Source organism: Mixophyes fleayi, chromosome 1, assembly GCF_038048845.1.
Source record: "Mixophyes fleayi isolate aMixFle1 chromosome 1, aMixFle1.hap1, whole genome shotgun sequence".
Lineage (NCBI taxonomy): Eukaryota > Metazoa > Chordata > Amphibia > Anura > Limnodynastidae > Mixophyes > Mixophyes fleayi.
The window spans coordinates 421,328,340-421,386,223 of record NC_134402.1 but is presented as its reverse complement, the minus strand read 5'-3'; the positions used below and the strand labels follow the sequence as shown (position 1 = coordinate 421,386,223).

General features: G+C 41.0%; 1 protein-coding gene across 1 annotated transcript; it reads left to right on the top strand.

Annotated features, from left to right (window-relative positions):
• Positions 1–31,862: 31,862 nt before the first annotated feature.
• LOC142109468 (granzyme A-like) lies at positions 31,863–57,605 on the top strand. The gene is made up of 5 exons (XM_075193652.1): positions 31,863–31,935; positions 40,198–40,351; positions 49,280–49,436; positions 55,377–55,637; positions 57,024–57,605. The coding sequence occupies exons 1-5, from the start codon at positions 31,881–31,883 to the stop codon at positions 57,174–57,176; spliced, it is 780 nt and encodes a 259-aa protein (XP_075049753.1). The 5' UTR covers positions 31,863–31,880; the 3' UTR covers positions 57,177–57,605.
• The last annotated feature ends 279 nt before the right edge of the window (positions 57,606–57,884 follow it).

Sequence of the window (57,884 nt, the reverse complement as noted above, 5' to 3'; positions counted from 1 at the left end):
CAAAACATATTTTGCCATCAAATTGTTCCTATTTGGAAAAAAAACGCTCTGCAATCATGAGTCAGACAATTGTCAAAACTCTAAGTGGTTGGCCTCTTGTCATCCCTGTCTACATTTTCCATAACTCGTTCACCTCCACTTTCTTGATTAAGGAAAGAACTATTTTGAATTGTGCAGTGGATCCAAGTGTCCTGTGTGGATCTGTAGGTCATAGGAATTGCCGCAGGTAAGTAGGCTCAAAACAGGATCTTGAAGCAGTGATGTTTTATTAGCTCAAGTATGGACTGCTAAAGGTCTACATCTGGCAAAGCGGTTCTAGCAGTTGAGGATGTCGCGCTACTCTGCTCTTAACACAAATTACAGAAAATGCACGACAATATTAAGTAGGCTAACATGGTCCAGGTTATTTAAATAACAATAATATATATGCAATAAGGAACATAAATTCATTAGAATTAAATAATAATAGTAAGCAACATATACTTTGAAGACTAACTAGCAAGAAGAGTGGGAAGGAAGGAGTGAAGGGGAAGGGTTTCTACAAGACAGCAAATATTGTGTGTGGAGTGATGGTTAAAATTGGTCAGATGGTTTGTTGTTAGAGTGAGCTACTTGAGGGAAAAACATAAAAATGTTTTAAATAGTGGAAGGGCTGTTTTGTTATTCTTGGAAGAGCCATTGAGTCCAGACCTGAGTGAAGATGTCATATCTGTCATGGAGATAGTATATGATTTTTGCCATGCATGCCAGATACAGTTTTCAAGAGTTGACATAGGAGAAGCGTCTGGGTTTTTTTCAGTGAGCTCTGATAACCGATGTTGACACTGCAAATATGTACAAGATCAGTTTTATAGAGTGATTATATAAGTTCTAAGGTGGATAAGAAGAAAAATCAATTGGTATTGTGGTCTCAAACAAGGGGTTTAAAATAGTGTGGACCTTGTCCCACAATAGAGATATTCTGGGGCAGGACTACCATATACTGTATGGTAAAGAGTTGCTCTGTGGCCACATTTCCTTCAACAGGCAGAGTCAGATGTTGGATACATTTTATAAAGATTATCGGCAGTGGTTGAGTGGGTTGGTATACCATACCTTCACTTCTCCTACTGCATTGATTATAAAACTATCAAATTCCTTTCACTTACATTCCATACCTCCACTTCTAAATTTCCACTTTCCACTGGTTATTGGGGGTATAGTACCACCTGTAATATAATATATATATCCCGTATCCTTCTGTCCCTGATCTCCTCCCAATAAGTCTCTGTTGTGATTCTGTATAAGAGTTCAAAACCATATCATAAATTAAGAAGATGATGTTTCTTCTAAAGGGAATTTTCACGCATATTGTCTTGAAGGGATAAAGTATACGAAAAAACCTTAAAGAATCTTGGATTGAACAGGGGAGGTTTTTTCTGGATAAGGTGGTGGTGAGTTATGGCATGTTTTGCGTCATTATGTCACAGGGGCGAGGCCAAAATGACGCGATTTTCGGAGCTCCGCTCCCTGCACGCCCAACTTCCCCGGCAGGCTCCCGGATTATACTTGCCATAAGTTGGCAAGTATGGGTGAGACCTAATTTGTTTCTATATCCACCTAAGCAATCGTGTTTAGAGCGGTGAACGTTGCTACAATCTGAGCCAACCTGAACATTCTGTTTTAGTTGATTTTTTGAGGATTTTGTTTAGATTTTTGGAGGTTTCCAATTCCATACAAATTTTTAGTGTCTTTTGTACATCACTAAATATTGATCATGAAACGGCAATTGGAAGAGTGTACAAATAATATAAAACATTTTGGTAGAATATTAATTTTAATAGCAATGATTCAACTCAGCCACAACATTATTAGAAGTGTCCATGATGAGATATTTTTAATTTTATTAAGAAGTAATGGGAAATTTTCCTGATAGAGTGAGTCACATGCAGCTGTGATAAAGACTCCTAGATAATTTATTTTTTTTGGTTACTATGTAAGATTACAACAGGAGGCAAGCTGTATTTTATCTTATGAGGGTATATGTAGCATCAGATTTCAAAAAAAGTTCTTATGTTCTGAAACTCTGCTGTAATCTTTAATTAACTTATAAAGGTTAGAGAGGGTTATTTGAGTTTGCATGATGGTGAGAGAAATATCATCTGTGAAGAGTGATAATTTACAGGTGGAGTCACCAACCTTCACTCCCTGAACATCTCTTGAGGCTTTAACTGATTGTCTGGCTTTAAGCAGCCAGAGGTTAAATTACCTGGCCTACCATTATGAATGTTGACCAAAGTTGAGTGGGGGGGGGGGGGGGCATTTAGCAGCATACTGGCTGCTGGGGAAGTACATGAGGCAAGTGTGCTGGTTAAAAATACACCCATCAAGACTATTTTTTTTAAAGTTTGAATCAGAAAGTGGCAAGAAATTCTATCAAAGGCCCTCTCGGCGTCAAGCAAGAGAACAAACTTTGGGGATTTATTAATAAGTTGGATCAGGTCAATTGTCCCCAACTTGAATCGGTTAAACCGGTTCCGCCAATTCTGAAATTCTGTGATTTGTAACACATGAGTCAATTGGCAGATTAGTCCAACATTCATCAATCAGCAAGTAGCAGACAAATATTGCATGTCTAGAGCCTTAAAAAAGGAGCTACTAGTTCTTCTGGCACCCATTCTTCTGGATTGTTATGTGAATGTTACTATTTGGAATTGTGACTCGTGACTTGAAATGTGACTTATCAGTGGCCAGCCTGTGACTTTTCTCATTCTCAGGTCTCCTCTGTGCTCATTGGGAAAATTCGGCATTTCATTTTATTTTCTGTTGAATATGCATCATTTTGGGAATTGTTGTGCAGAACCATGATGCCAAGAACCTAGTAACTATTATTTTTGAAACAAAGATGAAATGTAATTTTTAAGCACCATTCATAGGTTCCACATGCTGTGTAGTGCTGCCTGCTGATCCCACAGATAATTTAGATAATAATAATAATAATAATAATGATAATAATAATAATAATAATAATAATAATAATGTAGTAATAAAGTGCAACTTACAGGAACTTACAGTAATCATTCCGCAGCCCGGAGACATGAAGTTTCACTTCTGGCTGCAAGTGGTTATCAGAAGAGAATTCCCTTTTTTCAAGGGAAATTTTTATCTTACTTTGTTGACAATCTAAATTGAAACATATTAAAACATAGAAAGATAAAGTCAGTGTCCATTACAGCTAGTACACATGGGCATTAAAAAGCTTTCCTGGTAAAACTAAATAAATAGACAAAACATTGTACTTTGTTCTCGCTTTTAATAGAGCATTAGAATTGTGTTCTCGTTCTCTTAGCCCCCATGCTGCATAGTGTACTATGTACTTAATATGCACTTCTATAGAACTCAATTTAAGTGTTCTGTGAAGTGAACTATATATTTATGTACTGCCAAGTTATGTGATAAGTCCTAAACTTTTTCAAATGGACTCTGAAACACACTGTAGCACTTATGAACAAAGTGACCTAATTAAGTTACTTTTCATTTGTGAATTGTAATTCAGAATGTGACATCTAACATTCTTGGGGGCGTATTCAATTGTCGTCGGAAACGGCGAAAATCCCGCGGTCCGCGCACTATTACCGTTATTACGGCAATAGTGCGTGGAAAAACCGTTAATATGGTAATTTTCTCGCTGGATTTCAGCTCACAGCTCCCTGAGTCGCGAGCTGAAATCCAGCTAACTTCTTCCGTAATAACGGTAGTAGTTTTAACGCAGTGGGATTTCCCGACAATTGAATATGCCCCTTGGGATTTAAAAATAAAGTGTCATTAGTGCAAAACAATCTGAACATATCAACAAGGGTACAAGGTGCTTATTGAAATAATAACAGCAACAATAAAAAGCTGAACCACTGCATCCCTTTTAAAGTAAAAAAAGACAATAGTTAAAACTAGTACTCTAGTAATTCTCTTGGAAACAGGATATGGTCCAAATCTGCAGTACTGCATCATATTTACATACTAAAGCCTTTATCTGCAAAAACATACAATCATTTGCAATGAGATTCTAAGCTGGACAGCTGCCCCCATAATGGAAGCAATGACCAAACATTATGCTTGTCAAGAACATGCATTATCATTTTGAAACAGCAATGTGTGTACAGTGTAGGAAAGTGTAGTATAACTGGAATTTATTTGTACAATACATCTCATTTTGGATGACAAATTTCCAAATTAGAGACTGGTATACCTAACAATTTGGCCATTCACGTTTAATCATGTTAGATTGTCAGTCACATATGTGTCACTTTTTTAAATTAGATTGTGATACATTTCAACAAGCAATGTAATCACCATGGAAAACATTATCATAAAATGATATTGATCACGAACCATAAGTTTAGATATTGCACTTAAGAAAAAAAACTTTTATATATCAGAAAAACTTTTATATATCTGTGTTTAAGCCAGTGTGTACTTAGACGCTGATAATGAAAACATGAATCATGACCATGTTGCAAAGACAACTGATCACCTGCTGTAAACGTAAATATATAAAGTACTAAGGGACGGCCCTTCTGACAGTGTGGACTCAGCTATGGAACTCAGTATGGGTCATTTACAAAGAACAAAACATGTGGGGTGCACAGCTTTACTATTTGTGGATATTTGTCCGTCTAGTGAACTCAGTGCATGCCCCCATTATTTTGTGGGTTAGTAGGTGCTGCCACTTTAGGACCACCCCATTCATTAATTTCCTGTTTTCTCCTAAAAGACAGATCAGTTTAGCCTCAGGTGTTTAATTAGTCATGAGAGTATTTATAATCATACTTGCCTACTCTCCCGGAATTTCTGGGAGGCTCCCGAATTTCGGGGAGTCCTCCAGGACTCCCAGGAGGAGTAGGCAACCCTCCCGGATCCTAAAAAATGCAGAAATTCACGGCATTGAATATCGGGGCAGGGCTTAATGGCGTCAGTAAGCCCCACCCCCACTATTAATAGCGGTGAATTTAGGCATTTTATAGTGGGGGCTACACAAAGACGTCACCACGCCCCCTCCTACCTCTGTCACGTGACCTGTCCTCCTGGAGGACAGAGTCACAAAGTCGGCAACTATGTTTATAATAGGAGTCACTTTTGTGCGTTTGAATGTTTTTATTACAATAATGAAAATGCACCAAGAAATGCACTTTCCAGTACAATGTGTGTCCCGCTATTAAGTATAGACTGACACCTTGTTTCCATCTTCTCAAATTCAAGTCCTTTTCAGTGGCGGATCCAGGGGGGGGGGCGATCGGGGCAATCTTGCTGCCGACGGCTGCACAGTATGTGCAGGTCCGTTTGGCAGTGACAGTGTGCTGCCCGGCTGCTATGATTGTGTTTTAAACACAATCATAGCAGCCGGGCAGCACACTGTCACTGCCGAGCGAACCTGCACATAGTGTGCAGCCGCCGGCAGCCTTAGATGTCAAATAGGGGGCGGGACCTAAATCCCCCCCCCCTAAATCGCCCGGGGTATAGCAATTTTCTAGATCCGCCCCTGGTCCTTTTACACATAGAAAAATTTGCTAAATGTTCCTTCTCCATGCTTAGAAATGAACCTTGCACTAATGAAGGCAATTGCATGCAATTCATGTCTGACTGCAAATGCTACTTACAACTGCCTAGGACTTGAGAGGGGAGGGAAGGGCGAATGAATGCAGGTCAAGTACAGTAAGGGCGTGCCAAGGTTGTTTCGACATAGATGCAGCAGATTCAGGACCCGTGTTTCTCGTAAGTACGCCCGGCTTCAGCCATATCTCTTGCACCAGCTACAGGGCAGGTGTTAGTGCCGACTGATAGTGTTGACTGACATGGCATATTCTTTGAATTCAAAACTACACATATACATGCCACTAGATGGCACAGATTATGGGTATGCAAGTAAGATAGACTATTAAAAGGCAATGTATATACCGTACGCATTAAAAGCATTTTGATTTATATATTAATGCCCCAAAAAAATTTAAATCCTTATTATTATTAATGATTAGACTTTTAAAAGTTATTTATTGTTATAATTTAAACAGTTCTTATGTGTTTTAAGGTGACCTTTTAGTGATCAAACGATTGTGCATATACTGCAGTCAGTTGTGTGTATCTACATACAGCAAGTAACATGTAGGCAGTACATACTTATACCCAGATGCAAATGGAAACATATATTGAAATACATTTGGATTTGAATACGGTCGGAACTATGATGAAGTTCTGTGCTTTTTTTAAAATGCAAAAGTGCATATTACAACAGTCTTCAAACTATATATTCAAATGTTATCACCAAATATCTAACAAAGAAAAAAGGCAGTTTTTAATTACACATATACATGTGACAAAAATTTACAGCCACATTATCAGCGCATCTTACGGAGACTTCAATCACGGACTGCTGTGTTATTTCATTATTCACTTATTCTCGCTTTGGTTACAACAAACATGCCAAGAGGACGCCCTCGAGGACGTCAATGTAGTGGAAGCCTTACAGGTCGCCCAGAGCGCGCACATTAAAGATCTTACACTCAAGAATATTATCGTCACAATCAGCGTATAACAAAAACAACCGATACGCCAATTGTATTGGACAAGACGTATTTGCCACAATACTACTCTTTGGATCAATTGGATATGCAATGTGTGAACTGCGATGCCCTACACTTTTTGGTATATTAACGTCCATTTTTCAGACTGCTGTCACAATGGAAAGGTTTTGTTGCCCGATTTGGTTGTTCCATCATATTTAGCAAAACTGCCTATGACAAATACACTCAAATTATGTACTCATTATCTCCATAATATCCTCAGTTACAATTCAGTTTAATTTAAGCTGGTTACTGTTTCACTAGTAAATACGAAACAGGTACCAGTGCACAAGTTGATGAAATAGTTGTGTAGCTTGCTTATGTATAAATAAATGTATAACTTAGTATATTTGCAATATACAATAAATTGTTAGAATAATCAACATCAAATCATTCAACCACTGTGTGAATGATAATACCTCTCAATGTACATGTTGCTTGTTCACATATTCGGATATCACTGTCACGTGCCTTAGAGGGTCCACCCTGCTGTTCTTCCAGAGCTTCAAACAGTATCTGTAATTTAAATAATTAAGTTAACTTACTTTATATATGTATTTCATATTGAATTTCCCAAAAGTTTCAGGGTCAGATCTTAAATGACAAGTCATGTACAACAGCCTAGGTTACACACATTCAAAGATAATAAGCACATGACGGAGCTGGGGCCATTTCTAGGACCTAATTAGTCACTCTTCAACCCTGAAAAGCATACTAATACTCTACAACACACTCTCCAAATCCCAAATGTGAAAATCTCAGACATATTTATATGTTAGCGCTAATTAGAGCACATTCATTATAGCAAAAGTGTCAGGTGACTGCATTCCAGTGAATCTCATCGCCCCCCTGTTGGCACTGCATATCGCACTGCACACACCTACTAGAATGTAGCTCAGGATAGGAGGAAATTACAGTTGTGATAAGTATATCTTCAGTTTGTAAACACAAAACCACTTCCAGGTCTGCTTTAAACCCTTCATGACCAAAGGTAAATTCCACCTTAATGGGCAGAATAGTTTTTGCTAATTAAATGTAAAGATTGATTATTTTGGAAGACTTAGGGCTTTCATTTGGAAGCATGTTGAATTAAATATCCATAAGATATTAGTAAAATACTGGTAAACTTCTCTGAATTATTTTGATAGTGACTTTTACCTAATTAGCATTTTACCCAGTAGCAAAAGATTAGACAAATGTTTTATCACCTATATATATATATATATAATTACTGTTTATATGTAAAGTACCACATATTTCACAGAGCTTTCTGCTGATCCATTAGTACAATCATCATCATCAACTATTTATATAGCGCCATAGTTCTGCAGCGCTGTACAGAGAACTCACTCACATCAGTCCCTGCCCCACTGGAGCTTACAGTCTAAATTCCCTAATATACGGTGATAGGGAGAGAGAGAGAGAGAGAGAGAGAGAGAAAGGCTAGGGTCAATTTGATAGCAGCAAATTAACCTACCAATATGTTTTTGGAGTTTGGGAGGAAACTGGAGTACCCGGAGGAAACCCACGCAAACACGGGGAGAACATACAAACTCCACACAGATAAGGCCATGGTCGGGACTTGAACCTATGACCCCAGTGCTGTGAGGCAGAAGTGCTAACCACTAAGCCATCATGTTGACAATCCCAGATTGTAGAGTCTTGGGCTGATTTTGTTGTTTTGGTTTTTAAAATATTTTGGAGGCAATATAAGAGCTCTTCTGGGATAGGTTTCATGGGTAAATTAAGCGTACAATTAGGCTAATCTTAGTTATAGTTCTTGGAATAAGTGTACAACTTGTGAAAGGATTAGATTTTGGGGAAAGATTTAGGCTAATGTTTAAATCTAAGATTTATTTAAGAAAATTAAGATCCTAAAAGCATATGGTTTTTATAAAAGAGAAGTAATTTGTCTCTTGTACAGACTTTTCTGATTCAAGTTCCATTGGTAGCCCTGAAGAAATGGCCCTTGCTACAATTTGAACACATGTTGTCAGCGGTAGTATAGTGCTGACCTGTGTTTCTTTCCTTACTGGTATCATTGTTTTCAGGGTGTACCTGGGGGTGGAAAAATGTCAACTTCTGATGCAGACGCCTCCTGATGGATTTCTTAGGTAGGTCGTGGGAATCAGCATCATCTGATCTGGATGGTGTAGAATCACAGTCAGGATTACTCGTACTGGATACATCTGTCAGGTCTGAAACATTGGCAGAAACTTTAAATCTATGCTATACTATGGGAGTATACACTGTAGTTCAAATACCAGTTAAAAATAAGCTAGCATGTTATTACAATAATGTAGCTTATAATACATAAGCATCGCTCTAAATAATGGCATATATGACATATATGACAGATATGTAGTAATACAAATTTTTCTGGTGTCCGGCAAAGCTCACCAGAGGAACTCAGGGATAGTTCAGTGGATGAATGATTAGATGGGTGTTCTAGGTTTGGATCTTGACAATAGTGCCATCTTGTGGATATTGGGCTACTAGCTACATGAATCTGGTGTGCATGTCTTCTCAGTATGCTTCTTTTGAATCTGGAATATGAAATCTTTCCAAACTCTGGTGTCTAAAAGCAAGATGAAATAAATTACTAAATAAGTATAATGCTAAACTAGAAATTAAATAGAAGACATAATCTGTGCCAAGACAGATAAAATATCTTTTTGTGATAAACCAGATTATACCGACATTAGATTGTACCCCTGAAGAAAGAATAAATAGGATTGGAAACAATTGCAAACTTGAAACATATAAGTAAACAGAAAATGCATGGTTGGCTTAATCAATTAAAGACACTCATGTTTTCCTCTGAGTTCTAAATGCATTAAAACAAATCTAGAAATCTACTACTAATTAAAATGTTGGAACTGTTCTGGAAAATGGGGATGCACGAGAGCCTTGGGTTAAACAGATGAAGGTCAGCATTTGCAAAGGCCTGTTCTGTAAGCGGTTTGCAAACCGACAAATTTTGGTTGCAATTTAAAGTAGAGATACTCAGGCTCGGATCTCTGAGAACCGAACCCACCCAAACTTAGCAGCTCCGAGTACCGAGCCGGCTCGTTACTTTCGCGAGCCCTCGGAATTGGAAATGATGCAAAACATCATCATTACGTTGTCGGATCTCGCAAATTTTGGATTCTTTAAGTACCGCCCTCCACGGCGCCATTTCACAGAGAGACAAAGAAGGGGTAGCACAGTTCTTGGCAGTCTCTATTGCAGTTGGGCAGTGTGATAGCTAGAAAAGAAAGAGGTGGGGTAGCTGTGTTCTTAAAAGTCTCCAGTGACATTCTACTGAGTTATAGCTCACACAGAAACAGGAGAGCTCCATTGCTAATTGTCATTGCTGAAATAGAAATAATAGGGCGGCAGTCTTGTACTAAATCTGCAGTCACATTGTACTGTGTTATATAGTTAACACACAAACAGGAGAGCTCCTTTGCTCCATTGCTAATTATCATTGCTGAAGTAGAAATAATAGGGCTGGCAGTCTTGGTTTAAATCTGCAGCCACTTTGTACTGTGCTATATAGCTAACACACAAACAGGAGAGCTCCTTTGCTCCATTGCTAATTATCATTGCTGAAATAGAAATAATAGGGCTGGCAGTGTTCTTCAAAATCTGCAGTCACATCGTACTGTGCCAAAGCTCACCCAGAAATAGGAGAGGTGGCAGTGTTCAGTGCTGAAACAGAAATTCAAATAATAAGGCTGGCAGTGTTTTTCAAAGTCTACCATGACATTTAAGACATGACATTTAAGTGTGCCATAACTCATTCAGAAATAGGAGAGATGGCAGCGTTTAGTGCTGAAACAGAAATTGTAATAATATGGCTGTCAGTGTTCTTAAAAGTCTCCAGTGACATTCTACTGTGCCATAGCTCATACAGAAAGAGGAGGGGTAAAAGTGTCCTTGTCACTCTCCAGTCTTCAGTCACATTGTTCTTGTCACTCTCCAGGCTCAGTCATGATTATACTAATCCCTCTACCTTATATGCTAAAGTCTATGTTCAAGTGCATAGTGGTTTTAAGTTAGGGAAACAAAAATGTAAATAAAAATCTTGTACTGCATCTCCTGCATGTTACTGTCATTTTATAAAAACTTCTGTACCACTAAGTTGATTGTGTGAGAAAAACAGGGAATCTAATGTGTTTCCCCCCGCTGTAATGCTCTAACAATATTGGTGGCGTTATCAAAAATCGCATTTCCTCAGGAGAGTCCAAGCAGGCTAAGCCATTGCCGAAGTCAGCATATTGGATAAAGTCATTTCAATTAAAATCGAGCAAACTTGGTTGTCTTTGCCTGAAAAGATGCGTACGGCACGCTACGGCGTAAAAGGGCGTACGCAGCTGCAACACGTGGCAACAACAGTATTTAGTCTTTTACATACATTCGCACACACACGCACACTTGTAAAATAGTACACATTAATGGTAGTTGCATCACATAGTCATTTATGTCGAAATATAGTAGTATTTATGTGTAATATCATAAGTTATATGCATATCAGTAAAACATATGGTACAGGTTGAAGGAATCATTTCATGTGTGGTATCATAATACTCCTCTTAACATTTGCAACTGTCGCAAGTTATGAATCATGGGGAATTATGAACTATTTAAGACTAAGGAATCTTGGCGGAAAGATCGGAGCATACCCCCTGAGGAGATGACCCCCCTCCTTTGGATTCTTTAGGTTGAACTAGCCAATGATTGACAACCCCTTGGACCTTCCTGAAATCTGGACCAATAGAAGCAAGCTATACCATTCTGCATTGTTTTACTGTATTTCTGTGTGCATATAAACAGCAGCTCCTCATCTAGTGTGCAGACATCTCATCCCCAGACTTCAGGATTAAATGACTGTACACTGGATCCAGAGCGCCTGCGATAAGTAACGGCTGTACTTATTATAATTTTCGCTTGAATATCTACTGCTACTTTTTGAGAATAAATCTTTGTGCGTTGGAAACACAAATCGAGATTCGACAATCGTTATTGGTTAGCGACAATACGCACTTAACACCATGTTGCAATGGCATCCCTTAGTTTTTCAAACAGATGAGGAATTGCTTGTCTAGTAAAATGGTGTTGAGATGGAGTTTGGTAATGGGGACACAGGACCTCAATTAACTGTCTTATTCCTGCTGCAATAATGGTGGATATTGGACGCAGATCTAATACCCCGAGCAGGAGCTTGCTGTCTGCGGCTGTACTCTGAGTACAGGTCCGTTCGGCAGAGAAAGGCAGACAAGAGAGTCCTGCCCGGCTGCTCTTATTGTGTTTTAAACACAATTAAAGTGGCTGGGTAGCATACTCTCCCTGCCTGTCTCTGCCGAATGGACCTGCACATAGTGTGCAGCCGCAGACAGCAAGCTCCTGCTCGGGGAGAGAGAGAAATAATGGTGACAATGGGAGATACATGAGGAGAGCAATATGCGACATATGGAGGAGTCAATATATATATATATATATTAGGGATGTGCACCGGCCACTTTTGGTGTCTCGTGTTTTCTGTTTTGGGTTCGGATTTGCTTGATGTTTTAGGTTCGGATTTGTTTCGCAAAATACCTGTCGAAAGGTTTTGGTTCGGATTTAAGGTTTTGGATTCGGATTTATTTTGAAAAAAGCATAAAAAGTTCCAAAATCAAGTTTTTGGGCTTATTTTCACTCCTACGCTATTATTAACCTCAATAACATTCAATAACAATCATTTCCACTAATTTCCAGTCTATTCTGAACACCCTCACACCTCACAATATTGTTTTTAGTCCAAAACGTTTCACCGAGGTAGCTTTCTGGACTGCATAGTGGAGTGGTCTCGGTACCCAATTTGGTACCGGGGCCACAATAAATCACCCTCAACTGGTCTCAATTCCACCAAAAAAGTATCTGGACTGCGTAGTGGAGTGGTCCCCACAATATAAAAAAAACACTCAACTGGTCTGAATTCCACCAAAAAAGTATCTGGACTGCGTAGTGGAGTGGTCCCCACAATATAATAAAAAAAACCTCAACTGGTCTGAATTCCACCAAAAAAGTATCTGGACTGCGTAGTGGAGTGGCCCCAGTACCCAATTTGATACCGGGGCCACAATATAATAAAAAAAAACCTCAATTGTTCTGAATGCCACCAAACAAGTATCTGGACTGCGTAGTGGAGTGGTCCCCACAATATAATAAAAAATCCCTCAACTGGTCTGAATTCCACCAAAAAAGTATCTGGACTGCGTAGTGGAGTGGTCCCACAATATAATAAAAAAAAACCCAACTGGTCTGAATTCCACCAAAAAAGTATCTGGACTGCGTAGTGGAGTGGCCCGGTACCCAATTTGGTACCGGGGCCACAATATAATAATAAAACCCTCAACTGGTCTGAATTCCAGTGCACAGATGTCGGACACCGGATGGACGTCTAAAACCAACATAGCAGTTAAGGGCGCAGTTCCTCTTTTTTGTGACTGCACAAACAATTAACGTAGTAATAGAAATGACAGTTTTGGTTTTTTTTAAATATAGAAAGAAAGAAGGTAGTAATAGAAATGGCAGTTATTTTTATTTTTTTAAATAGAGAAAGAAAGAAGGTAGTAATAGAAATGGCAGTTATTCGAATCCCCAGGAGAGTTTAAGTGGGGTGAGCCACAGAGAGATTATTTCCCTCAGTTTCTCTAACAGATTGTCAGTGTTGTGCCTCTTCTTAAAACCTGTGATACATAACTACACACACTCGGCAAAGCTTTTACAAATTATCTGCGGCACAGGAGAGTACCACTGGACTGTACTTTAATAGCAGTACCTATTATTTTTGGGTACAGCAACAGTGAATGATCGTAGTTAGACTTTTAAATAGCAGTACAAGCTAGATTTTTAACAATTTTGTAATATTTTTTTCCAATTATTTTTGGGAAAAAATTTATTATTTTTTTTAATTTTTTTTTAAATTTTTTTTTTATAATTGTTTTTATAAATTTAAATTAGTTTTTTTAGAACTTTTGGATAACTTGGAAATAACAATGCCCTTAGCAGAACAGACCACAGGACACAGGAAATACAGAAAGAAAGAAGGTAGCAATAGAAATGGCAGTTCCTCTTTTTTGGAACTGCACAAACAGTGATGAAAATGAAGGTGGAGCTGGTGGCATGTCACGGTCCTCTTCAGAGGACAATCTCCTGACCAGCAGGTCTTTGCACCGCTGTAGACTTGTGTCGGCCTGAAACAGAGACACAACATACGCTTTAAACCAAGGATCGAGAACGGTGGCCAGAATGTATTCCTCTGACTTTAAAAGACTGACCACCCTCGGATCCTGGCAAAGCGTACGAAGGGCTTCATCCACAAGAGCTACATGCTTGGTGGAATCGCAATGGTGTACCAGCTCCTCCCTCACTTTCTCCAGCTGCTTCTGCAAAAGCCTGATCAGGGGAATCACCTGACTCAAGCTGGCAGTATCGGAACTGACTTCTCGTGTGGCAAGTTCAAATGGCTGCAGAACCTTGCACAACACGGAAATCATTCTCCAGTGCGCTTGACTCAGGCGCATCCCCACTCCTTTTCCTATGTCGTAGGTGGCTGTATAGGCTTGAATGGCCTTTTGATGCTCCTCCATCCTCTGCAGCATATAGAGGGTGGAGTTCTAGCACGTCACTACCTCTTGTTAATTTAGATTGCAAGGCTTGTAAATACTTTGAAGATAAAAAAAGCAGGCTGCACAGACTGTGGAGCTAGAAAGTGAAACTAAATGGACCACGTTACTTTGGTGGCTATCTATCCCCCACCCCTCCCCCCCCCCCCCCCGCCCTACACTTGTAGTTGAATATAAAAAAAAGCAGACTGTAGAACTAGAAATTCAAATATACAAAGAAATGGACAAAGGCAGTTTGGTATCTGTCTGCATCATAATCATCAACATCCTCCACACCTTCATTAGCCAAATCTGTAACTGGACTGTGGTTGATCCTTCCAGCATATGCAGAGGGCGTGCTGCAAATGGTGGAAGGAGCCACCCCTTCCGGTACAGTGATGGGAAGGTCAGGCTTCGCAAATACCAACAGCCTTGGACTCTCCTTGGGGATTTGTGATAATTTCTCTTTAGAAGGCAGAGTTGTTTGCTGTGTTGTTGCTGACAGCATAACTCTCTTAAATTTTTTGTAGGGGGGGAGGAGGGCTTAGTTCCTTGGTTGAGGCTGAACCACTAGTCATAAACACGGGCCAGGGCCTAATCCGTTCCTTGCCACTGCGTGTCGTAAATAACTTTACGTTTCTCCTCAGATGATTTTAAGTTTCTCTTTTTGCTACTTTTACTGAACTTGGGCTTTTTGGATTTTACATGCCCTGTACTAGGAGATTGGGCATCGGGCTTGCCAGACGACGTTGATGGCATTTCATCGTCTATGTCATGACTAGTGGCAGCAGCTTCAGCATTAGGAGGAAGTGGGTCTTGATCTTTCCCTACTTTATCCTCCAAATTTTTGTTCTGCATTATATGTAGCACAAGAGAGTGTACCCCGAAGCCACATACACTGGGCAAAGCCTTTAAAAATTATATGCGGCACAGGAGAGTACCACTGGACTGGAGTTATACAGCAGTACCACTGGACTTATACTGCAGAATCAGTGAAATTTGTAATATGGCAGTAACAACAATGGACTTATACTGCAGAATGAGTGAACTTTGTAATATTGCAGTACCACTGGACTTATACTGCAGAATGAGTGAACTTTGTAATATTGCAGTACCAATGGACTTATACTGCAGAATGAGTGAACTTTGTAATATTGCAGTACCATTGGACTTATACTGCAGAATGAGTGAACTTTGTAATATTGCAGTACCAATGGACTTATACTGCAGAATGAGTGAACTTTGTAATTTAGCAGTACCAATGGACTTATACTGCAAAATCAGTGAACTTTGTAATATAGCAGTACCACTAGACTTATACTGCTGATCAGTGAACTTTGTAATATAGCAGTACCAATGGACTTATACTGCAGGATTGTTTTGGGATATTTTTTTTTTTTTTTTTATAATTACTTTTTTTGTAATTTTTTTTATAACTTTTTTTTGAAATTTTTTATAATTTGGGAATAATGGGGAAATAACAATGCCCTTAGAAGGACAGAGCACAGGACACAGCACCACTGGACTGAACAGGACACAGCACAGGACCCAGCAGCACCACTGAACTCAGAAGGACAGAGCACAGGACACAGCACCACTGGACTGAACAGGACACAGCACAGGACCCAGCAGCACCACTGAACTCAGAAGGACAGAGCACAGGACACAGCACCACTGGACTGAGCAGAACACAGAGCACAGCACAGCACAGAACTGAACAGCACGAGATATAGCAGGACAGAGGACCACCTAACACACCCTCCCTCTACCCTGATCAATGCCCGAGTGAAGATGGCGGCGACTAGTGGGGAATTTATAGGATCCGAGTATCGCGAGATCCGACAGCGGGATTATGACTCAGAGCCTCGGTTTCAGTTTTGCAATTGGCGGGAATACCCGGATCTGTCTCGGATCCGGCTCGGATCCGCAACGTTCGGGTGGGCTTGGATTTCAGAAATCCGAGTGCGCTCATCTCTAGTTGTAACCTCCGTCGTTTTGCCTGCTCCCTTTGTTGGTTTGTGGTGAGCAGCTGCGGCTTGTACTCTGTGGCTGTGCGTTCCACTTCTCACTTGCGGTTTCTCGGTGGTTTGCATGGGCTTCCGGTTTTCACGATCGGCTGTTTCTCAGTTTGTTGATGCAGGGGTGTGTGTAATTCTCTCTTAGGTGCTGAATCCAACACGTTTCCTCCCTCTCCTTCAAACCTCACATTTTATCCCTCTCAATATCCTGCTACTTCCACCTCCGGAATAAATCCATGATACAGCCCTTTTTCACCACGGAAGCCACCAAAACTCTTATTCACTCTCTTGAATCTCTCACCTTGACTACTATAACCTCCTTCTCTCTGGTCTACCTAACTCTCTTACCTTGCACCTCTTAAGTCTATCATCAATGCTGCTGCTCACCTCATTTTTCTCTCCTGCCACTATATCCTCGCTGTTCTCTTCCACCAGTCCCTACATGGTCCCTATGGCCTAGAGAATTATATTTAAACTCCTTCCCCTCACCTTCAAAGCTCTCAAACAATCCCCCTCATACATCTCCAAACTCATCTCTACCCACACTCCTCACCGCCCCCTCCGCTCTGCCAATGACTGCTGCCTCACCATTTCACTGATCTCCTCTTTCCACTCCCGCCACCAGAACTTTGCTCGGGGTGTTCCCCAGCTGTGAAACGATGTCCCACACTCCATCAGGTTAGCCTCTACTCTCAATGGCTTCAAGAGTGCCCTTAAGACTCATTTCTTTATTCAAGCCTATCAACCTTCCTCCAAACTCCCTTGTCCATGCTTTCTCCCCCAGTCAGCGACCACCCTATTTGTGTCTCCCCCTTTCCTTTAGGATGTAAGCTCTCACGAGCAGGGCCCTCTTTCCTTGTGTTCTCCTAATATTCCATCACCCTCTGTACCTCTTGACCTGCTTCCCTAGCCCTGTTTTCTTAAGCTTAGAGTGATGATTACTATCATCATTCTCACTCACTGTCCCACAAATAATTTGATCTGCATTATCTTGTTACCTGTATTTATTTTGTATTCATTCATTATGTCTGGCATTTGTAATTTGTTCTTCTTGCTGTATTATGCATCACTGCTTTCTGTATATGTCATGTATGGCGCTGCTGTCCCTTTGTGGTAAAAGATAATAATAATGATAATAATAATAATTATAATAATAATAATGATTTGGAGTACATGAGTGATCTGAGAGCTTGTGGAAGTCTAAGCAAATGTTTGTGCATTTTGTGGCAAGTGGGGCTCTAAGGGCATATGGGTTATTGTGGACCATGAAGAAGTCTGTGTGACATATAATGGAATTTTGTAGCAAGTGAGGAGCATGTGAGGGCATTTTGGCATGATTGAGGTCAGTGTGCCAAGGTAGTTTTTGGGATATTTTCTCATTCTCAAAAGTAAGTGTGTGATTCTTTTGAAGTTTGATTGTATGTATTATATATTGCGTGATCTGTGTAATCGACTTTCCATATTTCATGTACCTATATATTTTCCAGGCTATGAAAGTTGCAGTACCAGGTAGGAGTGAACAACAGTCCACCAACAAGGAAGGGGAATAGCATGTCCTTGCACTGGGCGCCATGGCTCCCTGATACACCTTTGTGTCCACCGGGCCTGGGGCAACAGGGATTGTGACTGTACTGGGACCTGCAATTTATGATGGCAGTCGTAACTGCAGCCATGTGACAGCATAGCATCACCAAATGATCTTGCCAAGATTGCTGGGATAGTCATAGTTATAAAAAAGCCAAGCACAGGTATTATTATTATTATTATTATTATTATTATTATCCTTTATTTATAGGGTGCCCCATAACATTTTTGCAGCGTCGTACAGTAAAAGACATTAATCATACAGGGTAAAACAGTACAGAATATTAAACAAAAAAATACCAGGGGATATATTTACTAAACTGCGGGTTTGAAAAAGTGGAGATGTTGTCTATAGCAGTCAATTAGATTCTAGCTGTCATTTTGTAGAATGCACTAAATAAATGAAAGCTGGGATCTGATTGGTTGCTATAGGCAACATGTCCACTTTTTCAAACCTGCAGTTTAGTAAATATACACCCAAGACTTTAAACTTTCTAAACATAGCTTGCACGGTGAAGTTGGGGCAGAAGAATAGGCACAGAGACAAGAGAGAAGAGGGGCTTGCTCAAAAGAGCTTATATTATAAAGGGAGGGTAAACAGACAGGAGGCACAAATGGAGTCAGAGGGGATCAAGCACAAGAGTAGCAAATAGGGGGGTAAGGGAGGGTGAGGTAATCAAGCATGGAGAGAAGGTTAGGTGGATGATTGGTAAGCTTTGAGAAACAGAAGAGTTTTGACTGCCTGTTTGAAGGAGCACAAATTAGGGGACAGTCGGATGTAGCATGGGAGGTCGTTACAATGAGAGGGGCAGCACAGGGGAAATCTTAGATTCTGGAATTTGATGAAGTGATCAGTGTGGAGGAGAAGCAATGGTCATTCGCTGATCACAGGGAACGGGATGGCGTGTGAATTGAGAGGAGCTTCGCAATGTAAGGGGTAGTAGAGCGAGAGAGGACCTTTATGGTGAGGGTGAGGAGTTTGAAAAGGATATTGTGGGGAAAAGTGAGCCAGTGTAGGGCGAGGCAGAGAGGGGAGGCAGAAGAGGAGTGGCGGGAGAAGAAGATGAGTCTCGCAGCCGCATTCAGTATAGAACTAAGGGGGGCAAAGTGGGAGAAGGAGGAGGCCGTTGATTAGAAGGTTACAGTAGTCCATACGGAAATGATGAGTGCATGGATGATGGTTTTGGTGACATCCTGGGATAGGAAGGGCCTGATGCGGGCAATTTTGCGGAGCTGGAAGTGACAGGATTGTGCAAGAGAATGTGGGGGGAAAAAGAGAAGGACGAGTCGAGGGTGATGCCCAGACAGTGGAGATGGGGAACAGATGAGATGGTGGTGTTGTTGACAGTGATATAGAGATCAAGATGGGATTAAGATCTAGAAGGAGGGAAGATGATGGGCTCAGTTTTGGCAAAGTTAATTTTGAGATAATGTGAAGATATCCAAGAGGAGATTGTGGAAATGCAGTCGGATACACAAGAGATAAAGGGGGGAGATCAGGAGTAGAGATGTAGACTTGAATGTCATCGGTGTACAGGTGATTTTGGAGACCAAAGGAAGTGATGAGATCACCCAGGGAGGTAGTATACAGCAAAAAGAGTAGAGGGCCAAGAACCGAACCCTGAGGAACTCCTACAGGGAGGGAGGCAGGAGGGGAGGATGAACCAGAAATGGATACAGAGAAGGAGTGGTTAGCGAGGTGTGAGGAGAACCATGCAAGGAGAGAGCCAGAGAGACCAAGAGAGAGAAGGGTTTGCAGCAAAGTCTTTTTGGCATGAGTTGGTCAGCTTAAACATATATTGCAATATGTGGAACTAACATTCCCTGTTTTTAATATAGAACAGTACTTGATATAGCATTAATTATGTGTTTGGAGAGTGCAGAGTATCCCTGTTTTCTTGTCTATACAATGTGGGCAACCCCCTCTTGCACCCCAGTCTGTACATGGTGAATGCAGAGGACCTATGTCTGTTTTTGTTTATACAATGTAAGTCCCATGACTCTTGCACCCCATTCTTTACATTAATTAATTCCAACTTGTGTCAGGTGAGTCCCAGGTCTCCCATGGCTGCTAGTGCTAGGGAAAGACTTGCCTTTAAAAGCTGTGTGCAGGTAAGCCTTAAGCCCAGATAAAATAGCATAGCATTTGATCATGTTAGGACTGACCAGAATGGGAAGACTTTGGCGTGAACCGAACCCTGAAGAACTCCTACAGGGGGAGAGGCAGGAGGGGAGGATGAACCAGAAATGGATACAGAGAAGGAGTGGTTAGCGAGGTGTGAGGAGAACCATGCAAGGAGAGAGCCAGAGAGACCAAGAGAGAGAAGGGTTTGCAGCACGAGGGGGTGGTCAACGGTGTCACAGGCTGCATAGAGGTCCAGGAGGATGAGCAAATAGAAGTGGCCCTTAGATTTAGCTGAAAAAAATTCATTGCCAGAGCAGTTTCAGTGGATTAGAGGGGGCAGAAGCCGGATTGGAGAGGGTCAAGGAGGGAACTGTCATAGAGGTATCTAGTGAGGTGGTTGCAGATGACCCTGTCGAGTAGTTTAGAGGCAAGCGGAAGAAGTGAGATAGACTGGTAGTTAACTAGAGAAGTGGGGTCAAGATTGTTTTTTTTGAGAATGGGAGAGATAAGTACATGTTTGAAGGAATAAGTGATGATGCCAGTGGAGACTGAGAGACTGAAGAAGTGTGCAAGGTAGGAGCAGGCAGTAGGGGAGAGGAAGTGCATGAGGTGAGAAAGGATGGGATCCAGGTTGCAAGTAGAAGGGGAAGAGGAAAGGATGAGGGAGTGAATTTCTTCACCCAAGGTAGGGGGAATGGAGCATAAGAGTTGGCTGATAGAGGAAGGCGGAGTGATGAGGCTGACAGGAGGATGGTGGAAAGAGGAGATGTAAAGGTGAAGGTGAAGGTGAACCTGCTGCTGATGCAGGTGCAGGTGCTGCTGGGAAATGGAGTATAGTTGATTAACTGCTGCATACTGGAACAGCAGGAATCACAGATACAGCAGCAACGGTAGGAACGTTGGTTGGAATAGCATAATACAGTAATTTCTCAGTCAGCAGTAACCAGGGCTTCCAGTCCTCACAACTTCATGTTTAACCTCATGTCATGAATTTGGTCATGTTTGGAAAATGGAAAATGTTAGGAAAATTGGTGCAAACTGTAAGCGCAGTAAAATAAATTCCCATCTGCAAGTCTTATTAAAGCATACTTCTCAAAATTCACACATGCGAAATTGGGACAATATAAGCCATGCCTCTAACCAAACCCTGGCCCCAATCCTCCCAGAAAAGCTCACTGGTGTAAAACTCCACCTATTCTTTGTATGCTCTGCCCCTTCTGAGGTCTGCGAAGAGAAAACAACAGTTGGGAGGTATGATTAAAGGACCATCCTTGGCCATACAGATCTCCTGGCAGCATGCAACTGAGCACATGTAGCAATCAAGCACCACAAAAAGGTAAATATGCACTCCCTTCTTAAAGCCATTAGTTTTTGGTATCAGGAGGAGCAAATTCAAAGCCTCCCTGGACCAATGAATGTCCCACTACTGTAAACCATTGTTATAATATTTATAGTCCTATTTATCAATAGGCTCCGGCAATAAGACTGATTTGTTTTTTATCCTTGCACTAGTGGCCAAAGAAGGGCTGTAGCCACCCTTTTACTGGAAAACCTAGGGTTACACACAAACTAATGTCTAACTTACCCCTGGGGGGCCATCTATCTCATCTTATACTGCTCGTTGTAGCAAAGCCAGGCCGGTCCTCCAAAGGCGCTATAACCATCACCGAATATGAGGGTAATAGCACAGACCAGTTATCAAGCCTCTTTTGCCCAATCACACTCTTAGGACCAATTTAGAAAAGTCCTAGGGATAAGCCTGTGATGTCTCCTGTCACAGTCTCCTTCCCCATCTCCTCTCTCTATTCTCGATCTGAATTAAAACGCTCTAATTTGACTAATGAAGAAATGTTCACATGAAGAAACGGAGCCTTTTCATACTCTAGGCTTATTATCCAAGAATTACAGCATGCCTTAACCTCAGCTGTACGAACACTTAATCATACACTCTTTTTTAAACAGAATTCCGAGAGATCAGCTATCATCATCATCATCATCATCATCATCATCATTTATTTATATAGCGCCAACATATTCCACAGCGCTTTACAATTGGGGACAAACATAGTAAACTAATAAACAAACTGGGTAAAACAGACAAAGAGGTGAGAAGGCCCTGCTCGCAAGCTTACAATCTATTGGACAATAGGAGTTTGACACATGAGGTTAAGTCTACATTTGCAGTCGGCCCAGCCAGACTGCAAAGGTAAAAGTGACTCATAAGCTAAATGATCCTGTCACACAACAATGGTGATCAAGGGGTAGTTGTATAACAGGTGGTATCAAGACCACTTACCCCGTTTGAGGTATTCATCATCATCATCATGATCATCATTTATTTATTCATAGAGCGCCAACATATTCCGTAGTGCTTTACAATTGGAGACAAACATAGTAAACTAATAATCAAACTGGGTAAAACAGACAAAGAGGTGAGAAGATATTGTGTTATTAATGTCCTTTGATAACGTTCAATATTCCTATACTTTACAATTTGCTGAGGTCTGCTACGATGGAACCTTTAATGAAGCATGAATGTGATTGGGAGAAAGACCTTGGCGCCCCACCAGAGAAAGATTCTAGGTGGAAGGTAAAACAGAAAGTTGCCAGATAGTTGGCATCACATTAGTTGAAGGAAACTCTTTTAAGTTTATGCGAGTTGGTTTATTATCAATGGTTTATTTATTTATCAATGCAGAGGGCACCGAGAGAAAGAAAAACACTAAAGGCCTGGTTCATGTTCGGACGCAAATGCATTTGCATGCCATAACTTACGTGAAATAGCTGTTCGCATGCTCAGAAACTGAACTTAGTTAATCTCCGAACACATTATATATATATTTGTATATATATATATATATATATATATATATATATATCGATCAGAAAATAAAGAGAGAATGCCAACACATAGTGTAGAGCTTTAAAAACACATAAATTGTATGCTTATCTGATGTATATGATAGTAATAGATCCTCAAGCTTCCAGGGATAAAAGTAAACACGGAGCTATGGCTCGAACAAAAAGGAGCAGATAGTGTAATACGCTCCAGAACATATGTCACAGTATGATCAAAAGAAGTAATTAATCATCCAAAAATTTATTAAGCGTAAAAGACAAGCAAATGCCCACACATTAGTATCATATAAAAAGGCTTATCTGTAGTCCACCAATAGGAACATTCTTCTCAAGATATATACGCCCTGGCAAGATAAAGAGAGATGTCCCAGCACAGCTTATAAGTGGAGGATACAGTCTGCCAAAGTGACGCATTTCGTCATTCGCGACAGTCTCAAAGGGTTTAACCACACAAAACGATAAAGATAGTATGCTTATCTGATGTATATGACGGTAATAGATCCTCAAGCTTCCAGGGATAAGAGTACACACGGAGTTGCTCCCAATGTGCTCAGACACTGTGCGGTGGTGGTTCCTGCTATATATAAATATATATATATATATATATATATATATATATATTATATGATGAATATTTCACTGTAGCATTTGCATGAGCGTCAAACATCAAACCTCGAATCATGAAGAGAAGAAACTATTCAGAAACTATTCAAGAAGAGAAGAAACTATTCAATAATGACTAGGGATGTGCACGGGCGACTTTTGAGGTCTCGTGTTTTGTGTTTTGGATCCGGATTTTCTCGATGTTTTGGGTTCGGATTTGTTTCGCAAAACACCTGCCGAAAGGTTTTGGTTCGGATTTAAGGTTTTGGATTCAGATTTTTTTTGAAAAAAGCATAAAAAGTTAAAAAATCTATTTTTTGGGCTTATTTTCACTCCTACGCTATTATTGACCTCAATAACATTCAATAACAAGCATTTCCACTAATTTACCGTGTATTCTGAACACCTCACAATATAGTTCTTAGTCCAAAACGTTGCAACGAGCTATCTTTCCTGGACTGCGTAGTGGAGTGGTCCCCACAATATAATAAGAAAACCATCAACTGGTCTTAATCGCACCAAAACATGTACCTGGACTGCGTAGAGGAGTGGGTCACCACAATATAAATTAAAAACCCTGAACTTGTATGATTCGCACCAATAATGTACCTGGACTGCGTAGAGGAGTGGGTCACCACAATATATATAATAAGAAAACCATCAACTGGTATGAATCGCACCGAATAATGTACCTGGACTGCGTAGAGGAGTGGGTCACCACAATATAAATTAAAAACCCTGAACTTGTATGATTCGCACCAATAATGTACCTGGACTGCGTAGAGGAGTGGGTCACCACAATATAAATTAAAAACCCTGAACTTGTATGATTCGCTCCAATAATGTACCTGGACTGCGTAGAGGAGTGGGTCACCACAATATAAATTAAAAACCCTGAACTTGTATGATTCGCACCAATAATGTACCTGGACTGCATAGAGGAGTGGGTCACCACAATATATATAATAAGAAAACCATCAACTTGTATGATTCGCACCAATAATGTACCTGGACTGCGTAGAGGAGTGGGTCACCACAATATATATAATAAGAAAACCATCAACTTGTATGATTCGCACCAATAATGTACCTGGACTGCGTAGAGGAGTGGGTCACCACAATATAAATTAAAAACCCTGAACTTGTATGATTCGCACCAATAATGTACCTGGACTGCGTAGAGGAGTGGGTCACCACAATATAAATTAAAAACCCTGAACTTGTATGATTCGCTCCAATAATGTACCTGGACTGCGTAGAGGAGTGGGTCACCACAATATATATAATAAGAAAACCATCAACTTGTATGATTCGCACCGAATAATGTACCTGGACTGCGTAGAGGAGTGGGTCACCACAATATAAATTAAAAACCCTGAACTTGTATGATTCGCTCCAATAATGTACCTGGACTGCGTAGAGAAGTGGGTCACCACAATATAAATTAAAAACCCTGAACTTGTATGATTCGCACCAATAATGTACCTGGACTGCGTAGAGGAGTGGGTCACCACAATATAAATTAAAAACCCTGAACTTGTATGATTCGCACCAATAATGTACCTGGACTGCGTAGAGGAGTGGGTCACCACAATATAAATTAAAAACCCTGAACTTGTATGATTCGCACCAATAATGTACCTGGACTGCGTAGAGGAGTGGGTCACCACAATATAAATTAAAAACCCTGAACTTGTATAATTCGCACCAATAATGTACCTGGACTGCGTAGAGGAGTGGGTCACCACAATATAAATTAAAAACCCTGAACTTGTATGATTCGCTCCAATAATGTACCTGGACTGCGTAGAGGAGTGGGTCACCACAATATAAATTAAAAACCCTGAACTTGTATGATTCGCACCAATAATGTACCTGGACTGCGTAGAGGAGTGGGTCACCACAATATAAATTAAAAACCCTGAACTTGTATGATTCGCACCAATAATGTACCTGGACTGCGTAGAGGAGTGGGTCACCACAATATAAATTAAAAACCCTGAACTTGTATGATTCGCACCAATAATGTACCTGGACTGCGTAGAGGAGTGGGTCACCACAATATATATAATAAGAAAACCATCAACTTGTATGATTCGCACCAATAATGTACCTGGACTGCGTAGAGGAGTGGGTTACCACAATATTATTAAAAAACCCTACACAGGTCTGAATTCTACCCAAAAAGTTTATGGACTGCGTAGTGTAGTGTTCCCCACAATATTATTTAAAATTTTTGCAGCAACAGTCAACGTTGTTTAATATCTGATACACCTCTATCTGGACTGCATAGTGGAGTGGCCCCGGTACCCAATTTGGTACCGGGGCCACAATACCTCCTCCAAACATGGTACAGACCATTCGTCATTGAGATCCCATCAAGTATGTTAAAGACAGACAGGGTCGAAGTGTTATTGGTTGACTTTGTAAACCAAAAAACTGTCCCTGTTGCACATAGTCGTGCAATGAAGACTGACTTTTTCATTTAAAGGCACCATCTTTCAAGTGTAGTGTTTGTAAGTCATATTATACTTTTGGTAAAATTGGTTTATTTTGTTCCTCTTTATGGTAACTACTAATAGAATTAAAGTATTAAATAGAATTAAAGTATTAAATAGAGTGTTATAGAGTGGTAGTGTGATATAGAGTGGTCCCCACAATATAATAATAAAACCCTCAACTGGTCTGAATTCCACCAAACAAGTATCTGGACTGTGTAGTGGGGTGGCCCCGGTACCCAATTTGATATCGGGGCCACAATAAAATAAATACACCCTCAACTGGTCTGAATTCCACCAAACAAGTATCTGGACTGCATAGAGGACTGGCCACTGGCCACCTCAATATAATATATAGAAAACCTTCAACAGGTCAGAATTACACCCAAAAATAGTATCTGGACTGCGTAGAGTAGTGGGCACTGGGCACCACAATAAAATATATAAAAAAACCTTCAACAGGTCTGCATTACACTGCACATACGGCTGCTCCTCCATCCTCTCCATCATATACATGTTGGAGTTTCAGCGTGTGAAAACCTCTTGTTTTTGATAATGTCAGTGCATTTTGAATATTTTTAAATTTGCCCCACACCACTGAATGTACTTTATCTATGATACGCATCTATCTATCTTAACTGCGTAGTGTGGTGGCCCCGGTACACAATTTGGTACCGAGGCCACAATATAATTAAAAAACCCTCCACGGGTCAGAATTCCACCAAAAAAGGGTATGGACTGCGTAGTGTGGTGTGCCCGGAACACAATTTTTTACAGCGCCAACAATATAATTAAAAAATTGGGCATCAACTGTCACCGTTGTTTAATATCTGATACACCTAAATATGGACTGCACGGTGGAGTGGCCCCGGTAGTAAATTTGGTGCCGGGGCCACAATACCTCCTCCAACTTCCAAGTGTAGTGTTTATAAAGACAGACAGCTTTGAAGTGTTATTAGTTGACTTTCTTAACCCTAAAATTGTCCCTGTTGCAAATATTCGTGTAATGGACAGTTACTTTTTCATTGAAAGACTCAAGCTTTCAAGTGTAGTGTTTATAAAATATAAACAACAATACAGTAGTTTTAGAGCACGTCAATACCTCTTGTTTTAAATTATGACAGGGCATTTTACTTTTGGTTTAATTTCTTGAATTTGTTTAAATTTGGTTTTACTTTTTGAACATGGCAAACGACTGTTGATTGGTCATATAATGCAAAAAAAAAAGTTCCAAGATGGAATTGTCCTTGGGCCCTCACACCCACCCTTATGTTGTTGAAATAGGACATGCACACTTTAACAAACCAATCATTTCAGCGACAGGGCCTACCAAACAACTTTGGCTGAAATGATTGGTTTGTTTAGGCCCCCACACCAAAAAAGCTATTCATCTCTCCCTGTACAGACTAAACAGGCTCTACTGAGGCAAGATGTCGTCCTCATCCTCAACCTCTGATTCCTCTCCCCCTACAGTGTGTACTTCCTCCTCATCACACATTATCAATTCGTCCCCGCTGGACTCCACAACCACAGGTCCCTCTGTACTATCTGGAGGGCAGTGCTGTACTTCATTGAGGAATTGATTATTCATTTTTATAAACATCATTTTTTCAATGTTATGAGGAAGCAACCTCCTTCGCCGCTCACTGACCAGGTTCCCTGCTGCACTAAAAACTCTTTCCGAGTACACACTGGAGGGGGGACAACTCAGGTAAAATAGAGCCAGTTTGTACAGGGGCTTCCAAACTGCCTTTTTTTCCTGCCAGTAACAATATGGACTGTCTGACATGTCTACTTGGATGGTGTCAGCAAAGTAATCATCCACAATTTTTTCTATTGTGACAGCATCCAATGCAGCGAGAGTAGACATGTCTGCAATGGTTGGCAGGTCCTTCAGTCCAGACCAGATGTTATCAGCATCCCCGCCAGCGCCTCTTTTGGCAAAACTGAGCTTTTTCCTCGCAGCCATAGATGTGGAAGAAAATGAGGGTGGAGCTGTTGGCATGTCACGGTCCTCTTCAGAGGACAATCTCCTGACCAGCAGGTCTTTGCACCGCTGTAAACTTGTGTCCGCTGGAAACAGAGACACAACATACGCTTTAAACCGAGGATCAAGCACGGTGGCCAGAATGTATTCCTCTGACTTTAAAAGAGTGACCACCCTCTGATCCTGGCAAAGCGTACGAAGGGCTACATCCACAAGAGCTACATGCTTGGTGTAATCGCAATGGCTTACCAGCTCCTCCCTCACTTTCTCCAGCTGCTTCTGCAACAGCCTGATCAGGGGAATGACCTGACTTAAGCTGGCAGTGTCGGAACTGACTTCTCGTGTGGCAAGTTCAAATGGCTGCAGAACCTTGCACAACATGGAAATCAGTCTCCACTGCGCTTGACTGAGGCGCATCCCCACTCCTTTGCCTATGTCGTAGGTGGCTGTGTAGGCCTGAATGGCCTTTTGCTGCTCCTCCATCCTCTGCAGCATATAGAGGGTGGAGTTCCAGCGCGTCACAACCTCTTGTTTGAGGTGATGGCAGGGCAGGTTCATGCTTTTTTGATGTGCCTCTCGTCTGCGGTAGGCACTGGCTGAATGCCGAAAGTGTCCAGCAATTTTGCGCGCCACCACAAGCATCTCCTGCACACCCCTATCACTCTTGAGGTAATGCTGCACCACCAAATTAATGGTGTGGGCAAAACATGGGACGTGCTTGAAATTGCCCATATTTAATGCCCGCACAATGTTACTGGCATTGTCTGACACCACAAATCCCCATGAGAGTCTAAGTGAGGTAAGCTACTGGGAGATAATTTCCCTCAGTTTCTCTAATATGTTGTCAGCGTTGTGCCTCTTATTAAAGCCTGTAATACACAATGTTGCCTGCCTTTGCATGAGCAGCCATTTTGTAGATGCTGCTACTGATGCAGCTGTTGCTGTTGCTGCGGAAGGAGATGCATCTACCCAGTGGGCTGTCACAGTCATATAGTCCTTCGTTTGCCCAGAACCACTTGTCCACATGTCCGTGGTTAAGTGGACAGTGGGTACAACCGCATTTTTTTAGAGCACTGAGGACACTTGATCGTACTTCTCTGTACATTTTTGGTATCGCCTGCCTAGTGAAGTGGAATCTCGACAGGATTTGGTACCGGGGACACAATACCTCCATCAACCCTCTAAATCCCACTCCACTGATGGCGGACACCGGGCGCACGTCTAACACCAACATTGCAGTTACAGCCGCAGTTATACGCTTTGCAATAGGGTGACTACTATCGTATTTTGTGGTCATGGCAAACGACTTTTGGACGGTCAATTGTTTTGTGAAAGACTTAGCGATCTTACGACTTCCCCTCTGGGAAGATGACCGACTAACAGCAGCAACAGCAGCAGTGGCAGTAGTAGGCGTACCGCTGCAGGATTCCTCGGATGAATCCCGTATTGAGGAGGACTCAGTCTGGCTGCTGACTTGGGCTGCAGGACTGAATCTGATGGAGATCGTGGAGGAAGTTGAGGAGGAGGGTGTTGCTGGTGTGTATCCAACTGGACCACGGGATTTAGGTGTTCCTGTACCGATGACGGTCCTAGCCCCAGTTCCTGAACTAACCACTGAACTATGAAGGTTATTCAGGTGACGTATAAGGGAGGATGTCCCTAGGTGGGCAAGATCCTTACCCCTGCTTATTTGAGCTTTACATAAGCTACATATGGCCATACATTGGTTGTCCGGATTTGGATAAAAATAACTCCAGACCGAAGAGGTACATTTTTTGGTCTTCTGACCAGGCATGACGATGGGCTTTTTCATCCCATGGACATCAGCTGTTTCCCCCGCTGGTGCCTCATTTACAATAATCACATCACCATCCTCATCATCAAGTTCCTCCACAGCGCCAGCTACATCATCAATAGGCTCCTCCCGAGCCACCTCTTCCAGTACAGTGATGGGAAGGTCAGGCTTGACAACCACCAACACCCTTGGACTCGCCTTGAGGATTTGTGATAATTTCTCTTTAGAAGGCAGAGTTGTTTGCTGTTTTGTTGCTGACAGCATAACTCTCTTCAATTTTTTGTAGGGGGGGGGAGGAGGAGGAGGGATAAGATGCGTGGGTGAAGCTGAACCACTAGTCATGAACACGGGCCAGGGCCTAAGCCGTTCCTTGCCACTCCGTGTCGTAAATGGCATATTGGCAACTTTACGTTTCTCCTCAGATGATTTTAAGTTTCTCTTTTTGCTACTTTTTCTTAACTTGGGCTTTTTGGATTTTACATGCCCGGTACTACGAGATTGGGCATCGGGCTTGGAAGACGACGTTGATGGCATTTCATCGTCTATGTCATGACTAGTGGCAGCAGCTTCAGCATTAGGAGGAAGTGGGTCTTGATCTTTCCCTACTTTATCCTCCAAATTTTTGGTCTCCATTATATGTAGCACAAGATACTGCAGAATGTGTGAACTTGGTAATATTGCAGTACCAATGGACTTATACTGCTGGATTGGTTTTGCAAATTTGGTTATAATTACTTTTTTTTTTTAATTTTTTATTTTAATATTTTTTATAACTTTTTTTTTATTTTTTAAATACTTGGGAATAATGGGAAAATAACTATGCCCTTAGAAGCACAGAGCACAGGACACAGCACCACTGGACTGAACAGGACACAGCACAGGACCCAGCAGCACTACGGAACTCAGCAGGACAGAGCACAGCACACAGCACCACTGGACTGATACTGCAGAATGTGTGAACTTTGTAATATTGCAGTACCACTGGACTTTTACTGCTGAATGTGTGAACTTGGTAATATTGCAGTACCACTGGACTTTTACTGCTGAATGTGTGAACTTGGTAATATTGCAGTACCAATGGGCTTATACTGCAGGATTGGTTGTGCAAATTTTGTGGTAATTAAAAAAAAATTAAATTAGTTTTTGGTATTTTTTTAAATAACTTTTTTTTATTTTTTTAAACACAGGGGAATATTGGGGAAATAACTATGCCCTTAGAAGCACAGAGCACAGGACACATCACCACTGGACTGAACAGGACACAACACAGGACCCAGCAGCACCACTGACCTCAGAAGGACAGAGCACAGGACACAGCACCACTGGACTGAGCACAGCACAGCACAGCACTGAACTGAACAGCACGAGATATAGCAGGACAGAGGACCACCTAACACACCCTCCCTCTACCCTGATCAATGCCCGAGTGAAGATGGCGGCGACTAGCGGGGAATTTATAGGATCCGAGTATCGCGAGATCCGACAACGGGATTATGAGTCAGAGCCTCAGTTTCAGATTTGAATTTGGCGCCAATACTCGGATCCGACTCGGATCGGCAACGTTCGGATGGGCTCGGATTTCATAAATCCGAGTGCGCTCATCTCTAATAATGACATGTCATTATTTTGATATTCTGATCTCCAATACAAATAGACATATTTGTGGAAAAATAGGCATATGTCATCACAAAATACAATTTGTATATTTGCAGCTTCATTACCTTTATTGTGCAGAGTGAATATTGTTCATAGTGGTCTCTCCTTACCATCTAAATTACAGCTGTAGATTAACAGGTCAATGTTGGAATAATCACATATTGATAGCTATGAACTAAACAGATGTTTTCAATATTATCAGAACAGTGAATTTCTTATTTAAGAAGACCATTCTTCCGTGATATATCAATAAATTAAAAAAACAAAACACTCCTCTTTGCCAAACTTTGCGCAACCTTTTTCTACATACACCAACTGTCAGAGATTTGCAATATGTAACATTAAGAAATACTGGTAAACACAGTGACTAATTATTGAAACTGCCTGTGTGGGTGACTAAATATTTCAATAGGGTAAATGGCCCTTATCACTATGTAGTGGTAGATTGTTTAGATTGTAGTGAGAACACTGGGTATTTAAATGTTCACAGCTCACAACATCCACACTGTGCATCATTTTCATTAAACAGCCATGAAACCTTTTCTCATCTTGCTTCTCTCCGCAGCGTACCTGCTGATCTCTGAAGGTAAGAGATATTTGATCTGTAACTGAAGATAGAAGTCCACCTATGTTTTTTTATTTAATTCATATTTTCAAATTGATAATAAGATGATATGCAATTTCTTGCAATAATGACCATATATTTAAGTTGGTTCTAGACTATCTACCTGTGAGCTGGAGAAAAAAGCTGACATCCTACCTAAGCAACAAAAATCTGATTGTGCACAAGGTCACCAGCTCATAGTTAAATACCATTATAATGTGTTGAGCCAAATATAATTGCAATCTGATTGTACATCTTTATTGTAATCTGATTAGAGCAAGGACAGAAGTAGTCAAATTGATCCCAGATCTAATCTGATGAAACTTGATCAGATTGCAATATGATCATAAATACAGTTTTTTTTGACACAGCTGAACTCCACTATGTTTAAAATAAATCATAAGATATATACACAAATATTTTCCTCTGAAACAAGCTCTTTGCATAAATGTGATAAATAGTGTGGTCATGAAAGGGTAAAATAACTGCAAATTAGGAAGGTGATGCAAGTCTCCCTCTTGAATTACTTGTATATGTGAATTCAGCTGGAGAGCTTCACTAGTGCTGTGTGACAAGTGGGATCGGCTGAAGTGTATTGTTACTATCCAATCAGGACCCAGCTGTCAATACAGCACTTGTGAAGCTCTTCACAGAGGTTCCCACTACAAATACAGGGATACAGCTGCCTTGTGCAAACGCTGTATGTCCGTCAAGACGTCCCCCAGGCTAAGTGGGAAAGATGATGTGTGAAACTCTGCAAAGTTTGCAGCACATTTAACCAATGAATATATCTTGAGTTCCATGATGTGATTAAACAGACTCCTTCAATATGCTTCTTATACAGGCATATTTATAAACCACCACATTTTAACCACTATCCCTTTCAATCCTTATTGCAAAGATAAGGATTGAAATATTGGGAGTATTTATTAAAAATCTTCAATATCAACAGCAGTCACGAAAATCTGCTGTTCCTGCGAAGACCTGTATCCTATCTTTTCTATGGTCACTAATGCAAAGTGGCCACCTTTGCGATAGTAACTGGTGGGAGAGCAGGTAAATTGCGGTGAGGGATCTGAAGATCCCTCTACCACAATACTATCCTCGTAGACTTCAGTGGTTAACACTAGTTTCAGCTGGCGTTAGCCATCGTGCACAAGTAGCTGTTTTTTACAACTTGCACTTGTTAAACAGTGCAAAATAACTGCTTTGGAATTCAAAAAAAAAGGCAAAGCAGCAGTTGTCTATGATATCTGTTGTGATGCCTTATTAATAAATTACAACTTTACTTTAAAAGGCGGCTGTCCCTTGGCTGTAAAATAAATAGGCCTCCTGGTGACAAACGTTCACTTTGAATACTAGAGTTTTTCCAGCTAGAAAAGTGCTGGCGTTCATAGAGGGCAATGGTCACATGGTGTCACATTGATGTGGAGGGGTAACGTTCTTGGTCACATGAGTGAGATTAAGTTCAGAAAAAAATGCATGCAGCATCCCCAGGTCTTAATTGTTCCAGTGTGACTTGGGAAGGAGCTATCCCCTTTAACTTCACTGTTTCACCATGGTAAGCATTGTGCAGGGTTTCCACTTTCAAATTCTAGATTTCCAGGTTTTGCCCTGTTTTTTCTTGGAAAACCGGGAAAACAGTGCGGGACCGGTTAGTGGAAACACTGCAGGAAGCCATGAACAACACTGGAATAAATCTGTAAGTGGAAAAAGATTATGGGCTATAATGTTAGTTCTTTTTTGTTTGTTCAAAACAGCCACTTGGTAAATGGCTACAACACTACAAGCATTGCAGTTTACAGATTGATGTTTATTTTTCTTTCTATTACAATGAAAACTACAACTACATCTTATCTCATAATAACATGTAAATGTTACTAATATTGTGCTTCTAGTTGCCAACATTTTAAATATTTGGACACCGAGCTGCTTAGCAGGTGCCCCTCATTATACAGTCTGTGTTGACCTCTGTCCAATAAAACCCCTATTATAAATTACTAAAAATTATTATAATGCATTATTTTATTATTAAATAATTACAATTAATGTATTTATTTTAGTAGAGCTTAGCTTGTAAAGTCTGTAAAATAAGAAACTATCATGGAAATGGCATTTTATTTACAGGATAAGACTAAATATATTGTGCAGGAAATCTGTGTCCATGGACAAATCCTTAAAACCTGGTTCTGTCCCTGGGAATTAGGGACAGTTGTACAAGTACAATAATTTATATAAAAATACAACTTGTCAGGACATCTTTCCCTTAATTGATACAGTATTATATTTATAGCGGTAGTAGTATTATCAATGTAAGACAGATATTACAATATCTCTGACTTCTCAGGCCTCTTATCTGACCAACTGTTCTTTCTCTTGCATTCTCTTGTGCTGCCCTTCCTCACACATCCTGATCAACAATGAAAGTCAAGATAAGGCTTGATTAAAGAAGATGCCATGTCATTATTTGGTATTACAATATATCAACGGCTGCATTTTAGAGGGCTCACATGCTCTGCAAGATATTACTCGATTGTGTCATGTTAGGACTAACTGACCGCATATAGCAGTGTGTATTGACCCAAAAAAAACACAGACTGTGAATAACATCTTATTGAGATACTTCAGATGTAGATCCAGATGGACGGAAAATCTAGTCAGACAATGACCTTGTGTGTGTGCCATTGTGCCAGCGCTCCAGCAAAGACTGTGTGTGTCCAAATTAGACATCATTCCAATTGCTAATGTCTATCAAAAGAACAGCTTAGATTTGTGCGCACAAGTTCAGTGCTAATGCTATATTTTTTACACAGCTTTGAGGGAACAGCGGTTGTCATATATTATCCTAGCACTGACTAGAAGAACAATGAGAGCTTTCCATTGACCCAGATATATTCCTATATATATATATATATATATATATATATATATATATATATATAGCCCCCCCCTCGCCAAATTCTATGGTTTATAGAAATGCCTTCTCAACGAAATAACCTGGGAGGGTTAAATAATGAATCATAGTAATCATCAACAATTGAATGAATCTATAAAGGAACTCACTAGCTGCACACATTTGCAGCACACATAAGGGTCATATAGAGTTGGATGTATGACTGTTTTATTTGCTGAAAATACTACTTTTTTTACTGTGTTTACATACAAAGAAGTAGGCATATATCTGTAAACAAATTTTGACACATCTTACTCTTACGACTCCTTGCGACTGTAGAGGCAGAACGGGGAAGGAGCGGGCAAGCGTAGGCGTACAGTAAGGGCATATTTACATCATTTTGACTGACGTAGACCTGGGGGTACTGAGTTCCATATACTCAGTAACCCTTCATACAAGCCAAGATTTATGGATAACCCCGAGCCTAGGGTGGCAGAATTGCAGGGGAAGCTGTCTGCTTGTTAAGTTGCAAGTGATAGTAGTTCAAAATTAAATGTTATTTTATTTTATATGTACCTGCATTTCTGTTCAGGCTGAGAGAGAGGGTACGTTTTTAGTTTCTGGTAAATTAAATGTATTTATTTAATACACATGGGGTGTGGTGGGGTTTTAGACTATAGTGTTTGGTGCTGTAGTGGTTAAGGGTTGGGGACATAACAACAAAGGCCTAGGGAAGCAAATAATGTAATCCTAGCCCTGTTCTCTCCTTCCAGGTAGCAGAGCTCCGGTCAGTACGCAGTAATATTGGCTGACAGAGCTCCCTGTCAGGGGCAGGCTGAGCTGGGGAGCATGGGACATCTTCCACCCCTGGCTGGTCCCATAGTCGGCTACCTTGGGCTGGGTCACTGGGCCATCTGCATTTTTTTTTTCCTTTAAAATGTTCCTAATAGGCTGCTGAGTCGAGTCTTGCCTCCCCTGCTCCCTGCCCTGTGCAACTCTGAACATTGATTGGATGCCAGAATTCAGTGAAGTTCTATCAACCAATAGTCAGACCACAGAGAAATAGAGGCTCAGTAAACTAAGCCTTGCAAAAAAAAAAAAAAAAGATATTGCACTATAGCACAAGAGAGAAAAATACTTCTAAATTAAATCTAATAAAAGTGATGTACCTTTAGTTATATTGGAAAAAAATTCATTTTTAAGGCTCAAAAGGGCCTATTATTATTGCCATTTATTTATATAGTGCCACTAATTCCATGGTGCTGTACAGAGAACTCACTCACATCGGTCCCTGCCCCATTGGGACTTACAGTCTAAATTCCCTAACACACACACACTAGGGTCAAATTGTTAGCAGCCAATTAACCTACCAGTATGTGTTTGGGGTGTGGGAGGAAACCCACGCAAACATGGGGAGAACATACAAACTCTTCACAGATAAGGCCATTGTCGGGAATTGAACTCATGACCTCAGTGCTGTAAGGCAGATGTGCTAACCACTTAGCCACCGTGCTGCCCAACTTATTAAAAAATCTTCTTGATGTGGTGAAAATTACATTTCTTAACAGCATTTACTGCAATTTATTAATATTTTATGTATAGGTCAGCTCAGCTATAGTCAGCTACAAATGAGAGTAGAAAAATGTATATCAATTATCATTTATTTATATAGCGCCACTGATTCTGCAGCGCTGTACAGAGAACTCACTCACATCAGTCCCTGCCCCATTGGAGCTTACAGTCTAAATTCCCTAACACACACACACAGACAGACTAGGGTCAATTTTGTTAGCAGCCAATTCACCTACCAGTATGGTTTGGAATGTGGGAGGAAACCGGAGCACCCAGAAGAAACCAACTCAACCAAGGGGAGAAAATACAAACCCCTAACAGATAAGGCCATGGTCGGGAATTGAACTCATGACCCCAGTGCTGTAAAGCAGAAGTACTTATCCACGGTGCTGCCCATGTATTATATGTATTATATCAATAGATATAATACATGATATATCTATTTTTTTTCCTTACAAAATAATATTTTCTGGGCGGTGGGGTAATATTCTTAATTTTTTAAAATAGTTCGGCTCTGAAAAACAAAAACAAAATATTTAATTCATATTAATACATATATAGGTTTTTTTCCAGTGCTCTTCTTCTATTAACGCCTGAGATGGTGCTAACAGAACAGGCATCACGTAGACATTAGTACCACAGCAGTGTTAACCACCTTTATATATAAAGAGGAAAAATAAACAATCATCAGCAATAGTGCTTTTATTGTTTGATAAATCTGCCTCTTCATCTGGCCTTAAAAACGTGCAATGATTTGCATATTGTGAGCGATTAAAGATGACCTTTACATTTTTTTATTTATAAAGTGCTTAAAGGGGTTGTCCATGTATCGATGACCCCAGCTCAAGATAACTTTCTTTTTTTGGGTAATCTTGGGAAAGTGCAATCCTCACTTACCTGCCACTTCACAAAAGTACTACAATCCATCCACTAGTTCTTTAATGCATGTGCATTTGACGAAGAGGGCACTGATTGTATTTGCAATCATTCCTAAATACTGGGGCAAACGGACATGCAGGAAGTGAAGCAGTCGGTGATAAAACAACCTTTGGCCAATCAGAGCATTTGAATTCTAACAGCAGCACAGAGTTTTTCACTTCAGTCTTCTCCTCTGTGTCTATGTTTAGAAGTGGCAGGAGTTAGGACAACATATATAGCCAAACCAATTATATAAACATTAACACCAGCACATAGTAGTACTGTGAGGCCAGTGTATAACTGGGGCAGAAAGATAGAGGTGTGAAAAGCTTACTTTCATTTTCCATGTCATACTGCCACCTTCTAAATATTTGCCTACTCTCTCATAATGTAGTAGTTCTTCCAGACGCTGGTCTTTCTCCAGTATCCCACCGACTTACTAGTGAAGTGTATGGGACTCGGGCCTCCGTGATCTGATTCGCAGTCAATCACGTCATTTTGTCTGCCGACACCAGTGGTGTGATGATGCAATTGCTTCATTTTTCCACAGGGGCAAGGTCCAAAATATGCAAATTGCAGCACAATGTTCTCCCTTCATTTGCCACTTGACCTCTGCATTTGCCACTTCATCTCCACTCCGGTAGTTGCCAAGTATGGTTATGTATTAAGGTCGTATGTGGAAGTAGTGTTGATGCAACCAGAAATAACATTCGGCATTTGATTCTTCTCCTTCCCAAATCTGGCAGATTGATGGAATACTATTTCAGGTACAACAGGAAAATTAACTGTTGCCACTTCTCTAACTATTTCCCAAAGGATGAGGTCCTGTGTTTTAAAATAAAATCTTGTCTCCTCCTTATCTTATAATAAAAACATTGAAATCTGGGCAGCAAGGTGGCTCAGTGGTTAGCACTTCTGCTTTACAGCGCTGGGGTCATGAGTTTGATTCCCGACCGTGACCTTATCTGTGTGGATTTTGTATGTTCTCGCCGTGTTTGCGTGGGATTCCTCTGGGTGCTCCGGTTTCCTCCCACACTCCAAAAAACAAACTGGTAGGTTAATTGGCTGCTGACAAAATTAACAGGTGTATGTGTGTTTATACACCCACACATATACAATTTATCAGCAGAAAAGAACTTAAAGTTCCACATAGTCTGCCCTTTTTTTAAGGGGTTTTTTTATACTTTAGATTTAAGTAAGATGTATTGTTTCATATGGTGGATTGAACATGTGCCTCTGTATGCAATAAAACTTAGTAGAGGAGAGGAGAGGTTGAGACCAGCACTTGCAGAACTCCATTTACTGATTTGAATCGACTATTGCTCAACATTTCAAAATCTCATTATCCCCCTGCAGCATTAAAGAATTATTGACCCCAGGGCAAAGTTCACATTATTGGGTTATCAGTCCAATTTGTAAAACACAAGGGTAAGCTGCAACTGTACACCAAATATGTAACGTTTTCTTGAGACCAAAATGTTTACACTATTTGTTTATGTGAGAGATTATTAAATATTTAGATCACAGTTTTGTTTTTGTTTTTTATAAATTTAGGATATTTTTAGCGCTTGGGACCAGGTTTATGGATTAGGGTTTGGGCTAAGTCTTAGGCTAAAACTTAATGTGAGTTTAGACTTATAACCTGGGCCAGTGTTAGAATAATGTAAGACTTAGGGGTTTATTTACTAAATGGCGGGTTTGAAAAAGTGCCTATAGCAACCAAACAGATTCCAGTTATCATTTATTTAGTGCATTCTACAAAATGACAGCTAGAATCTGATTGGTTGCTATAGGTAACATCTCCACTTTTTCAAACCCGCAGTTTAGTAAATCTAGCCCTTAGTATCTAGATTCTAAGACTATGATTAGCATTTAGGTTCTTTTTTTAAAACTGTATATATAAACTGATATTCTCATCTTTATAACCAGGGGTGTCTCATCTTCCTAGGACACAAGGGGACTGAGATAGAAGCTCTCTCCAGCCTCTACTCCATTATTAGGGAGTAAATAGCTCCCCCCTCCCCATTCAGGTGGAACAAGGATAATTGCCCATTTCGCCTAAGTATTAAATTGGCCCTAACATGGTCAACACAGTTAAAAAATCAGGACATCCCTGACATCACCGATTTCAGATCTAATGGGTGAGGGATTTTGTCATTAGGAGCATTGCTATAAAAAAATGTAAGGCTAAACATTTTAAGTATGTAGAGCTGGTGATGCAGTCGATTTTTTTGCAGGTACTTGTGGAACTATCAGAGTCCAGCACAGGATATTTAGAGGGTCCTTCTAACTTTTCTCTTGTAAAAAAATAGGTATATTCATGCTCCACAAATACAACATACTATATAGATAACACATATTATATAAACATCCTGCAATTCCACCCTTATTTTTTTGTGAAATGCAGCATTCAATATTAATATATACTCATAGCATGAATGTATGGTATTAGTATGGCATATACTTTATAAATCCTGCTCTGGTATAGTCTAGAATCTGCATTATGGTCATAAGTGTTAATGAAGTTTCATCTTGGTAGGAATGTTACCCACAAAACAAGTCTAATTAGCAGCAATTGGCAAACTTTGTCTCTTCATCTGTGAAACTGAGAACATGCCCTGTTCAAGAGAGGCTGGAAGGGCATGCTGGGAGTTTCCCACTAGATGGAGAGATATAACTTCTGATAATTATAGGGCTTGCAGTCTGCTGCCTTTAAATGGTTCCAATGTTGGTGACTTAAGAGCATTATAATTTATTGTAAGGGATACACAATATCATATATGTCTTAGAAATGTATTTGGTAGCTCTGTATAAAATGTACAATTGATTTTTATGAGACATTTTTATCTTAAATCACACAGGTACAAGGGTTAAAATCATAGATGGTGATGAAGTTGTTCCTCATTCCAGACCTTACATGGCTCTGATCAATTTTGAGACGAAAACACATGAAATGATATGTGGAGGAAGTTTAATAAAAAGTAACTGGGTACTAACTGCGGCTCACTGTGAACTGTAAGTACTACTGATGTCATCCAGATAAGTGTAGATTTATATATCAGGGTTGAAAACATGGACACCCCCAAGTCACCATTATCTTCCTCTACAACATAATTTCAAATGTAGTCCTATTGGATAAAAAAATGAAAAGCCCTATTAGATAAGTCCTGCACCTTATGGCTGGAACGCTGAATGAAACTGAACTTATTTGACAAGAAGGAACAATACCCGCTCAACCAATCAGAAGCGGATTTCCCACACTGCCCCTTCTGATTGGCTGCACTGTGCATATCCCATAAAACATATTTCAATATTCATATCAAGGAAATCTAAACAATTATTGTTATATGTGTAAAGTCAAAATTCAGGAAGAGCTACAAAATTAATGTAGTATCAATGTGGGATTTTATTGAGGCCTGATTGAAGCTCACTGCAGCTCAATAGACACTGCATGGAGTTTGCTTTTGTTAATTTTCTATAAGTAATGCATGCAAAGATAGCAAACCTCGCAGTAAGGCACTAGCCTAGGTGGAGGGTGACATAGAGAGATTTGGCTAGAGATTACATAAGGATGGGAGATTTAAGGATGGCTAGAGTACATAATTTGTAAGGAGTCACTCAGTCAAAGAACGACAGCCAAGCAGACACATTTTTGGCATTTTCCAAGCACACAGTAGTACATTTTTTTCCAGAGCTGCCTTTCTAGGCCACATACTGCTAAGTTCCAGCTTGTATCAGGAGCATTAACAAAGGATCTGTTCGTTTTGTAAGGCTCTGCATAGTGATTTCCTTGGGACCTCTCTGGCTGTGTGACTGGCTTCATGCTGCAGCCTCATATCAGGCCACTGCATTTTCATTACTACTATAGGGTACGTTTATACCTGGGGAATCTTTTTGAAGAAATACTACATACCTGATTTGAGCTGATTTAAAGATTCTCTCCTGCCGTCCCAAGCATGGACCACTTTGTCCCATGGATCGAGAAGATGAGAGGACACATGGACAGATGACGGGGCCCTCCCGGATGGTTTATATGTGGGGGGGGGGGGTGCAGCCACAAGCCAGGGGCTTCATCCCATTCTCGCCACTTAATCTGGGCTAGGAAAACTAATGGTTAGATCTCCTGTTCACACTTTCTTCCAGGGTTTTATTGAATCTGGCTATAGTAGGTTGGGAGCAACCTAATACGGCAAAGCCTTCCTTTCATAGCAGGGTTTTTGTTGTATTATCAAAAATGTACAGGTCAAAGGGGAAAAATTATTTCCGCCATTGTTCCCAAACATTTCACATCTAGCAGAGATTCACAAAACATATGCAGACAGAGAGAATTTTCTGCACCTGGTCCTGAGATGTCAGAAAACCAGAATTTCAATATGAGGTTGTGTGGGATTTTGTACGATCTGTCGACGGTCAGGCTGTCAAAACAAAAATATCGACAGTCCGACTGTCGACAGGTTCAGTATGTCAACAAGGGTAAAATGTCGAAATTGTGACTATGGAGTTTAGCAGCTGTCAACAGTCACAATTTCGACATTCAAACGTCAATGGCACCACCAGCCATCGGCACAATACAGCTGCCATTCTCTAAATGTGACAGTTTATGGACACTCACAATGCTCACAAGAGCTAGTATGCAACATTGGCAAATTTTTCAAAGCACTGTTCCTAACGATTATTTTTTTTTTTACAAGCTTCAGGACCGGGTATGGGGGTTTTTTTGTGGATTTTTTTTTAGGTGCAAGCGGCAATGGTCAAGGGATATCATTTTATAGACATGGAGAATCATGGATTACAGATTATGGACATGGCTTTTTTTTATGCGCAAGCTGCGATGGTCAAGGGATATAATTTTATACACATGGAGAATCATGGATTACAGATGAAGAACCTGCATGTTGGTGAGTATCACAGGGGTGGTTTTTTTTTATTTCAAAGAAAATTATGTTTAAAACAAGGTATGTGGTTTATTTACATTTTGTCTTGGTGCACTACAGGTCTCAGTGGGCCCTGGGTGCCAGAGCATGTTGGCACTTGTGGTTCCCCAAGTGCCAGTATGCCTTGGCAGCTAAGGGTATGCTGGTGCTTGTAGTACTACAAGCACCAGCGTACCCAAACTGTCAATGGCAGCCTGAGCTCGCTGGGAGCTGTAGTGCACCAAATCAAAATGGTATGCTTACTATCAAATACTTTTTATTACTCCACACCCACCACCCAGGTTTGTAAGAAGAGCCATAGTGCTTTCAGCACGGGTCTGGGTACCCTTAGGTTAAAGGGAGCTGTGGGGGCACTTTTTTTCAGCTGAACCCATCTCCCTAGGTAATCCAGCCCTAAGCTGGCCTGTGCTGACCAGTCTGGGGTTGGTTGTCATTATGGCAGGGGAACCATACTGCGGGTTCCCGTGGTATAGTGCCACCAGCCCGATTGGTAAAGCCTTGTGCTGGAATTAGTAAAATTGGGGGGGGGTTGTTAGGGACAGCAGTAGGATTAGTCTGTTTGTGGAGAGATGGGGAACGCTGTTATTTTGCTTTTTAATGTAGTAACGTTTTATTACTATGTGTACTGTGTCTGCAGCGTTGTCATTGCCATTTGAATGTCCACCTTGTAACTATCGACTTTAGCAGCTGTCGACAGTGTCATCACTTTAACCATGTTGACGTACTGAACATGACAACAGTTGGACTGTCGACATTTTGGTGTGGACAGATTGACTACATCCCATTGTGGGCACATTGAACAATATATATGGCATTAGAATGAGTCTTTTTATCTGCAAAAGCTGTTTAACATGAATGTGATCTTCAAACAAGCAGTAAAGTGTACATGTTGTGACCATGACGATTATGGTGGAGGTGGGCATCAAAGACATAACCACTAGCACTGCTAAGACATGATTGTACACAATTAACATGTGAGGTTCATTCATCTTACAACAGGATATTCAACACCAATTCCGATCAACAGGACACATCAGCAAATCGGGCCTGATTCATTAAAACATGCATTCTGCATGCAACCCGTGTTTTACAGTTGCAAGTGAATGCAAACACCTGACCATTACACAAACAAGGACTGAAATGCAATTGTATTCAAACACATATGCTTTAATATGAAGTTGGTCCTCCTTTTGCAGTGATAACAGCTTCCACTCTTCTTGGGAGGCTTTCCACAAGATGTTGGAGTGTTTCTGTGGGAATTTGTGCCCATTCATTCTGTAGAGCATTTATGAGGTCAGATACTGATGTTGGAAGAGAAGGCCTGGCTCGCAATCTCAATTCCAGTTCATCCCAAAGGTGTTCGATGGGGTTGAGGTCAGGGCTTTGTGCAGTCCGGTCAAGTTCTTCCACACTGAACTCATCAAACTACATCTTTGTAGTCCTTGCTTTGCGTACCGGGGCACAGTCATGTTGGAATAGAAAAGGGCCTTCCCCAAACTGTTGCCACAAAGTTGGAAGCATAGCATTGTCCAAAATTACTTGGTATAGCATGAAGATTACCCTTCACTGGAGAAAAACAGATCCATACCATTATCCCTCCTCTACTAAACTTCACAGTTGGCATAATGCAGTCAGGCAGGTAACGTTCTCCCGGAATCCTCCAAACCCAGACTCGCCCATCTGACTGCCAAACAGAGAAGCGTGATTTGTCACTCCACAGAACACGTTTCCACTGCTCCACAGTCCAGTGTCGGTGTGCTTTACACTACTCCATCCGACGCTTGGCATTGGTCTTGGTGATGTGAAGTTTGCATGCAGCTGCTCGGCCATGGAAACCCATTCCATAAAGCTCCTGCTACACAGTTTTGGTGCTTACATTAATGCCAGTGAAAGTTCAGAACTCTTCAGCTATGGAATCAGCAGAGCATTGGCAAATTTTACACACCATGCGTCTTAGCAGTTCTTGACCCCGCTCTGTCACTTTACGTGATGTGTCTGGGGGAGAGGTTGTTGTGATGTGTCTGGGGGAGGGGTTGTTGTGATGTGTCTGGGGGAGAGGTTGTTGTGATGTGTCTGGGGGAGAGGTTGTTGTGATGTGTCTGGGAGGGATTGTTGTTATGTGTCTGGGAGGGATTGTTGTTATGTGTCTGGGAGGGATTGTTGTGATGTGTCTGGGAGGGATTGTTGTTATGTGTCTGGGAGGGATTGTTGTTATGTGTCTGGGAGGGATTGTTGTGATGTGTCTGGGAGGGATTGTTGTGATGTGTCTGGGAGGGATTGTTGTGATGTGTCTGGGAGGGATTGTTGTTATGTGTCTGGAAGGGATTGTTGTTATGTGTCTGGGAGGGATTGTTGTGATGTGTCTGGGAGGGATTGTTGTGATGTGTCTGAGGGATTGTTGTGATGTGTCTGGGGGATGGGTTGTTGTGATGTGTCTGAGGGATTGTTGTGATGTGTCTGGGGGAGGGGTTGTTGTGATGTGTCTGAGGGATTGTTGTGATGTGTCTGGGGGATGGGTTGTTGTGATGTGTCTGGGGGATGGGTTGTTGTGATGTGTCTGGGGGATGGGTTGTTGTGATGTGTCTGGGGGAGGGGTTGTTGTGATGTGTCTGGGGGAGAGGTTGTTGTGATGTGTCTGGGAGGGTTGTTGTGATGTGTCTGGGGGAGGGGTTGTTGTGATGTGTCTGGGGGAGAGGTTGTTGTGATGTGTCTGGGAGGGTTGTTGTGATGTGTCTGGGGGGTTGCTGTGATGTGTCTGGGGGAGGGGTTGTTGTGATGTGTCTGGGGGAGGGGTTGTTGTGATGTGTCTGGGGGAGAGGTTGTTGTGATGTGTCTGGGGGAGAGGTTGTTGTGATGTGTCTGGGAGGGTTGTTGTGATGTGTCTGGGGGAGGGGTTGTTGTGATGTGTCTGGGGGAGGGGTTGTTGTGATGTGTCTGGGGGGTTGCTGTGATGTGTCTGGGGGAGGGGTTGTTGTGATGTGTCTGGGGGAGAGGTTGTTGTGATGTGTCTGGGAGGGTTGTTGTGATGTGTCTGGGGGGTTGCTGTGATGTGTCTGGGGGAGGGGTTGTTGTGATGTGTCTGGGGGAGAGGTTGTTGTGATGTGTCTGGGGGAGAGGTTGTTGTGATGTGTCTGGGGGAGAGGTTGTTGTGATGTGTCTGGGGGGTTGCTGTGATGTGTCTGGGGGAGGGGTTGTTGTGATGTGTCCCGGGGAGAGGTTGTTGTGATGTGTCTGGGGGAGAGGTTGTTGTGATGTGTCTGGGGGAGAGGTTGCTGTGATGTGTCTGGGGGAGAGGTTGTTGTGATGTGTCTGGGGGGTTGCTGTGATGTGTCTGGGGGAGGGGTTGCTGTGATGTGTCTGGGAGGGTTGTTGTGATGTGTCTGGGGGAGGGGTTGTTGTGATGTGTCTGGGGGAGGGGTTGTTGTGATGTGTCTGGGGGAGAGGTTGTTGTGATGTGTCTGGGGGAGAGGTTGTTGTGATGTGTCTGGGAGGGTTGTTGTGATGTGTCTGGGGGGTTGCTGTGATGTGTCTGGGGGAGGGGTTGTTGTGATGTGTCTGGGGGGTTGTTGTGATGTGTCTGGGGGAGAGGTTGTTGTGATGTGTCTGGGGGAGAGGTTGTTGTGATGTGTCTGGGGGAGAGGTTGTTGTGATGTGTCTGGGAGGGTTGCTGTGATGTGTCTGGGGGAGGGGTTGTTGTGATGTGTCTGGGAGGGTTGTTGTGATGTGTCTGGGAGGGTTGCTGTGATGTGTCTGGGGGAGGGGTTGTTGTGATGTGTCTGGGGGAGAGGTTGTTGTGATGTGTCTGGGGGAGAGGTTGTTGTGATGTGTCTGGGGGAGAGGTTGTTGTGATGTGTCTGGGAGGGTTGCTGTGATGTGTCTGGGGGAGGGGTTGTTGTGATGTGTCTGGGAGGGTTGTTGTGATGTGTCTGGGAGGGTTGCTGTGATGTGTCTGGGGGAGGGGTTGTTGTGATGTGTCTGGGGGAGAGGTTGTTGTGATGTGTCTGGGGGAGAGGTTGTTGTGATGTGTCTGGGGGAGAGGTTGTTGTGATGTGTCTGGGGGAGAGGTTGTTGTGATGTGTCTGGGGGAGAGGTTGTTGTGATGTGTCTGGGGGAGAGGTTGTTGTGATGTGTCTGGGAGGGTTGCTGTGATGTGTCTGGGGGAGGGGTTGCTGTGATGTGTCTGGGGGAGGGGTTGTTGTGATGTGTCTGGGAGGGTTGTTGTGATGTGTCTGGGGGAGAGGTTGTTGTGATGTGTCTGGGAGGGTTGTTGTGATGTGTCTGGGGGGTTGCTGTGATGTGTCTGGGAGGGTTGTTGTGATGTGTCTGGGGGAGGGGTTGTTGTGATGTGTCTGGGAGGGTTGCTGTGATGTGTCTGGGAGGGTTGCTGTGATGTGTCTGGGGGAGAGGTTGTTGTGATGTGTCTGGGGGAGAGGTTGTTGTGATGTGTCTGGGGGAGAGGTTGTTGTGATGTGTCTGGGGGGATTGTTGTGATGTGTCTGGGGGAGGGGTTGTTGTGATGTGTCTGGGGGAGGGGTTGTTGTGATGTGTTTAGGTGAGGGGTTGTTGTGATGTGTCTGGGGGAGAGGTTGTTGTGATGTGTCTGGGGAGAGGTTGTTGTGATGTGTCTGGGAGGGTTGTTGTGATGTGTCTGGGGGAGGGGTTGTTGTGATGTGTCTGGGGGAGAGGTTGTTGTGATGTGTCTGGGAGGGTTGTTGTGATGTGTCTGGGGGAGAGGTTGTTGTGATGTGTCTGGGGGAGAGGTTGTTGTGATGTGTCTGGGGGGTTGCTGTGATGTGTCTGGGGGGTTGCTGTGATGTGTCTGGGGGGTTGCTGTGATGTGTCTGGGAGGGTTGTTGTGATGTGTCTGGGAGGGTTGTTGTGATGTGTCTGGGGGAGAGGTTGTTGTGATGTGTCTGGGGGGATTGTTGTGATGTGTCTGGGAGGGTGGTGTGATGTGTCTGGGGGGGTGGCATGATGTGGCATGGATTTGGCGTGATGTGGCATGGATTTGGCGTGATGTGGCATGGATTTGGCGTGATGTGGCATGGATTTGGCATGATGTGGCATGGATTTGGCGTGATGTGGCTGGGGGTTCCATGATGTGGCTGGGGAGGGCATGATGAATGTAATGTTTTGTTATAATGTATTATATACTGTGTGATCTGTGTTATGTACTGTGTTCACTTATTGCTCGGTTTTTCATATTTCATGTACCTATACATCTTCCAAACAGGTCCCAACATTCCATGATGCATACAAGAATCCAGTACCAGGTTTTGAAAGCTGCAATGACAGGTCGGTGAGAGCAACACCGATTTAATACATATAGGGGGAGATTCAATTCGCAAAATATGCGCACAAAGTGTCTCTGTATAGACACCTCACGCCTATTTTTTAGAAAAATATATGCAGATTTTAGAGGTGAAAGCAAAAATAAGCCTATATTTTTACCGTACTACCAGTAAAAATGCGCAGCCACAATGTTCTCAGGAGCAACGCGACTAATTAAATCTCCCCCAATATGTCATGTTTAAAGTGAAGCAGCCACGCCCATGTTGATCACGCACCAAAACTGTGGCTACACCCCTACTGGCTGCACCACCGCGCAGTGGCGACACCCACCCTTGACCTTCTCATCCATGGAGAGGGAAAGCCCAAAAAGTTGCTGTATTGGCCCCCAAATAACTCTTGGCGGCCCTAATTACTACCTATTGAGGATAAACATATTTAATGTTCAAAGACTTTAGTTCCTACAGAAAATGGCATAAGCTACTGCCCAAAGTTAATAGATGCTTGGCAAACTCACCATATCATATAAGAGTCATTTCAATAAAATAAAATTGAGTGATTGTAAGCACACTCTGTTGATTTTTGGAACATGTTCTAGCGTGCATACAAGACTACTATCATCACTACTGATCAGGACTTAAACTAGCCCTTTAGCTGGAGCAAGAGATACGGTAGAAAAACTAGTAACTTTGAGACGCTCATAGCATCATTTGGACGTGGCTGTGTGTGCTCGAGTTTGGTACGCCCCTATTGTACACTGGCTATAGCAAAATGCCCCTTCCCCGCCCCACTCACTCCCCAAAATTGTAGGCTGTAGCATGTGTCCTTTGTGTTCGCGGACACAGCAGACACGGCTGCGTTCACGGACATTTCTGGCGGTCCTGGGCATGTGCAGAGTCATTTTGCATACGATACGTCCAAAATCGGCAGATATGTGCCTTGATGACTCACACCCATATACTATATTTTCACTTAAGTATGTTATTAAGTGACATCCAAAGGGGGCATTTAAGTTAGCCACAAATAGTTGTATTTTCCTCCTCGTTTGATTGTCCTGCCATCTTCACATGGTTGTCACGTAATCTAATTCACAGGGCATCTACAAAAATAACCTGTGAGGTGATAACAGAAATTTATCTAAGCCAGCATACTTATTAAGGAAATTACAATATTTGTTTTAAGGGGCAAGTGCGGGAGGAAGTGATGATGTGATTCGCCCACCTCTGCACAATTCGTATAACTGTGTTACAGGGGCAGGCCATGCTGATGCAAAAATGCTCCTTCCACAGACAAATGCCATATGTGACCTTTTATAACAAATATAATCAATGCATAGACTGGTGGTACCTGCTGGGGTGCACATTGTGATGGCAGGAGCTGGGCATATCAGGGCATTTAGTGATGAATGCTACCTAGGCACATTCCCTTGCTTTGCACCCACATGCAAAAAAATTATTTTGTTTTGCAGTACAAGATAATTTAAATGGTATTCACAGAGTGGAGACCACAGAGCATGTTTTACCTTGTATAAGGACCTCGTCCTATGGTCTTTATTAGTTTCCATGTACATTTTATATGGAAAGGCCCATATTTAGGTGCATTTCTACCAATGTAACCAAAAACTTCCATATAGCAATGTATGCAGAGACAGACAAATAGGAGAATCTCTGTACACTTGTATGCTTTTCACTTTTGGTAAATAACCTTTTCTGTCTTTTAGGCCTGGTAGTACAGTAACTGTTATCCTTGGAGGTCATTCAAGAAAAGACAGTGAAATGGATAAACAAAAGTGTTCCGTCGCCAAATTCATCAGACACCCAAATTATAACAGAACAAATTACCATAACGTTTACCATAACGACCTTCAGCTTCTCAAAGTAAGAATGCTGTACATTAGAACGTATTATATTATTAAAATTTTGGGTTTGATAAGACCACACTATTTATTAAAAATGTTAATGAGAAATGCTGTACAGAGAAATTAAAATTGCTTTTATTACAATCCTAAGTACACTTTGATGACTAGCTCCACTGTAGCTCATATCATACTAAATAAAAATATAATAACATGTCTGCAGTTGTTTGTTAGTTGCAAGTAAAGATCCAACAGTTTAATAGTTGGGTCTGTCTCTAATCTTCCTCCTGGTTGCTAGTGTAAAACATAGACAGTATAGCTCTGCTCGTATCAGACAGTAGTCGGATTCAGCAGATACAGGTTTATCCAACCTGGGAACTGTAGAACCAGACAGCAGAGAAGCTAAACTCACCAGACGAGGTCAGGGACTGATGAAGGTAGGATAAGCAAAGTCACAAACCGAGGCCAGAACTAGAGAGAGGTCACTAGCTAAAGTCAAGGATTTGGGAAAACAAGCAAAAGTTCAGGAACAGAGAAATAACAGGAAATTGTTCACAGTAAATGCTTGGAACCAATACCTTGCTCAGACCAGGTGCTGTGAGCAGAGGTGCTTTAAATAGGAGGACAGTAATGTGTGTGATGCCACAATCCTATGCTGAGTACAACAAATCTCAGTGCTACAATGGCAGCAACAAACAAATGAGTTGTACTGATATATTGCCACTCGATACTAGACATGAAGACTTAGTGATCATGATGTGGCTGCAACTCACTTTAATCACACCAATTGCTGTGAGAACTCCATTGTTTCTTTGTTGCTGAAGTTTTACACGTCTGACAATTCTGTTTTCTCTAACCATCGACCTCTGTTAGACTCTCTCCAGTGCTGACTTTGACTTGTGACCTTGATTATCCTAATTTCTCCAGGCTCTGTTGTAATTATGTCTAGCACAAAAAAAAAAATATAGACATAGTTTTGTGCAATCCCACAGTGCAGGTTATGAACAAACTCAGGGGGTTGTGGCTGCTACCTATTTCGCTGTTCACTGTCATATTTCCAGTGCTTTCTAGACCTTACTGAGACTTAAATGACACCATACCAAGCCCCCAATAATGTCACACATACCACTTTCCACTAGGTCAGTTTCCAAACTATTGGATTGCGAGAAGATTACCACCTCACAGAAATCCTGTCACTCTTATTGTGAGAGGAGATAAGGGATTATGAGTAGAGAGTAAAAACAATGGCAGCTGTCCTAAATGATGAGCTCTACAAGCAGACTCAATAACATTGTCATACAATGCATAACATCACATGTAGCACCAATGAAATCATCATAATCCTCATCATTTATTTATATAGCGCCAACATATTCCGTAGCGCTTTACAATTGGGGACAAACATAATAAACTAATAAACAAACTGGGTAAAACAGACAAAGAGGTGAGAAGGCCCTGCTCGCAAGCTTACAATCTATGGGATAATGGGAGATTGACATATGAGGTTATAAGTCTACATTTTGCATTTTGGCCCAGCCAGGCTGCAAAGGTAAAAGTGACTCATAGGCTAAATGATCCTGTCGCACAACAATGTTGGTCAGTGGATGAAATGATATAATGTCTTGTCATAACAGTATTCTTATACATCCATCCCATAATATGTGCATTAACCAAATACAAAAGGAAATAAAAAATATAGTAATTAAGCGTTAATATACTATTGTCTGGAGTAAACCAAAATAATTGAATGGACACTTATTAAAACATATCTGTTTCTCAAACTCATGGTGCTGTCCAGTGTTGTACAGTGCTAGCCAGTGCAGTTAAAGTGATAGAAATCATTGGCCGACGATAACTGAATAGCTTTATTTGCAATCTTTTGAGACTACATAGGTCTCATTAAAGGTATGATACAATGCAGAATCTGAAAAGCCACATATCATTACTCACAAATACAAAGCAATGAAGTTATCATTTTTTTCACACATGTGCAAAGAAAGTATACAAATATGGATTCAAAGATATTGAAGAGTTGATGAGTCAAGGACAGGGGCGGGCTGGCCCAGGGAGCAGAGGGGCACCCGTCCCCCGGGCCGGACATAAAAACATTGTTTCGGGCCGCCGGGTGGCTGGCCCCTGCCCGGGACCAGCCACCTTCAATTGGCCGCGGATCCTAACGATATATTGAGTGATAAATCTAACTTCGTTTGAGCTTTCTTTAATTTTAATCGTCTTTTTAGGCCCTTTCAAGAGGTCCTGCCTCTCAAGTTTGTATATTTTATCAAAATCAGTATTGCAGTACATCGGCCGGACCACTAGAAGTCTGAGAATAAGACTGAGTGAACATTGCAGAAATATACGCAATCAAGTGGACACACATAGTGTGTCACCAAATATCATATATCATAATATCAAATATCATAATTCAGACCCTTCAAGCCTAAAGTTTATGGGTATTAAAAAGATCTCCAAATCCTGGAGGGGGGGGAGATTTTGTAACGAAAATATCAAAAGAAGAGGCCAAATGGATGTTTGAACTTTCCACTTTAGCCCCCAAAGGGTTAAATTTAGATTTTGATTTAGGTAGTTTCATTTGAACCATTATACATCTGATTTATCATTGCATTTTAGACCCAATATCGAGTTTTAATAAAGGAACCTATTAACATAAAGAGAGGCGTGTTTATTGACGTCACTCATCAACAACCATTTAAAGAGTCATTTGATAGGTAATTCCCAATCCCTGAGGAAGCCTGCAAAGGTGAAACGCGTTGGAGTGAATGGGAAACAATCCTATACTTAATTGATCATCCCCTTCATAGGAGTTTTTTACATTCTGGATGCCGTGCTAAATAACCGAAAATACGGGACATGTAACACGACAGTTACACTAAACGAGAAGTTGCAATACAAGTGGCGTAAATATATAACTACGGGAAATACGACTGACAGTTGTATATTTTAAATATAAGCTGTTGAAAGTGTTTGTATCACTTAGGATCGTAAATACCGGAAGTTCGCAAGTTGGAACGCATATGCGTTCCAACATACCAGGAAGTAAAAACACTGCAAATATCTTCAGCGTGTCTGTGCCGGAAGATAACTAAACAAAACGAAAGAAACTGTCCGGACGCATGGATATTTGTATGCACCTATAAAGTTTGGAATTCCATCACACTAACTACTACAGGATACGTGAGTACTCACGCTACGGAGTTTGTTTTTTTTATATTTTTTTATATATTTTAATTTTTGGAACATTGCAATTTACTTTTAAATCGACACACATTATTTTTTCAAGAATTTCTTGTCTATCATTTTTAATGAATTCATAGTTATGAATAAATGTTCAAATGGTGGTTATACCATTATGAATATATCTCATTTTTAGAATAAACAATAATTGAATACACCTATATATATTTTCCTTGATTTATGGTCATTTTTTGAATGCATTGTGTGGCGCCAGAGACATATATGTAAGATACTCTATGAATTATAATCTTAGTAGTTTGGATATTAGCTACTAATCTCTAGCTTTGCAATGTAGGACATCTATGGTTAACATGTTGTAATGCAGGCAGCCCCTATTGCACTCATATGGAAAGCGCTTCTTTTTTCCATTATACTATATTTATGAATGTATTTGTGTGTGTGTGGGGGCCAGGATATGAATGTATTTGTGTGTTTGTGTGTGTGTGTGTGTGTGTGTGTGTGTGTGTAGGGGGGGCAGTATATGAATGTATTGTGTGTGGGAATGACCAGTCTAGGAATGTAATGTGTGTGAGGGAGGGGGTCATGTGTGTGTGTATATATATGTGTGTGTGTGTGTGTGTGTGTATGTGTGTGTGTATATATATATATATATATCTCAATTTAATCGAGGAGTGCACGTGGGAGATAAGTATTGGGTACTATTTTATTTGTGGGGTGATGGTGGGACAATTTAATTTAATAGTGGGTCCTATGAATTTAAGATGGAGTAATTGCACCTTTAAGTTAATACTGGGGTGGTGAGCTATTAATTGATTGTGGGGCTGTTTGGGGAGAATGAGGTCTATTACATGTGATTATGAATTATTTAAAGCTTGGGATTGTTGTGGGAAATGGTTATATTTGTTAACCGTAAATGCTATTTAAATTATTGCTGGGGCTACTTGGAGGGAGGGAAATAGGTTTATATATTAAATGTGTTTGCTATCTAATGTCAGGGTTGGTTGGAGGGAAAGAGATCTAGGGCCTGATTCACTAAGGATCTTAACTTAAGAAACCTCTTAACTCAGTCTCCTGGACAAAACTATGTTACAATGCAAGGGGTGCAAATTAGTATTCTGTTTTGCACATAAGTTAAATACTGACTGTTTTTTCATGTAGCACACAAATATCAACTTTAAATTTCAGTGTACAAATAAGCTATCAAGTATTTGTGTGCTACATGAAAAAACAGACAGTATTTAACTTATGTGCAAAACAGAATACTAATTTGCACCCCTTGCATTGTAACATGGTTTTGTCCAGGAGACTGAAATAAGAAGTTTATTAAGTTAATATCCTTAGTGAATCAGGCCCCTATTTAGCAAATGTGAATATTATTATTTTAATGTTGTGGCTGAAGGGAGGCCTAATTATAAAATGTGGGTGCTATTGATTTAACACTGGAATTGGTTGGAGTTTTCTAAATGTTATGTACCCATTTTTTTTCCAAATAAGGCCTCCAATATTCCAGGATCCAGACAACCAGCAAATGAGCTAAAGTAACCAGCAGCCACAAGTGGTGACAGTGACAAGAACAGGTAGGAGAGAGAAAAACAGTCTGCCAACTATCTTGAATCTCGTGGGACAGTCCCGAATTTGGGTGACTGTTTTGCTTAGGACAGTTGGGAGGTATGTCCCGCTTCACCGTGTATTACTCGTGAAGGCAGAACTGTGTGCACCTAATAGTAGTGCACACAGTATTGCCTGTGTATTTGTCTAAAATGACAACCATGCTACATCATAACCTGTTAACCTGTCTAAAGTGCCCAGGACCCCCAGAGCCTTAATCCAGCTCCAGCTCTGGGCCTGGGTATATATATATATATATATATATATATATATATATATATATATATATATATATATATATATATATATATATATATATATATGGGCCGGCGCGGTGTGCTTGCCCCCTGGGCTAAAGTCTGCCAGCCCTCCCCTGGTCAAGGAATTGACATTCTTTATCTGACTGAATGCTAAAAGTCCCTTTTGGACAATACTCAGACTTTAATATATATAAAACACTACCTCGCAGGATGTCCAGCAGAACATCGCGGTCAAATGAATCTTCCCCTAATACCAAGTTTGTGGAAAACAAATAAGCCCACTACTATATACAATTAATACCAGGGGCTCAGTGTGCCAACCGGTTGTACCCTTTCTTTGGCAGCTAGAAACATGGTCAGGTTTATAAATCAATATGAGAAAATGGGTCACTTTCTACAAGTTGCAGAACACTCGTTAAGACTCCGCCATGGTTAGTAGTTGTATGTCTCCAATCGAATTATGATATCTCTACCCTTGATTGTTTCCACTTTGCTACCCCGATATATTTTACATTATTATTTTCAATCACACAAAATAGTAGTGTTCCAAGTACCAATGCAAAACTATCAGTAGGGCCCATTTACTAAGATTGCATTCTGTTGCAAAATTTGCAATGAATCACAGCAACCAGTTTTTATTTGTTTAATTCAAGTCAGGCAATGAAAACAAGTTTGTGATAGGTTGCAATGGTATAGTGCACGTTTTGCACCTAAAAGTATTGTTAGTAAGTGAGCCAGAGTGAGTCTTTTTTCCCCATTGGTTTTTTGTCTTTCTTTCTTTCTTTCTTTGTTTTATTTTACACAAACCTGACATATTAGCCTTAGGGTGGTATAAGTGATAATTTTGTGTAGGTTAAATACTTTCATTTCTGTTACAGTTGCAAGGTAAGGTAAAGCTTGACAAAGCTGTTCAGCTTCTCCCTTTGCCAGACACATTTGAGGACACAGAAGCAGGAACTGTTTGCGAAGCAGCCGGATGGGGCTTGACTGAACACGGCGATTATTCGGACAATCTAATGAAAGTTAATGTCACTGTTATAGACAGAGAGAAATGTCATAAATTATGGGAACATAAGGTTAATATAACAAAAAATATGCTGTGCACCAATGTGGGGCCAGGAGGACAGGACACTTGTCAAGTAAGTGTGACATCATCTTATCTAGTCTAAGCTTCAACCAATGCTAGAATTAACTCCAGTGCAGGATCTAAATTAAATATGTGGTAAGCCTAATAGGAAGACAGGGTGTGGTGCAAAAGTCTCTTTTGTAGGTCACCAAGAGATTTGTAGAAGACAACTGATTTATTGTAGGCTCAACAGCATAATTCTTCAAGCCACTGTATCTCTTAACGTATTGTATTTAAAAAGAGACAGAATCATTTCCTAAACCATTCTTACCGTATTGCTATACTTAGGGGAATGGTGACAACGTGTGGCCTGGAGAGCAGCATAAGGAGTTGGTCCATAGGTGACCTATAGTCTAGAAGCACGTGTTTATATTAACAGGTTATAAAGGACAGGAATGCAGATAGCAATTCATTGGAGGGAGCAGCCATGTTTTCCTGAAGGATGATGTTGGTTTACCTGTTTATTTCCTCTCCTAAGGCTATATCATTGCTGTATATAGCCTATATAGTAACAATCATTATAACACTGCTCTTCAATCATTCACAAACCTCATGTCTAAAACAAGATATTGTATTAAAATGGAGGCATGGCATAAAACTCCAAATAGAAGTCACTTCCCCATACTACTAATTTTGTGGAAATCCCTCCACCTTAGACCTCTACCAATTGTTTTATTTCCCAGGTTCCTGGTACTTACAATTATTTACCTCTGTTGCTTGGATACTGTAACAATGTCTGTGCACCCCAGGGGGGGAGGGATCCATCATCCAACACAGTTTCTGTAAATGACAGTCACCTCAAGATGACTCCATGCTCATCAAATCAGGAAGCGGTAGTCAATTTAAGCTAATGTGTTGGATCCCACCCTCATTCTGCATGCAGATGCGTTGATAGAGTCTCAGTTGGAGACGAAATGCATCAACAGTGAAATGAGAGAAACAATCACCCGATCAGCTGAGTTGGAAACATATGAGTCAGGCTCAAAGCGACATATAACTAAGATGGAAACCTTTTAAATGTAAGATATTGATCTGCGTAGATTGTTCAGACTTGAGATTCAGCGGGATCATTTCTCTAGTGCATACTGGGGTAAATGGGTCATTGGCCCTAAGGACATTGCCTGCTTCAATGGTATTTCAATTCAGATGGATGAAAGATGAGCGGTTCCTAAATTTATTTTAATTCCCTGTGACTTAAATTTCATAGTCTTTTTTGTACTATTTGCAAGAGACGTCAATTAGTCCTCACCACAGTGATTTGTTTCTGCTTCTTTTTAGATGTGAATTGTTTTATAAACATAATGTTTAGCACTTAATTAAGATTAAATCAAGTCAAATGAAAGTATGTAAACAATATGTAGAAAATTTTAAGTATGTTAACCCAATTTTATTTTCATAGGGAGATTCGGGTGGTCCCTTACTTTGCAATGGTGTTTTTAGAGGAATCACATCTTTTGGGAATACAAATTGTGGACATCCCAATGATGCATCTGTCTTCACTCGTCTCACTAAAGAATACGTCCACTGGATAAATAACACAATTAATAAATAAATCTAAAGCTTCATAACTTTTTTGTCTTGCTTCTGCTGCCCTCATTTCACTGTATTGAGCAATCTATCTTGCGCAAATTATCCAGTAATGAAAAGTGTGGTTTTGTAGTAAACGTATTAAAGAATTGCACTCAGGTCTGTATGAGATTGGATTAGAAAAACAAGATTAGCATCCTATATCGCCAGACCAGCTATATCCTTGAAATATTTGTACATGTAGTTGTGAATGTTTTTTCATAATGCTAATTGCAGTTTATTTACTTAAATAATGTGTGTATCTCAGTAATGTAAAAAAAAATAAAAAAAATCACATAAACTATATCCCTTCTACCATACTTGAGATTAGTGACTGGGTTTCCATTTAAACAATATGATTGCCCATGCAGTGTTATTTCATTGACATTGATAATAAACAAAAATTGCAACATGATTTTGGGCTATTGTGTTGTGCCTAATGTTAGAAATTATATTATAAGATTGAGGTTCACTGTTCAACTTGGAAAGTAAGTTATATGAGCCCTTGTTTGAGAATCCCCCTTTAAGCAGAGTGTCTTTTGCCTTCACAGGATACTAAAGGGGTGTTTTAGGTCCATGATCTATTATTAGGAAACCAAAGGGTGGCCCTTATATGAGGCAAAACATATTTTGCCATCAAATTGTTCCTATTTGGAAAAAAACTGCTCTGCAATCGCGAGTCAGACAATTGTCA

Coding starts and splice junctions, on each gene's coding strand:
- LOC142109468 (XM_075193652.1), top strand. CDS start 31,881: ATGAAACCTTTTCTCATCTTGCTTCTCTCCGCAGCGTACCTGCTGATC. Junction 31,936..40,197: donor GTACCTGCTGATCTCTGAAG/GTAAGAGATATT, acceptor TAAATCACACAG/GTACAAGGGTTAAAATCATA. Junction 55,638..57,023: donor GAGGACAGGACACTTGTCAA/GTAAGTGTGACA, acceptor TTATTTTCATAG/GGAGATTCGGGTGGTCCCTT.